At 36.8% G+C, this 72089-nt stretch overlaps 1 protein-coding gene and 2 long non-coding RNA genes across 7 annotated transcripts; 1 reads left to right on the forward strand and 2 right to left on the reverse strand.

Annotated features, from left to right (window-relative positions):
- Positions 1–2362: 2362 nt before the first annotated feature.
- Positions 2363–4520, reverse strand: LOC110856621. 2 transcript variants are annotated; one of them, XR_004836353.1, is made up of 5 exons: positions 4335–4520; positions 3312–3441; positions 3146–3242; positions 2706–2813; positions 2363–2622 (listed from the first exon to the last, which is right to left on the reverse strand). It is a non-coding gene; the product is annotated as an uncharacterized LOC110856621 (long non-coding RNA). The 2 variants fall into 2 exon arrangements; XR_002548588.2 differs by having other exon boundaries at positions 3156–3242; positions 4335–4518.
- Positions 4521–7371: 2851 nt separating this feature from the next.
- On the reverse strand, positions 7372–39281 carry LOC110856642. 4 transcript variants are annotated; one of them, XR_004836327.1, is made up of 7 exons: positions 39116–39281; positions 37971–38055; positions 37788–37878; positions 37568–37702; positions 9736–9808; positions 9290–9376; positions 7372–9198 (listed from the first exon to the last, which is right to left on the reverse strand). It is a non-coding gene; the product is annotated as an uncharacterized LOC110856642 (long non-coding RNA). The 4 variants fall into 4 exon arrangements; XR_002548595.2 differs by having other exon boundaries at positions 37961–38055; XR_004836328.1 differs by lacking the exons at positions 37568–37702; positions 37788–37878; positions 37971–38055; positions 39116–39281 and adding exons at positions 23378–23497; positions 23586–23666; positions 23771–23853; positions 24675–24721.
- Positions 39282–53525: 14244 nt separating this feature from the next.
- LOC110856589 (cubilin) lies at positions 53526–56794 on the forward strand. Its single transcript, XM_022105075.2, has 5 exons — positions 53526–53678; positions 53766–53819; positions 53955–54168; positions 55021–55383; positions 56529–56794. Exons 1-5 carry the CDS (start codon positions 53624–53626, stop codon positions 56641–56643), a joined length of 801 nt encoding a protein of 266 aa, XP_021960767.1. The 5' UTR covers positions 53526–53623; the 3' UTR covers positions 56644–56794.
- Positions 56795–72089: the final 15295 nt, after the last annotated feature.

The following is a 72089-nucleotide window of genomic DNA, read 5'->3' on the forward strand; positions in this document are numbered from 1 at the left end:
TGTACCTATTCCTGGTCGGTAGTAACCCTCGTGATTGAACTGCTGTGTACGTAGTGATTAGTAAAAGTCGGAATAAAGAGTAATTATGCAGAAGCTAAGAACGTGTTGTTATTGTCAATCCGTGAGTCAAAATCTGTCGTCACAAGATGCAAGTGAAAATTGTCAAGGATCAACCCCCTTAACCGCAACAAAAGTGGTACCTCAAAAATCGTCCTCCTCCTCTTACCCTCCCGCATTAAAAAATCAATTTGTGGAATTCAATCCTGCCATTACACTTGGCATGATTTCAACCCTATCCTCACGAAAGAAAAACCCAACCGCGTCCGCAAATATGTTTAGTTTTCCTATCTCAACGGAAAATCATAATCCGAACATTAGCTACGATCCGACAGAAAGACAATATAAGTCTTAAAATTTAAAATCGCTTAAAACGTAAGTACGCTGCAGTCTGAGAAGTACATACACATACTTTTCCAACGCAAATACATACAACGATCACATAGGTTCAAGGGTTAATATACAGTGTCGGACAGATGTCTACGTCCACATAGTCGCGTCAATTTCATTTTCAAATTGTCACTGAACTACTGAACCAATTTTCATCATTGATATATCAAATTCTCACAAATTTAACGTAATTTCATAGCACATTATTAGTTTTCCGCTAAAAAATTTATTTTAGGCCAGAGATGTATTTTAATTCAAAATGAAAACAATTGGATGGACAAAAGTCAACGTCCAGTAAGAGAAAACATACAAAAAAAACTGTAATTTATAAGGAATGTTATAACAATTAATTTTTAATATTTGGTTGGGCCTCCGTTCGCTTTAAGGACGGCTTCAAGGCGTCGAGTCATAGAGTTTACCAAATTCTTGGTCACATCTTCAGAAATGGTTTCCCAAACTTCACGAATTCTGGATTTAAGGCCCGGAATTCCTGAAAAAGATTGTTTTCTTATTTCTCTTTCAATGTGGTCCCACAGATGCTCAATGGGATTCAAGTCTGGAGATTGGGGAGGCCATTCTAGCTTCGAAATTTTTTTTTCTTGAAGTATTCCATGGTGTACGTGGCAGAGTGTTTCGGATCGTTGTCTTGTTGGAAGACAAATCGTCGTCCAAGTCCAAGTTTTCGAACAGATTCCTGGATATTACGGTCAAGTATTCCCTGGTACCTGTATTGGTCCATAATTCCGTCAACAAATTCCATTTTTCCTGCCCCACTTGAAGCCATGCATCCCCACACCATTACCGACCCGCCGCCGTGCTTAACTGTGGGGTTGAGATTTTTTGGATTCAAAGCTTCTTTTGGATACCTCCACACTCTACGACGCCCATCTGACCCAAAGACATTGAACTTTGACTCGTCAGTCCATAAAATATGTCCCAGAATGTTTGTGGCTTGGAAATGTGGTCTCTGGCAAACTTCACTCGTTTGGTTGCATTCCTCGGTACAATAAGAGGCTTCCGGACTGCTCTGTGGGATTTCAAATTTCCCTTGTTCAGTGTTCTTTGGATGGTCATAGGACTAACCTGTTTGCCGAACATCTCCTTGATCTCGGTAGATAGCTTTGGAGCACTAAGTGAGGGTGTAACGTTGACTTTGTTGAGCACGTGGCGTACTTCTCGGTGAGCCAAAATGGGTTTTCGACCACTTCTGACCTTGTTTTGGACTGAACCATTAGCTTTAAAGTTCTTAATGATTGTCTGGATGGTTGTCCTTGCTAATTTATACTTGGTCCATATTTGTCTCTGCGACAGCCCCCTTTTTGTCCACCCTTCCAGTCCTGAATGACAAGATCTCGAATAGCGATAGGAATTTCCTTGCGTGTCGACGCCATCATATTTTTCTGGAAGAAAATTATTTAAAAATTAATGCGGCATATGTTATTGATAGATTTATTAAGTTACCTGATTTTATAAATTGGAGAGATTTTTGTTGTTGACAATTAAAGTGAAGTGGACGTAGACTTTTGTCCGCTCAAATTTCATCCTCTCTCGCTCTGCACTATGATTCTCAGTTTTCCCAGAATTTTCAGAAATAACTCATATGTTTTATGAAATTACGTTAAATTTGTGAGAATTTGATATATCAATGATGAAAATTGGTTCAGTAGTTCAGTGACAATTTGAAAATGAAATTGACGCGACTATGTGGACGTAGACATCTGTCCGACACTGTATGTGCCTAAGTACGTGCACGAGAAAATGTGTATGTACGAAAAGATCAGTACTGCTTTCTGAGTTAAAAATTTAAACATCCTTTTATAAATTATGATGCGCAGGCCTATCTATTTGGTCACATACTTATGCATGTGCATGAATAAGTAGATACATACTAACAAAACATACGCACGAAAATAGGTATTTGCTTTGACGTCAATATTTCCAGGAGTGAAATTTTGGAGCACAAACATTTACCTATTTTAGGTACATATTTATAAGGGATAATCTCTAAATAAATTTAGCCACATCTAAATATACTGTATTCTTAACTGAAGATGTAATTCTTGTCCTGCGGAGAAGATGTCATTCTTGTTGCAAAGCGAAGAAGAAATTCTTTTCCTACAGCGAAGAAGGAATTCCCCTTTGGTTGATGTCACCTTAGTTTCCTCTCTTTCCAATCTAAAAATATACATTTTCCTGGATAATAAAATTCCTGAAATACTTATTTAATTAATTACAAAGGTCTTTTTAAAGCTTCATACCTATTTAAAAGAGTTACATCAATTCCTTTAAAATTGCGTTGTAAGTCTCGGAATTTGGTTTGCATTTTCAGTCTGCCCGTGGAGAGAAGGTGGTTAGCTGACCTTCCTCTACGCATGCGAAATAAAACGATGTCAATAAAACCATGGAGTTTAGAAAACGTAAAGAAACATATTAAGGGTGGTTTAAATGTCACTCTACAATGGAAAATATTTCAATGGGAAAAACTCGTAAATTTCTATTAGTTACCAAAATTTTGTCAGTGAATTTCAAAATTTTTAGAATTTTTTAATCAGTTCTTCACTAGTTTTGATAATATTTAATAAAAATTTAAATCCCAAATCTAGTAACTAATAGAGGTTTAGGAGCTTTTCCTGTTGAAAATTTTCCATTGTAGCGTTACATTCAAACCTCCCTGTATTATCCAAGGATTTGAAAATACATTTAGCAACCTTGTCTTCTTTTCTATTTTTAATTCGGATCCAACATTTAACTTTGTCCTTGATCTGGTCTCCTCCACCACTTTTCATTCCTGACAACTAGAAAATGATACAAATATTAAAAATAGGCTTAATTTTGGTGTGAATTATTACGCTTTAAATTTATACATATATTTACACATCCGTGAACTCGCAAAAATGATTCCAAATCTTGCAAATTCTGGACCGGATGAAGAGGATACACAGCAAAACGATGTTAAAGTTGACGAGGAAGAAGGATTTGCCAAACGCCGTGAGACTGGGAACACAAATTGCAAGAATTTAATAAACAATGTGGACACAAACGCTATCAAAATTACCAGAAGCAGCAGAAAAAGCGAGATTTTAAAAAGACTATGAGAACATGTAACTTGAAAAATAAGATACAATTCATAAAAAATTATAAGCAATTCATCACTGCGTTATACAACGTGACAAAATATGCTATCAAAATTGACCATGGGAAATGTAAGAAATGTGATACAATTCATAACCAATGTGTCAAAAATGCTGTAAAATTTTTTTTAAACAAGACGTTAAAATGAGCATCACCTATCGTATCACATAATGGTGGATTCGTATTTACGAAAAATCGCAGAAATATTTGTCCAATATTACAAAAAACACATCAAAAATTGTTTGCATAATATTTAAATACGAAACAAACTAAGAGTTTTCCTTAAATTCACTCTTTTTACTTCAATATTACTGATTTTTTGTGATCCAAAAATTCGTCCCGCATTGCGAAATATTCAAAAATAAATGCGTTTAATTTTTTAACGATTTAAAATATTAGCAATTTTCATACATAGGAAAATATGTAAAATATGTAAAAAAAATATTTTGAAACTTTTGTCATCTAAGGAAACCCTCTCACAAAATTAGTAATATCAAATGAAAATTTAATACCTAAACAATTAACGATAATTTGTAAACATTACGATTAACATTTACGAACTTTATACATACATATTTTTTTGTAAGAAGTGTATAAGAAGTCGATTGAATGCATAACAATTGTTAGAATTACACCTGCCGATTAAAAGCCTGAGAATGAAAATGTTTCCAACTGTTTCAGCCAACTGGATAAATATTGCTGATCGCTTTATGTAAAAGTATATTAATTTAATTAATTTAATCAGCAAAACTTACTTTTTTCTCGTTCAATTAAACTTATACACGTTTGTAGGAAATACATTTTTCTAAATACCCCCCCTCCCCTCCCTCTAATTCGGTAAAAATTTCACAAGGGGGGGGGGCAATAAATTCTTAAATGTACCTCAATACTTTGAAATATTTACTGGTTCTAGAACAAACCGACTCACACTGACTCAAAAAATCAGTACTTCGGGTCCCAAAAACACTGCCAGATTCGTTTCCACATCTTTTCACCGATCTATTTTTATCTCTCCCCCCTCCGCACATTTTACTTTTACTCGAGATTTACATATTTATGTACCCACATTTGCATATCTGGTCTTTGAGATGCTCAACTTACCTAAAATCGCACTGCGGGGGGGGGGGGAAATTTTGTTTTAACCCGTTTTTTAGACTCAAGTCAATATGCATATGTATGTACGCATTGTGCAAGTTGTGCAATATGCAAATATCCAAGTACATGTGTGTCTAAATATGTAATCGTCCCTTTCATTTATTTTGTACAAAATGTTGATCAATAAAATATAATGGTCTTATTTATTTTCCAATTTTGACTATCCAAGAGCTTGTGCTACGCTACATAATTATTTTATTAACGGGAAAAACTAATAAGTAGATGATACGGTTGTAGATATGCAGTTCTCGAACAAATAAAATTAAGTATGTATTAATGGCATTTAATAATTATTCATTATTCAAATGTACACACCTGAAAATTCATATCATATTTTTTATACAATTTATTTTTGTACATCGGCAATCCTTCAACTTTAATGTCAACTAACGTCCAATGAATTATTAACTAATATCATGTAATCTATGCGATTTATTTATGTATATGTTGATTCAATTAAAGCATACATGTGCGACAGGGTGACATATTTATTTAGAGAGTATTACATATTTTTATACATACGTATACTTATTAATTAACTATCTACATATATGGCTAAAATAATTGCATAGGTAGACAATGTATACATAGGTACATGTTTTGATAACCATTAAATGACTAAATCATAAATATTAGATATTGTATGTGGTAAATACCAAATACCAATCAATTTAATGCAATTATCCAGTCTTTTGTAACTTGAAAATAATAATCTACTTTTAACTATAATTATCAATTAATTGGAGCTGGGATTCATGCAAAGTTGCGAAAAAAACAAGCCATTACCAGTTACTTGCAGTATTTCACGACAACTGAGAACATGTGGGTACTTCATGTAACCATTAGTTACCAAAAAAATTCGAGGTCATCATATTCGTGGAGTATTCGTGAATTTTTGACGTTTTAGGGCCTGCATACATATTTAGGTTACCTGATAGTCACAACGTTGTAACAAGCGATACTTTTTGCCCATGATCTTTCATGAGCATTTTAATATACGTATGTATATATATCAACACTTCATACTTTCGTATTTACAAACTAATACGTTTGCTCATTTAATCACGTTGCGGGAGGCGGAGGTACCTTCCCGCAATTATTCTACTCATGAGAATAGTTTTATGAATCGACATGAGAAGAGTCATAATCCCTGACAGAGAGTGGACAATTCTGTCGACAAATGGAACCGGTCAACACTCAATGATAACCTATAATCGAGAGGTGCATCAAATAAAGCTGGAGTGGACAGTACTTAACCTATTCACCAAATTGAGCCTGCATGTACCGGAATTCAGTCCAACCCGACATTTACCGGAACTCAGTCTAAACTTAGATTTACCGGAGATCAGTCCAAATCTACATTTTTGGACTAACCACATTCCAATTTATAATCCCCAACATGGGTTTTCTTCGACTTGCCCTAACTAGCGTACAACCCTTCGGAAAGGCTCTCACGCGAGTCTAAAGGTTGGACCGACGCCGTGGAGGGGACGTGACCCATCCCGGTAATATGTTATTTCTAGACACGTTCAGTACATCATAGTTCTAGATGTTCTGTCTATTTCCATAAATTGGTAAATTCCAAATCCGTCACTAACACATGCAAATTGTTGAAATTTCCTCCGTTACACTCGTCTCTGCTCCGTTAATAAATTACTCCGTCTTTAAAAGGCACCCTTCAGGGTCATTAAAATTTAACGCACCCGTCTGGGTCGCCACAAGAAATAATCAGAACCCATCTGACGAAACTACTGGACCCCTACTGGACCTTAAACGAACCCTAAATAATACCTGACCCTTGTATAGGCATTGGGCCAAATACTACGAACCCTTAATGAGCCATAATATAAACCCCAAGGGGAAAATCATACGAACCCTTATTGGGCCAAATGCCTGAGTCCACCTAGCCAGGCAAATAACTACCCGATCCGCAGGGTACGAACAGGTAAGTCATACCCTATCCGGTGGGTTAAGCTTACAAATACCCTGAGAAACAGACAGAATGTCCCTTTTTCCCCGTTTAAAATTAATAATGTTATGATACACCTATTTCATAAATAACTATTGAAACAAACAAATCCGTTTTATGACAAAATAAGTCACATTATCCGTTAATCTGAACAAAATTAACCCGTAAAGGGCCTATTTATGGTTGGACAGAGGACGATAAAATAAAGTATATCCCTCATCATTTGAAAGACGCGGCAAATAACTTCGTTGAAATGTATAGGAAAGCAAAGACCAACGACCAGAAGGTTACGTAGTACCTGGTCATCCGTAAATGGGATGATTTAACAGCAACACTGACAAGGGAACATACCGAGGTGTCCAACGAGTTAAGGGTCGACACCTATACCAAAATGACCACAACACATGACTTATTAAACAAACTCAAGGAATTTCCGTGTAAAATTCACTTTTCGTCACACTAGAGGTGTATAAGTTATTTGAAATCTCTGAAGACCACGTGAAGACGACGACGCTTCTGTGTGGTCGACCTGATCGTTCAGCGGCTGACCTCTCCCTCTCTGGCAACCTGATGGTCATGCGCTCGTCACAAATATCGTCACAACGTGACGAAAAGTGAATTTTACACGGAAATTCCTTCAGTTTGTTTAATAAGTCATGTATTGTGGTCATTTTGGTATGGGTGTCGACCCTTAACTCGTTGGACACCTCGGTATGTTCCCTTGTGAGTGCAGCTACTCATTTCACATGAACAATTTAATACATTATTTGAAGAATCAAATGCATACAGTGTACCATACCGTGTACATTTTAACGAGACAACACTGTGCGAAAACGTTATTAAACGCCCCAGAACAATTTTCGCGGACTTATTGGTACTGATAGAAATTAATGAGTTATCGGGTACAAAACAGTAACTACCCATCTTCTTGTGATCGTAGTTTACATTCTGTGCTTTTTAATTACTTCCAGAGGAATATGACGATTTGTATGTAATTTAAACCAAGAAACCGTGTTTGTTTGTTTAGCACTCTTTCATACTTAGCATTCGGCAAAAAATTAACTTTGCTCACGGGCATCTTTATTTTTGTTGCACAGTTCAGTAAACAACTGTGAAAACTGTGCCAAGACGATCTGAAACGACAGAACGTGCATTGACCATGAAGGCAGACCCGCCAACGACGAGACATGTTATTATCCTACCGATAATTAAACCAAATGTGCGCATTACAACGACGACTCCACCATCGTCAACCACCGTCATCCCCACCGCCCCCACTCAAATTCTAGCCCCCTAAATACTTATTTTTAGCGCACATCTCGAGCAAGTTTCCTCGAAGCGAGTAAACCTAACCGTTCAGGATCCACTGATTAGTTTGCGCTCGGGTCCACTATTGAAATGTTCGCAGAACATAATATCTGCAATAGAGACTGCGATCAAGTTGACTGGTTTTCGGAAAACGTTTTAAGAACTGGTGTATTAAAACAAGCAACAAAGTTTTGGGCCTGTCCCCTGCAGGGTCCCTCTCACCCTGCAACAATTGCATGTTTTGAGCAATTGAATTTTTCGTCCGAGTAGAATTAAGCTGACAAGGTGAGATATTTACCACATCATCTAAACGCAGTTTATAACCTGCGCTACCAGAAACGCTAACGTGTTCATAGTCAGATGCAGTTTTAAATTTTAGTAAAGTTTGTCAAAATTTACTTCCAGGGTTTTGAAATGTTTTTTGTTTGTTTTGATCTCCATTATATATAAAATGACGCGTTTCCCGACGCGTTTCTCCAAATCCCTGTCACACCAAGTTATGAAAATGATTGTGAGCACAGACAGAGTTCAGTTCTTTGGATTTTGTACAGATTTCAACCAGTACAGAAATAATGCTGAAGACGAACAAATAATATCTGGATTTGTGAAATTTAATCGTGCCAATACACATGGCAAGATTCCCATCCTCCCAAGTACAACATAACTTCAATCCGTACTATTTTGCTCCACGCTCAGAGTTTAAAAGTGCATAAACGTACTTTTCCTTCGCAATTCCTTAATATGCGCATATTTACAAATATCATGCGAAAGAACATACGTATGTACGTACATACCTTTGTAGAGATTAATGCTGGTTTCTGACTTACATAAATATGCATTAATACATCTATTTATGGATGAAATACATATGTATAGCCATACAGACGTGCATTGCTACCTATGTGCTTATACACATTAATCAAAACTTAAGTCTAGATACGTACACATGAAAATAAGTACTTGCTTTGAATTCAACATTTCCTGCAGGGAAACTTTGGAGTAAAAGCATTTACTTCTTTTCATCTATACGCCTACATATTCTCTAAATAAATATTACTATGCACATATTTATGTACCCGCTTATACACTTAACTGAAGATGTAATTACTGCAGTGGTCCGCAGACGTAATTCTTGTCCTGCACCGAAGAAGTAGTTCGCCGTATCCTTAGTTTCCTTTCTTTCCAATCTACAAAAATAAACATTCCCGTGAATAAATGATAAATAAAATTTCGAAAAGGTTAAGTCTAAAAAATATATCTTTTGCATATTTTTCTTACCGAAGAATTACCCAACGGAGTCATTCTGAATAACATTCAACAGTCTCGTCGTTCATTTGTCCGTTGAGAGGACGTGATGAACTGATCCTTTGTGGAAGAAAAATAAAACAATGTAAATAAAAACGGGGATAACACTTTCGTTTATTTTTTATCTATAAAACCTCGTGGTTCCCTCTATTTTCATTCTGTTGGCACTAACCTCCTTTAACATGTCGGCTTTAATTACCCGAAATAATTAGTATCTATTTGCACAGGTAATAAAAAAATACGAGCTACATACTAACAATTGATACATATTCATGACCAACGTACGTATTTATATCTGCGTCATGTGTTAAATTTTTTAATGTTTGGAACTTGGTGCCAACATCTTCAACTGGCAGGTTTTGCTTTTTATCAAAAATACAAACATATAATCCAAGGATTTGAGTATAAATTTTACAAACCGTTATTCGGACGCTGCGTACATTTAGCATTATTCTTGATCCGGTCTTCTTCCCCAGTTTTTGCTCCTGACCACTAGAAAATGATATAGATATTAGAAATCGGCTTAATTTGGGTGTGCATTACTCATGGGTTAAATTTATTTACACATTCATGAAATGATACATAAGTCGGAGTTCCAAATGTTGATATATTTATTTAACGTGAGCACCCCTATTACGTATGTATCACAAGAGGTTGAATTCGTATTCAAGAAAAATTGCTGGATTAATTTATAAGCCAAAAATAAGCCAAAAATTTTTTGATTATGTACAGTATGTAACAGCAGTCTAGCTACGATGACCAAATTTTTATCTCGAAATGTGTCAAATTTGAAAATTTCCTCGTCGTCGAATTTTAATGTCGCAGATAGGTCAAAGGTCAGAATAAGTTTTCTGACAAAATTTGAGGCGTCGAAAAAAAAACTTGGTGGATAATATTTTTAAACTTTGCAATATTTTTTACTTGATGCGGCATGCGTTTTGAAGAATAATGAGCTTTGGTTGGACCGTGTACGATTTTTTTGACGCCGACAAAAATTTTTCGCCAAAAAAAGGTTTGAGGTGTAAAATAGAAACCGAGGCGAAAATTTGAAAAATGAAATATACGTTTACACATCCAGACTGTCTATAAGTATTCAAATGTATTTATAACTATAATTTGTCTCTCTTTGTAAACAATTATTAGTGGAACATTTATGAAATTTATACATTATCCGTAACCGTGAGGCGTCAATTACATACATAAATGAATAACTACTGTCAGAAATACATAAACCCGAAAATTATAAACCTTCCAGGTACCTTGATTCCTTTATTAAATTTAAGCAAAATAATACTTACTTTCTCTCGTTCAACCAAACTTATTTGTTGCACACTTTTGTAGATACATATGTTGGAAATATATTTTTTGAAAAATATCCCCCCCCCTTCCAATACAATAAAAATGGCAGCGTGGGGGGGAGGGAGGGATTAACACTGTCTAAATAATTTAACTAAATACTTTGAAATATTTTCTAGTACACGAACAAACTAAGCGACAATGACTCCAAAAATCAGTGCAATATTGGCAGGTTCGTGTTCACATCTTCACGTCCCGTTCTATTTTTATCTCTCCCCCATTCCCATATTTCACTTTTTATCCAATTTTACATCGCGTCTAAGACGCGATGTAAAAGAGCATCTAAAAGACTTGGAGATGCCCAAGTTACCTAAAATCGTAGGGGGAAAGTTTATTTTAACCCGTGTTCTTTAGTCTTAATAATATTTGTGCATATTGTAAATATGCAAATAATGGAAATATGCAAATAGGTGCATCATGCACCTATTTGCATGCAGCGTGCATGCATACATATGTGGTCGCCCTATCCAGCTCATTCAGACTGATAAATGCTTATTAAAAAGCTGAAGATAAATAGTCATATATAAATAATCATGCATACGTATTAAAAAGCTGAAAATGTAAAATACGAGTTTAGTGAAAAACATGATCATTATACAAAAAATAAGGTTATGATTGGTTTTTTATTCAGAAGTAGGTATGAGCAATGTTCTACTCCGAATTTTCATAGGCTGGATTGTTGTGGAATCTATAATTCTAACCAATCAAAAACTCGGATTGGCCGATTTAAGTGATAACGACTTGAATTAATTTAACACACCGGAGAAGCTTAATGTTTTATGCAAATTAATATTAGATAGACACCGGAAAATATTTAACTTTAAATTATTTAACCAACTACATCCCATGAATTATCAACCAACGTAAGTTATTTATTTCTTACTGCAAGTAGAAATAGATACATGCGGCATTTTGACATGCGTAGCATAAAATATTTGTATATACATACATAATTACTTATTTAACAGTGTATAATTTACGAAATAATCATGAACTAAATAGATATGTAACAATTAACTCACTACATCATAAATAAACATGCATATTATGTGGTAAATACCAAATACCAGTCAATTTCCCATAATGAACTATCCAGCTTACTTAACACTTGAATATAATAATCTATACACATACTTCTAATTATAATTAGTAATTAATTCCAAGTAGGATTTATGACAAGTTAAAAAATGAAGCAAGCAAGCCAGTACCAGTTACTTGCAGTATTTCAGGACAACGGAGAAAATGTGGGCACGTGATGTACGTGCATACGTATGTATTTATGAGTAATCTGTGCGTGTATGTATCAATCCTTCACACTTTCTTACAAACTAATAAATAAATTAATATAAATTTAATATTACATTGCTCAGGTTAAATTTACATTTACAAAGTAAAGCCCATAATTACTGGATCTTCCAGTCCTCCAGCGCCCTTGGCCGAAGGACTTGGAATTGTCTATTCCTATGCCCACGGGCCTAGATACCCTGGCCTCAAGGGAGGCCACAATATCTCCTCAACTGCCTGATAGTCCCCCCGTGGTAGCGACATTATCACCCCCACCTCCTGATTTCTTTGCACTCGGCAATTCGGGATGAATTTCCTGCCGTGTCTAATTATTAACCTTTTGCCCAGGGTTTGCCTCGTTGGCATGTTTCACAAAATCCTCAATTAAATTTGCTACAAAATCATCAAATAAATTCTCAGTCACCATTTTTACCTCGAGAATTTTTTTTCGCCCAACTTCATCACTTCAACACGCCAAAATTTTTCACACTAATTTCCAGGTCACCTTACAACACTCTGACTCATCCGATGCACAAAAATAGCTTATATCCTTTTCAGGACCTTCTGGCAAGGCGTTATCTTTTCAAGTACCTACTTCGTTGGAATGATTTCAAACAGGCACCAAATCGACCTTTAGTGCTGTTTTTCTTTTTATGATATCCTTCACGTTAATTTTCAACCTGTTAAAAATTACTCGGCACATAAATGGTAATTGGCATTTCGCCAAAATTTTATTCGGGGCGTTTCATTAGGTACTGCTTCCTTTGACCGCGAGTAACTAACCGTCGTTGGTTACTCGGCTGGTTATTTTATCTCCACAAATTGGTCAGATACACTCGGCATGATTTCCACCATATCCTCCTAAACATAAATATTACTGTCTTACTCTTTTACTCCACGCTTCAAGAAAAATTGGAAATTATCAAACTCATGACAAGATAAATACATTTTCCTTACAATGAAAACATACTAGGCGTACTTGAACGAACAATAAACGCTCGATTGTTGGGGAAGGCCTATCTTTTGTCCGTTACATGTTTCGACAACAGACCATATCATTAGACTTATTAGAAAATTTAGTACAGGGTACGCATTCGCTGTTTAAGCCTCGAAGAACAAATGAATTGGATTGGTACATAAGTAAACACAAATATTAAAAATTGTTTTCCATCTTTAGGTTCACGTCGTTCAAAATTGGAGGAGGAAAAGTAGCTTCAATCGAACCAATTCCTTGTAAAATCGTAATAACCAAATTTCTGAAATAACTTGCATTCTACAAAGTCAAGTTATTCAAATGCTTTAGGTTAATAGAGAGGACTGTGGTTTCGTGCGTTAAAAAATGTGTAACTGCTGCAAGGCAGTTTTTATACGTTACCGAATACCGTACGGTAGTTTGTTATTTACGTCGCCCGTTACCTTCATCGGTAGTGCCGCTGGGGTGCATTACCGGCAACTTGCACATTTTCAAATTTGTTTCGCACAGTCACACTGGCCTGTGCAGGTGATTATTCTCAGTTGGGTAAGTTGACCTTACAACTTAGCTTTAATTTTATCTTTAGAAATGGATATTAATAGCTCAAATCTCTTCGCCTATGGTATAATAACGCTATATAACGCTTGCGAGAAGTACATAGGTTAACCGCTGACTTCTGTTTCCAACGGGGCGGTAACAGAAGGGAGTCCCTCAGACCTCGCATTTTGTTATATGGGGTTAACCTCTCCTGTGCTAGCTTTTTTGTTGTCACTCGGAGGGCAAAATTACGATAATAATTTCAAGCAGGAAACGTTGATAGAGTCTGGCTGTACTCTTTTCAGTTCGCTACGAATTATTAAAGTACACAGCTTTACCGGAATTAGAGGAACAGCTTTCGGCATACGTCACTATTTTAACTAAATTAAAGGAACGTATTGTTCCCCGCATAGATAATGTCGGTCCGTCGTTATTACGCCCACTAATTTTAGGCAAGGATTTTCCAGTAAAAGGAACAAGGTATGATTAATTATTCAATGTATTAACCAATGTATGTAACTGCAGGGGAATTAATACAGGTAAAAATGTGAAACTTGGGTCTATTCACTGTACCATAGTCAAAAGTCCCACCAGGTCAAATCGTAGTTCGAGTTATTTGTCTTAGAGCTTAATTTTCAGATTTTAAACGCTTCTGTCGCCGGACCCGAATTATGATTATGCATAGGCATGACGTAATTTGGTCAAAGAGATCTGCACAAACCAGAGATGTGTCGTGTTCAGATATGTGAAGATAGAACGGGGAATTATGCAATTACCCGGATAAAAAGAGCAACACCGAGAAAGAGAGATTACCGAGTTAGGCCCGTTATAGTATGTAACCTAGTGTAACCTAGAAATAAGTAGCTTTTAGATAGAAGTAAGTGAACGAAGGTGAACTTATGTGCAATAAATAAATAGCTTAAAAACAAGTTACCAAAGTGTTTACGGAAACTATTATTCGACACGCAAGTTCGCAACACTTCCCCTATACGTGATGGCTTTCATTCATAGTCAATTTGACTTATATCGCCTCACTTTTGTCTAGGTATTAAAATTCCCACTTTCACCCGTAACACCGTAACAAAAGTGGTGGACCGGTAACCGAACCTACATACCTTCAACTTTGCTTCTTCTTACCAAACTCTCTCCCATTTAAAAATTTACTTGTGAATTCAAATCCTGCCTATACGCGTGGCAGGATTTCCACTCCATCTGTCAACTACAAATATCATGCACTTCTCTTCTAATCGTGCACAGATGTTCAGAATAAATTGGATTGTACCCAAATTAAACGACAAGCAGCAAAATAAAAACGAATGAGACAAGAAAAGAACAAAAGTAGGGAGATAAAAAAGGCAGCGGGAGTGATTTCCAATCTGTGAACAAGTTAGGGTACCAAAAACCGCAAGACGATACCCGATTATCGATTTTCCCCATTTTACTAAACTTTGATACAGCTGGTTTTCCATTTTCCGGTTCTTACAGTGATAACAAAACCGGTTATCAGTTTTTTCCGAAATCCGTGTTATCCCGAATTTTATTCTCAACGAAGGCCAAGAGCTACAACCCTAGCCTTTTTGGAAATTAAAAAAAAATGCAACATAGATTGGTTATGTAATAGTGAGTTAAAAACTTGTACGTGGACCAAACCAGGGTTCCTATCAAGTCATCTACTCCAAAACGTGGCATATAGATATTTTTAACCTCCAGGCCTAACTTTTAACATCATAACATATATCATAACACGAACGAACCTCCTGTGCCAAACACTTCTGGGAGAACTACAACGACCCAAACTGGTAAACATTATCTTACTCCTCTTTCCCGCCCCTCCGAAAAAAGTTTGAGTAATTTTTAGTTTAATCTAGCTTAATTTTGTAGTCCAATCCAGCCAAAACAGTCGGCACGATTTCCACTCTATTCTCCCCAACTGTAACATCACTTTACTCCACGCTGATGGCGAAACAGCGAGGAAAATATGTGCTTCGTGGCAAGATGGAGTAATTGTCAAGGATCAATTTCCCCTTACCACCAAACAAACCTGTGATGCGATTAATTCCACATAAGTAGAAAACTTCAAAACTCGCAGCTTTGCGAATACTTGACATAAGTCAAGTATGTATCCATTTGCGGTATTGTGGTATTTTTTATATTTTTACGAACATATTTGCATTAGTTTAATTACCTCGACGATAAAATATGTACATAATTAGATATTAACCTGTATTATGTACACGACAAATTTTGTGCTAAGTACCTAATACCAGTCGATTTAATAGAATTTAATAGAAATATTGCTGCAGTGTTGAAGAAATGCAGTTGTAATGTAATATAGTTTAATTCGTGTGCATGTGTCGAAAACCGTACAAATAGACTGTTGGAATGAGTTGATCTCATTCCAGCAGAATTTGACTGGTTCCATTAATAATAAATGTGTGCAACAAAACATGCACAAGAAAATCGAGTCAGTGGATAATACGGAACACTTGTAACAGCTTCTGGCAAATGGAATAAAAGAATAAAAGAAATAAATATGTGCGTAAAAAGTGCTCAGACTGTTTTATGTAACGATTATTAATTTAAGCGCATGCTTAAATCAAAACAATATTTATATGCAACTATTCAGGTTGGTTAACGAATATTTTAATTGACATGAGGATAAAATATTGCTTGTGGATACACATATTTTTGCATATTTATGAAAGTCAAAATGGTTAGTTAATTATTAATGTACATATGTATATTTCCTGGTAAGTACCAAGTACCAGTAAATTCAGGGCAAATGCTTTTTCTGCATTTAGTTAATTAAGTTTCTAATTTTAAATACAATTATTAATTAATTAGAAAGGGGATTGATGTGAAGTTGACAAGCTAAATAAGCAAGGCATTATCCGTTACTTGCGGTGTGCTTCTTACAATGCGAACGTTGATTAAAGTCCCCCTTGGTACTTTACACACATACACCAGGGAAACAAATTATTTTCCCCGCAACACAAGATGGTGGACTGCGGGGTCGTTCGCTGTCTCTTTTCATCTGTCTAAAAATCGGACTTCTATGTAATTGTGTCTTTTCAATTAAGTAAATAAATAAGTTCTCGGGATTTCTTTTGTCGGAATTAAATTCCCCAGTTTTAACAGCATCTCCACTATCCGTCATAGCTTTTATTCATCAGCAATTTGATATGTATCGACGACATTGTATCCCAACGAAATCGTTAGAGGCAAACGCTGTTTGCTTAATAATTATACAATTAACGGAATTACAACCCCACCCATTACTCAACTTTTCGCCGTTTCCCATCACCCCCCTAACCTTTATAGAATTACTAACTCGTGTATATATGTCAGTAGCAGATTTGCTTGTGAATTTCCATCGGCTTGGGTTTTAGGCAGGGTTCGCCTTATCTTCTAATTAGCCCTATAAAAATTCTCATCTTTATGAGGATCGAACTATTCTCTAAAACAGGCTAGTTGTAGGCTAGGTTAAGTTAGGTTAGTTGTATGGACGGAAAGGAATAAATGTTCTATTAGGAGTAGATGTCAATGAATATGAATTAACTATAATTCCAAATACAACTGGAAGAACAGTCAAGAAAAATTTAAATGTTCTGAAGAAGAGGCAATTAAAGCAAAGAGAAGGAGAAAGTTGCCGAAATCTCGACAACCACACCACATCGAGTTCAACTCAACCATGGGCACAGAGGAAAATATTCCACTGATTGTTGCAAACTTGCACCTCGGAGTTCTGGGATAGAATCTCCTGATAAAGGTTTTGCGCCATGTCAGGATATATGCAAAAATCGCAGTAGAACCAGAAGACGACAAGCGATAGACGATAGCGAGTTTTGTGATTTTGGGACTCAGACAGAAAATAATGGCAACAACTGCTAAAAATCAGCTTGTTTCCTTCTTACCTAGTCCCTACTAGAAAAATCGATTTGTTTAATCCAATCCAGCCAAAACACTTGGCCTGATCTCCACCTTATCCTCCAAATAGCAAGCATAACTGCAGTAATATTTGACTCCCAGCCCTTTTAGGAATAGCTAGGAAATTGTTAAATAAACGGAGCTTAATTTTAGAAGAAACTTGAAGTTACGATTAGGCAAACAATTATTGGTGTAACTGTACATATAATCGGGAAAACGCAATATGACATTTTCTGCGCTTTACCTGGCAATTATTTCACCAATTTAGAAACATTTGTGTGCCCGGTTACACCGTTAGTATCCGGTCTCCTGACTGAATCGAGTTCAAATTTGAATTTCGCACCATATTTTCACAACCTGCTGCGCGTGTAGCGTATACGCAAAGTTTTTCCCTCTTTTGATGCTTCTACTACCTTGAAATTTTTTGGTGACCCTTCCCAACGGGTGGAACTTTTCTTGGTGACATTTCTTGGTAAAAATAGTGCTTCATTTATAAATTTTCACCCATCTTTAAACCGGGCAGCGGATTAGCAACAACATTTGGGATGAAAATCGGGATAAGTGGTATGATTTCTGGCACAATTCTTAGCGACTGAAAAAATTATTCAACTTTCAGAAAATTAGGTCAGAACAATATTTTTCCGTTTTTCTCCTAACACTGGGCAGCGGGAAATTAACTAATTTAACCTATTGAAACTGGATGGCGCAAATTTGTGTGCAAATTGTTTTTGGCTTCTAATTCGGGTGATAGGACACAATGTAATTGCCACATCAATCTGAATACTGTACCTCCTTTTGCATTTCTTGCTAAACATCAAGGCTTGATCACTTTTCAAAACTCAATCTTGCTATTCCTAGGCGGTGGATCAGAATTAACGTCGCCGAAATTACACCAGTCAGTAATTACCATCAGAACTTATAGCCCACCGAGGGTATTAAGATGCCAGTAGAATTACGCAGGGATCGAAACCCCTTAACTGGGACGGAAACGGTTAATCCGAAAATCGTTTTCCTCCATTTTTCCTTCACTTCCTAAATTTACTCATAAATTTCATCCTGCCGCTACACTTGACATGATTTCCACCCTATATTCTCAAAAGAAAAACCTAATAGAAATAAGTACGATTTTGCGCCAGGCTCATTGCAAAGCAGTGAGGAATAATTTCATCAAACACAATGTAAGGTTCCAACAAGATTATGTACTAATCCTGGGAATAAATACATGTCCATGATACCGTTATATTTCATTGAATTTTCGTTTATCTAGTAAAATCATGGACAGATACGTAGTCCGAATATTAGCATACAGCAAAGCGCGAGGCTTTTCCAAGGGGTCTGAAAACAATTTTGTAGGGGATACAAAATTTCGAGTAAGGTAAAGGACAATGCACAAATGGTAATTCGTCTACTTTCCAAGATCCGTCCCAAAATTAACTGAGCCAGCTATGATGTTCTTCTTTCCACTCGATCCGTGACAGACAGAGAAAAAATATATTCTATGAAGCCGTGTTGTTCTTACATTCACTTCACAGCATGAATTGCAAAATCGTTTACGCAGTGTTAATAGCAACTATATACTTGTGGCAGGGTAATTACTGGGTACCAACAGGTAAAACCTAAACTGCAGGGATTTCCACGCTCGCACCACGAACAAATTGGCCATTTCGTGTCCCAGACACAGTTCACATTCTCCTACGAACTGTTCATCCAAGTTGCGGGGAGTGCAAGCAAGAACCTATCCGCCGCTTTACCATCGTACACCTCAGAAATCCCATCATCAACAACAATCCCGCCAACATATTGTTAACTGCACTCCATGACAACAATATGAATCTCAAAAAAATAGTGTATGTGAACGAATAAAGATATTGATCACAAAACTGAATATAAATTGAAAATATGGAAAACACGAACTATGTGGTAAGTATCGAATACCAGTTGATTTAATAGAAACATATATATGTACTACCTTCCAGCTTTCTTAACAAATATTTTAATTGACATGAGCATAAAATATATAAGTTTTGAAAAATATGGTTTTGCTTTGAAATATTTTTTTATGATTCGATACACAAATTAATTCAATACATCAAATGCATTAGAAACAAAACCCACTACACAGGACGAGGAGGGCCCTTTAACCAACCATCCAAGCCGGAGAAAGAGGAGAAGAGGATAAGTTAGTTCGATTTAGAGTAGTTATTAGTTTAGTTTGTAATCTAGGTTAGTTTTATGAGTATGAATGTGTGCACGAACGAATAAATCTTGCACATAAAATAAATATGTACATGGTCGGGGTCGAAGAATTCATTATCACTAACAAAAAAGTCCAACAGCGGGGACCCCGCAACATAAACCATTAGCTAATTCATTCATACTGGTATCCTTCCCTGCGATGGAGAAACATTAAACACGAAGTGAAAGTGAAAAGAGGGGGAAAACCCGTAACATAAGTGGTTGATCCGTAAATAACCTATCTATTTTCCCCGTTTTGACTCGATTCTTCTAGTTACATATGTATTTGGAAAAAACAGTTTTCGAATTTAATCATGACAATACAGTCGGCATGATTTCCACCATATCCTCCCAAATATAAATATTCCTGCCTTACTCGTTTACTCCAAGAAAAATAGCGAGGAAATTAGACTTCGTGGGAAATCTAGTACAGAGGACACACTAATTCGCTTTGTAAGCCACGAAGAACTAATAAATTGGATTTGTACATACATAAGTAAACCCCAATATTACAAATTGTTTCCTTAAAATGCAATTCGAAACATAAATCGATGATCATGCCCGCGTAGACTCAAAGCCATACAAAATGTCAATGCACGAATGACAACGGGGGGATGGCACAATTCGACAAATTAGTTAAAGCAAGAATTATTTCACAGCAAGTATGCTAAACCAGGTTGCCACCTGTCTCTGACTACAAGGACAATTGCACATCTCCACTGTGATTAGAAATTACCCCGCAATAAAATTACGCTCCAACGTTTTTCATTGACAATAAATGTTAAGTAACCATAATTCACTAGTACCACTGGAACAACGGCCGAAAGAGATTTAATATAAACTAGAATACAGAATAATTTAAATTGTTACGGGTAACGACTAATGCATATTTTCATATTTATGGCCAACGCTTTAATAGATTCTGTCGTTTATACCGCAAGAAATAAAGTCAAAATGAACAAAATTCCACCTCTTGGCGTGATTGTCTCTGGACAACTGTTCGGTCGGTAACAAATACTCTTTTATGTATTTTTGTCAACAATACAACTACACATCATAGCTTTTCACGGACGTACCCTTATTTCTAACCCGTTGATTTTTTGGTGCAAAATTCCCCAATGCGGATGTTAACCATATCCCCACTTTCAGTAATGGTGTTCATCCATCAACAATTTGACTTATATCGACAAAATTGTGTCCCTTCAAAAGATTTAGAAGCTAACACGTCTAAAAATAGAATCAAAATATAACTCGACCATTACGCAGCCAATCCAACGTGTAACATGGAGGCTCAATTGTACGTCGAACCTTCAACCAGGACTTTGTATTGTGTGTACCCCTTACGGTACTGATAGACTAATGATCAAAGAAGTTACTCGTTTATTGTTCAGCTGGTAAGAATCAAATTTACTCTACCGAATACCGCACGGTAGTTTAAATGTGCTGCAAATTCCAAAGTAGAACTGAGCTGATGTATAGAAAATTAGACGTGCTGTTGCTTTAGATACAATACTTGTCTTATTGTGATTACTCAAATTTTTTAAAACCCTTAAACTTAAACTATACATCAAAATTTGTTCGCCCTTCCTCAGAAGACCGTTTCACTCTCATAGAAAAGATAGTTTTTATCCAAACAAAATAAACCAAAAGTGACCCTACTTCGTGATCCACACCGTATTTGATACATAGATAAATTCTTATTGCTGTACCACGCTGCAAATTTTTCTACTTCACCAAAATGGGGCCTTCATCGAATGCATGATATAACAATATAAACTGGTCGGGCTTACTTTTTAACAATCGGCAGAGGAAAAATTAAGTCTCCCGGGAACTAATCTCTCCCATAAAATTTGTCTCTTGTCCCTCATGGCCTTCTAGTGTAATTTTTCCTTGAACAACCGTTTGGTTACTAATAAGTTCATCAGTTTATCTGTCAACACAGATGCACATCATGGCTTTCTCGAAACCTACTACTCTTATTTCTAACCCATTGATTTTATTACAATTGTATTTTCTGTTTTAGCCGCAGCTGAGATAGTTTCCATTCATCAGGAATTTTATTGACCCCACCTTGGTACATCATTTCTGTTACCAAAATGTCACTACTGCAAGGCTCTCCACCGACGGAGTTTTCTCATCCGTTCTACGGAAACTATGTTGGTAACTGCCTTGTGTCCTTGCGTACCCGTATGTTGCGCAAGCATCCTACCAACCCTTTGTGTGCTTTGTATGCCTCGATTCATGGTAATCCTCGTCAAGACGTACCGAACGGGATACGTGATCAGGATCCTCATGGGTTCTGGAGTAGAACTCATCCTCACACATTTAAAAACCCATCACTTAAACATTTGTACATGCACTCCGAAAAAGTTATATCCTCGGTTCTGAAAAATCTATCCGATGGAATCGGAGTCGATAGTCTCGCATTTCTTGTCTAACCGATTGGCAGTAACTAGCTTGTTGGCGAGCCCATAAGTGCTCGTCGACGTGAATAATCTCTCTCCCCAAAAGAGAGATGAAGTTGGCTTCCGGGCCAACTTTATTGAATAAAAGAAGAAACGAGGAATCAGATCGAGATCCCGACCATCCGGATCAACCCAACATCACATCCAAGAGCTCTCCATAGGATATTTAGTTTTAAGTTAGGCTAGTTAAGTATATTTAAGTTAGGTTAAATTAGCTTTAGGAATAAATGAAGGAATAAATGTGTTTAGAATAGAAATAACTGTTGTAGCCCCAATTATTCTGGGCCCTCTCCCCCAAAGGAGAGGGTCCGGCCGCAACAGAAGTGGTGCCTTCGCCCAAACGAACCAAGCGGGGGGAGTGGTCTCCATACCACCCTCCAACTCTCCAAGTTTTTAAAAAGTGTTTAACTCAAATCTTCAGTCTAATTCCAATCCGGACCTTTGTGAAAAATCAAAATCAAATAAAAATACCCAGTGCTCTCCCACAACAAAAATAAAACGAACATATACACATTGAACTTTCCCCAGTTGACAATTTCTCAAGTTCTCTCCCAGCACCCAAATCGGCTCGGATTGATCACACATCCCCCTTTTCTTTCTCCCAAGTGCCCAGGTGGACTCCATTGTGCGACCTGGGTGACCACGAGGTAAGCCCTTTTAGCAGATCTTTAAACATAAATCTGGCACAATCTCCTTCATTCTTATTTTGAGATCAGATTACAAGATACAAATTTGTAATGATCAAATTGTCATTGTTTATCGCACAAAATTTGCAGATGAGTATTTATATAACATGTATTTACATTTTGCGAGAAACTAATAATGTGAAATGATGCGTCCATCATTGCAAATTACTTTGTTTGCATATTCCCATCACATTCGTACCCGACGTCAATTTAACCTTCATTTTGCCGCAATACACAGAAAGCCTTGTTTAAATTGTTCGGTTTTCGGGTTTCCCTGTTTATCACGCAAAAAGAGCGTTCCTTTCCCACATCCGACATAAATAGTGCGGTAAATTGCTATGTAAAATGGTCAATGACATGCCTGAGTGGCATAATGAACAGAAAAGAATCTCACATTCCCCTTTTGGGGAAATTTTGTGCAAGGAACACAGCCCCCTGGTAACCTTATCCCTAAAAAATCGATTTTTTGAATATCCCTAAATGCAGAGGGAAATTTTGGAACGAAAACATTTACCAATTTTTGCAGATAAATATATTAGAATATTCCCTAAATGCTTAAATATGAGAACATCTACATAAATGTACTTATAATCTTAACTGAAGATGTAGTTCTTGTCCTGCGTCGATGACGTAATTCTTGTCCTAAAGTGCAGAAAAAATTATTGTCCTGTAGCGAAAAAGTAATTCCCCGTTGGTCCATGTCTCCTATCTTTTCAATCTAAGAATAAACATTTTAAGAATAATTAAATTCCAGAAATATTTATTTAATTAATCACAAGGAACTTTTTGAAAGTCTTCATACTCACAAGAGTTGTATGAATTCCTCATAAGTCTGCGTTTGCATTGCATTTTCAGCCTGCCCATTGAGAGAAGGTGATTAGCTGCCTCTACGTTCATATGTTAAATAAAACAATGTTAATAAACACATGGATTATAGAAAAAGTAATTTACATTTTTCAGAGCATTTGAATATACATTTTGCAACCTTTACTTGTTATTTATTTTAATTCTGACGCTACACTTGACTTTGTTCCTGATCTTGATTGTTCCTCCCCCACTTTTCATTCTTGACAACTAGAAAATGATGCGCATAAATATTAAAAATTCGCTAAATTTTGGTATGAATTATTACGCTTCAAATTGAAGTATTCACACATCCGTAAACTCACAAGGATGATTGCAAATTTTGCAAAATCTTGATGTAAGTAAAAATATTTTTGAAATAAGCTATCGGATTTTTGTTCATGATTACATATTTATATCCTTGCCAATAAGAATGTTTTATTTAAGAGTTTAATAGCTTATTGTTTGGAAAAAAGTCTTGAACGTAAGCACTCCAATTATCGCAAAAATCGCTAAAATATGAGTCATATTTACAAAATATGTACGAAAATTCAACCAAATTCACACTACGTATTGACCGACCCTAATACATAATCTCGATTTTTTGTAATTCGAAAATTCGTCGAAATATATACAATAAATAAATTAATTTAAATTATTGTTGGATATTTAAAATATTGAAATTATTATTTTTAATATGAAAAAAACCTACACATGTTTTCAAATAGTAACGAAATGTTTAAAATATTTATGTGCCAGAAAACCTAGAAAGATGAAGGAATCAATGTTTAAAAATATTTGGAAATTTGTGTAACCTTTAAGTTAGGAAACACACGCATAAAAACTTAATGAAATTAAAGATTTGTAATTAAATACATACACACCCACCCTCTCAAATAACCTTAATTTGTCTCTCTGTGTAAATAATTAGTAGAGCTTTTGTGCATGAACTTTATATTTTTTCTGGAACCTGAGTCATAATCACGGAGTCACTTTCAGGCACAATTATTGCTTACTTTATAAATACACTAATTAATTTAACAATAACTTACTTTCTCCAGTTCAATGAAAATTATTGGTTACACACTTTTGAAGGAAATACATTTTTTGGAAATCCACCCCCCCCCACGCCCACGCCCACCCAACACAATCAAATAAAAGTTGCAAAGATGGATCAAGACTTAAAATATTTTGAAATTCTACTTAGGACACGAACAAACTGACTAAAAATGAGTCCAAAAATCAATGTACGACTGTTCCAAACCACACGAAAAGATTCGTTTCGACATCTTTTTTCCCGTTCTATTTTTATCTCTCCCCCATCCCCACGTTTCATTTTTAAATACTCGAATTTAACATATGTGTGTATGTATGTACATCAGGTCTTGGAGATGTTCAAGTTGCCTAAAATCGCATGGCAAGGGGGAAAGTTTATTTTAATCCGGTTTTCACAGTCATGCTAAAATATGTATGTATGCACGCATTGTGTTAATATGTAATATGCAAATAAGTGCATGTGTAAATATGCTATAGATAGTCCCGGTCAATTTACAACGGAGGTCTCCCAACGTATGCTCACAGATTTGGACAAAATTGGCGTCAATCGATGACAAATATAATTAGAATGGAATTTGCAAATAGAACTATCTGCCAATGCGCAGGTTTGGCAAAGATATTTGCATAAAAAGAGGAGAAAATGTAACCCCAAAGCCGGTAAATTTTTCATTTCCCAAGTTTGCTCCGCATTTTTTTCGCTTTGGATGCAAATATCTCCGCCAAACCTGCGCATTGGGAGATTGTGCCATTTGAAAATTTCATACTTATTATATTTGTGATTGATTGACGCTAATTTGGTCCAAATCTGTGAGCATACATTGGGAGACCTCCATTGTCATGGATCAAACATTCCTTTGTAGGTACATGAATAAATTAGGAAAATAATGTGCTGATTTATTTTTCAATTTTGACGGAAAAGAACTGGAAGCATTAATACGGACTAAATAATTGACCTGTCCTTTCTGTATGCCAATCTTCAATAAATATTCATAAGAAGACGATGCAGAAATCTTTTAACTTTAATATCAACCAAAGTCCCAACAATGAATTATTAACCCGTATTGTTTAATCCGTTCCATTTATTATTTACTAATTCAAGTCTACATATGTACATGTGCGACAGTGTGAAATGTTTACAGAGTATACAATATGTATTTAAATGTATACACATACATAGTTATTAATTTAACTATAATTGGCTAAAATAATTAAATAGATAATGCAGGTACATATTTAGATAACCATTAACTTAGTCCGCATAATAAATACGTGGTAAATACCAAATACCAGTCAATTTAATGCCCTTATCTAGTTTTTTAACCTTAAAAATAATATGTGGTAACGTACTTTTAATTATAATTATTAATTGGAAGTGGAGTTTATGTATGTAAAGATGAGAAACAAAGCAAGCTTTTATGTACCAGATACCTGCAGTATTTCACGAAAACAGAGAGTATTTTGGCAAGTAAATTAAGCAATATCTAGAATATTAAATTTGTCAGGAACTTTGAACAAACGCTTTGAATAAAAAAGGAAACTAAGGAAAATAAAAAGTATGTAACCCTTTAAAATACGGAATAATTCTTGTTTTTTTACATTTATGAAAATTAATCCATGCATTTCATGAAAACCTCACTAGCAAATGCTCACAAACTCAATAAAATTACGTATTTTTAGACATAAAAACGAACTTATTTCTTTGCTTTATCGTATATTTTACAGTACTTTGGATAAGTGCACGTGACCAACATAGCAAGCAAATTTATCGTCATAGACGCCTAATAAATTTGACTAATTTCCTTACATTTGCGGAGATACCTTCCCGCCAATGTTTTACTCATGAAAATGGTGAATCGACATGGAAAGGAACTTATACATACGGCAGTTGATTTGGTTTGGACAGATCTTAAGATAGAAATTATCGCAGAAACTCAAGAAATTTTTGCAATGCGACTACGAAACGTTACTTATCAGTGGGTAAATGTGGGTCAGCCCTTAACTATATCTACACGGTTTTACCCCTTTTGGAACGAATGGAAGCTGGCATGAAGGTCGAAGGGCGCATCAAGTAACTACTCTCAAGGGACTGCCCCTGAACTAGCGGCAAATGTCTAAAAGCAAAACACAAAAAAAGACATGTAGGTCAAGGATATCCTCCTTCGTCACGAAAATTTTTTAGTAATATTATTTATTCGACATTTAAAAAACTGCTCTACGAGCATCTCATTTGAGTCATGAAATTTATAATAATAATCATAGAATCATCAAAGCAACGGTACGATAAATCATGCAAGACTGTAATTTAAGTCAGTATCTTTTAATGAATCGATTACCGTTTTCAGAAAGGGTTAGGCTACCTTGCCTCCTTAGTTTGATAAAATATTTAAGTTTAATGAAAGTGTGCCTTACTTTCATATGTAGATCCTGAAGTTTGAAATTTATGTCTCAATTCTATTTTACCCCAGAGCCACAAATGGAAAGAATCAACTGTATTACTCAACAATGGGTATCCATCGCGAATTATTCGTGTTGGGCTGAACTAAACCAGAAAGTTACATTACTCCAAACCGGTCTAGTTTCTATCGACGAATATCGGAGATCAGCAAATCTAGAGGAGGAAATACAGACAACCTGACGAAACTTTGGATACAGACAAATTGCCTTGTAAAAAATAGTTTTAAAGCGAGTGGAAATGTTGCCCTGATTCCAAGCTTATTATCAGCTCAACAATTTGCAAAACTTTCTTTGTAAAGTTTTTGAAGTTGAAGTGCATATATTTTTTATCATCAATGTTTAATACTTTTATGCATTTTCTTAAGTGACAACAAGTTCAGGACAGTCCATTTCCTTAGTTTAAGGTTTTAACTTGGAAATAGTTATTTAAGCAGAAATTATAAGGCTTAAGTGAACGAAAATGAACGAATAAGTAGAATGAATAGTTAATACAAAAGAATCTTCAAAATTGTTACAGAAAATTATTAAGAGGAGTGAAATCATCGCATCATACATCGATTGACTCAAAGTTGGAAAAAATCTAGGTCAATACGATGGGAGATGTCAATTGTTAGATAGTGTCGTGGAGAGAGATTTCTGTCTCCCTAAATATAACTCTTGGCTCGGAAGTCGAGATGAGGGGAATAAAACAAGACGACAACGTAAGAAGAGGGGCTCTCTCACCATCTGGGAACCAAGGAAGAAAGAAGAATACATATAAGAATCTTGTGCAGCTCTTGAGGGATTCTAACTTAATATAGTTTCATACAGACTGTCGTGGGGAGAGATTTCTCTCTCCCCGAAATAACTATCTTGGCAAAGAAGCCAAGAATAAATCGAATAAAATAATGAACCCAACCAGAGAACAGGGTCTCTCACAACATCGGGAACCGAGGAAGAAGAAGAAGAAGGAATAAGTTATGTTAGGTTAGGATTAGTATGTAAATTAGTATGTAAGTTAGATAGTTGAGTAAGTGAAAGAAAGAATAAATGATTTAAATACATAGAAACACAAACCGGATTTGTTCGGGATGAAATAAGTACCCCTAATTGACAAGAACATAAAGAAAAGAAAAACAAGGGGGGTGCAACCCCGCAACAAGACTTAAGGGGAACCCCCCTTGAAGCTGTAACAATAGTCTATTTCAAAAATTAATTTGAATTAAGATACCAAATAATTCAAATTTGCGATTAACGCATAAATTAGTAAATATTTGCATTATGTATTGACGCCAACCAAATTAATGTTTCTAAAAGTTTTCTTGTCTCTCACACCATGGAAATAAAGAAATACGTGAAAACAAAGAGAGGTCAAAACCCCGAAACACTATATAAGATGTGGTGGACTGGAACTTCTTCAAAAGCTATAAATCAAAAATGGTCTTGAATTGCTCAAACATAACCAAACCTCCCAAACCTCATTGTTCTTTCGATTTATAAATGGCTCATCCCACCAATTATTCATGCACGATTTACAACCTTACACCATTTCTGCTGCTACAGTTTCAGTTATGGTTTACAAACTCGACTTTAACATGACTAATGTTTTGATAACAAATAATTTAATCTGCTCGTACCCCCCTTGAAATTGTGTGAAACATAATTCTTTTCTTTGATTCTTTTAGAGCCAGTGCGATATTGGAAATATAAGTTTCGAATACTCGTCCGATTCAAAGTGGCGGATCACACTATATACAGCTCATACCCCTGTCACTTTCCTAGTGAAGTCCCATTATTACGATACTCGCGGTACTATTAATTACAGACTAATTTCCCACTTTTAGTTTTGTAAAGTTAGATGCTTTTAAGATTTGTCACCCATTTTAGAAAATGCTGTCATAAGCTTAAATATACGAATAATTATTTTAAGACACAACATGCCACCCCCTAAAGGATGCCCATTTTAGGTCATCGTAAAAAATTATTATTCCTCAAACATCTTAAATCTCCTCCAACTTACAGAGACAAGTGAGAGTAAGCAGTGATCCGTTTCACTAGATTCTAATCCACAATTTTTCGTCTCCCCAATCATTCGAGGCTTTACACGCACCTGTCGTTGCATTTTTTGTTATTTCTCAGATTAACGAACTACCCGTCAGTCGGACTTCTGCCTTGATGCATTGATTTCGACGTAAAGCAGTGCTCCAAGTTCTGTATCCTTTTAAATTTCAATTTGATCATGGCCAATTAGGTAATCAACAGGGTCATATCATGCACAAATGCATAGGGAAACTGAAAAACGAGAAAATTCCAGCGTGGAAAATTTAACGCCTACCACAGTCAAATGCTCCACCCACCACTAGTATTTACACACTTCGTCTCCTACTAACCTAAACTTCATCTCCAGTACCTCGGGTAATCCTAACAATGTGACCACCATGTCGTCTAACCCCGGTTTCGAGGGTCCATTTAACAATGCTCACTTAACTCACCCTGCTCTACGAGAGGGAGTAATACTAATTACTAATTTGCCCCCCCCCCCAATACGCCAGGATTTAGCAATAATCTGAGCTTGGATAATCAACTACAATACGATACTACATAGTCGGGAACACTCAAGTGTCAACAGCTGATTGCTAAAAAACTACGCTGCAAAATTAAAATCTGATAAGTGCATTAGATTCGCCATGCGATTTACATTATGATTCACTATGGACTTTGTAATTTTTGAACATCTGGATGAATATATAGGAAATTGAAGAGAAGCGGGCGGCGATAGTTTTTCACAAAAAAAAATCCAAGAAAAACAGTGAATTTGACATGTGCTGAAAAAGTCAAAGGTGTACTTTAATTTAGCCTAATGGACTATAAAAAGGTTCATAGGGACCAGACTGACTAAGAACAGTCGAAGAAGAATTTTTTGAAAACCTCCAAGGACCACACCCATCGTGAAGCCTCTCAAGCCTGGAATCCTAAGAAATTCACGAAATTCCAACGGAAACCGGGCTCACTGCTGACAGTGTTGATGAAAATTATCCAATGAGTGCTCAAATTGAAGCTTGGGCTTAAGGCTTTGAAATGTGGTACTTGCCACATCCTGATCGTACCCCAAAGGAATACCAGATTAAATAAATGCAGGAGTCACCTCAAGCGGTACGCTCCAAAAAAGTGAGCAGGATTGTTTTTACAAATGAGGAGATTTTAACATCGGAAAAATCTTTTAACAAGCGAGTTGTCCTAATCTACGCAAAATCGGTCAACGACATCCCCCGATATAGACAAAAGGTCAGAAGTCACATAATTCAGGTTTTTTGATGATTTTTGCTGGTGGAAGATAATTGGGGTAATTTCTCTACATTTTGCTGAAAATTGGGGGAGGTGGGGGAATCAAATTTCTTAAAATATGTTTTTAAGTCCGTGGTACATCCACTAAGTGAGATCCAATTCAATGGAATCCATGGGACCTCTCAGGAGAACTCAGCACGAACTTATAGTGCAAAAAATGACCCAAGCGTACCTAAAAAAACAAATTCCGGTCTTTATCTCCATTCAGAAATGGTCATCATCCTTGCTGGATTTGAATCACCGGAATATGAAAAATTGTCAAGGTTAGGGGCAAAGGTGTGTTCTAAGCCCCGTAGAAGTGCGGAGGCTTGGAAAAAATTTCTAACCCCGGAATGTAAAAAATGTCCCTGGAATCTGTGCGTAATTCCATCGAGGAGTACCGTCTCGTCTTCAGCGTGGCATTGCCGTAGGAGGAGGAAATTTTTAGGACTAAAAATTGTTTCTGAATTGAAATTTATCTGGCTTTTCGGTAAAATAAATCAAAAATTGCTAAGTTGAAATTTACAAAAGTAATAAAGCTATATGTCATTGACACTTGAGTGTTTCCGACTATGTATCAGCGATAATCAACTAATAAACTTGAAATAAGTTAATCTCATTCCAGCAGAAATGGGATGGGCCCAATAATAATAAATGTGTGCAACAAAACATGCACAAGAAAAACGAGTCAGCTGATAATATGGGAAACAACTTGTAACCTGTTCTGCTGAATAAAATAAAAGAAATATGTGCATAAAAAGTGCACGGATTGTTGTGTGCACCTATTATTAATTTAACCATCCCCATAAATCAAAACAATATTTATATACAACTTTCCAGTTTGGTTAACGAATATTCTAATTACATGAAAATATTGTCTGTACACATATTTTTGCATATTTATGATAGTCAAAATGGTTATATAATTAAGAATGCACTGCACAAACATATATTTTCTGGTAATTACCAAATACAAGTAAATTTTTTTTCTCCCTATAGCTAATTAAGTTTCTAATTTTAAAAATAATTATTAATTAATTACACAGGGGACTGATTTGAAGCTGACAAGCTAAATACATAAGCAATGCATTATCCGTTACTTGCAGTGTGCTTCATCAGTGGACAAGATCATTCCAGTCATATTATGAATAAACTAATAATGAATAGAGTACGTGTACATTATTTTTTACTTGGGGCCCGTTCATATATTACGTCAACAAGAGAGGGGGGGGAGGGGGTCTGACCACCAATGATATCGTGCCTATCTTGCCCATGTTAAAGGGGGTAGGGGGGGTCTGAAAATCCGATTTTTTTATGACGTAATATATGAACGGGCCCTTGTGTAACTTCTTTTTAGACATTGCTGACAATTTTCGAAAACATGTAAAATTCGTCTCTTTATTAATACAGGGTGGTTTAAATGTCACGCTACTATGGGAAATTTTTCAATGGGAAAATCCCTAAATCTCCACTAGTTACAAGATTTTTGGATGAGATTTTTTTAGAATTATTAAAAAAACTGATGGAACACTGATGACGAAATTCTTGAAATGTTGAATTTTAGAGACAAAATTTTGGTAACTAATTGAAATTTAAGATTTTTTCCCCTCAAAAAATTTTCCACTGTAGCTTGACATTTTAACCACCCTGTACATATATCAATCCCTGGCCAGGTACCCGCGGATACTCGTTCTGTTAACCTTCTGTTAACCTTCTGTTAACCTTCCCTTCCTTATATAATGACCCGTTCATGGGATCCGGCTGCAGAGTATAGATCTCGCACTACAGTATCGGCAGAAAGTCATTATACCCTCATACTTTTTCTACTTAAAGCATGATATTGTTCGAGAGGCTTGAGGGGTTGAACTGCAATTTTGCACAATTACTTATCATAACGCAAGGTTACCGGAACCATACTCTGAATGACGGTGTGGCACAAGCAACGACTCGGTGGAATTAAATCCAAAATTCCGACTGGAAAAAAGTCTTTATACCCCTATTAAAGTTTCATGAAAAATTTGTCCAAAGTTGTCTGTGTTGAATAACCGTCAAACTAGCAACTGGAATGTCCACCTCGATCCTTTAGGAAGGCAAGGACATGTCTTGGAATCGACTAAAAAAATTAGCTGGTGAAAGAGGATTCAAAATTCACCAATTCAAGATTGATGGCGTCGACCAGACTTTGAGGTTTGATAGCGTGTGCTGAAAAATTTTGGGCTTCACCATTGACCATAAATGTTTATTGGCATGCTATCCGATGATCATGGAAGGCAATTCAACAATTAAATCTCCTTTTTACTAAACCAAATGCTCAATAATTTTGATAGGTGCATAGGGTCACATTCCTATTTTAAAATATAATTATTCCCCAACGGTTGCTTCCTTTCGCCACCATCAAATTCCAACCCAAAATGTCCCAGTAATAGTTTTTGTACATTATTACTTCGGTTGAATCAAAATTTATGACGCCCTTCCACTACGTGACGCCCAAACAATTGGGTTTTTACCAATCAAATTAATGGTTAGGGTACGGTCGTTGGGTTTGTCAGCGTCTCTTTGCTGAATCCACATTCCGTGGTCCCAATTTGAACCAAACAAGTTGATGTTGATGTCGCCGAACAATATCAGGAGTTTCGAACGTTTAGCCATCCAATCATCATGTTTTTTAGCCCATTTAGAGCTGTCTACAATATAGGCCTTGCGGTGAAATGGATTTCTCCATGTTGCTCGCTATTCAAATCCATCTTAAGCGATCCGATTCTTTATAATTCGCACAGAAACTCGAAGATTATATTCTTCCCTCGTTTCCAAGTTGATTTTTGGTGAAGGTAACCGTGGAGTCATTGGCTTTTGCAGAAGTTGCCGTGATCGGTCCATGGGCGCGTGCTCCATGTCTACAAAAAAGCTGTTAAATTCTGTACCATCTCAAATTTTTTGCAGTTCCAGACTATTCTGGCAACTGTAGTATTCATAATGGGTAGTTAATCGGAAATTCTTTGGCGTCGAAGCCTTTTATCATCAAAATTAACAATTTTTTGCCACAGGACGGGGCTAAGGTCTTTTTGAGTCAGTATTAGCTAATATTGATAACAGACAAGTAGTTCAGCATTGCAAAAATGTTATTTATCAAAGAATAATACATCACCTGGTGGATGAAGAACGATTTAAGGGGATGTTTTTAAAAATTACACTGAAAGTACCAAAAAGTCAGAGGGTGTAAAGACTTTTTTCCTGTTCGAATTTTGGATATAATTCCACCGTGTCGTTGCTTGTACCACGACGCTATCCAAAGCATGGTTCCGAAAACTTTGCATCATGATAAGTAATTGTGCGAAATTGCAGTTCATCCCCTCAAGCTTATCGAACAAGATGAGGCTTTATGTACTAAAAGTATGAGGGTATAATGACTTTCTGCCTATACTGTATGTACCACGTGTATCCAACAACCACCTATTTATGTATTTCCCCGGGAGCGGCACAATTAAATTTTACGTACGGCGGGAAAACTTCGGCCAAATATTTTACCGAACTCTTGGAACTTTTGACTTTATCCTATAGATGGAATGAAGCTGATTAGGTCAAATATTTACACCATCACCTCAAAAATGCTCCAAAAGCATACATATGTGCTGGCAGACATTTAAAATTTAAATGCAGTTCTAAATTTGAGCAAAGTTTATCAAAATTTAATGGCTGCATTTGAGAGTGGGGAAACGTACGAGTCACTTGTTGTGCCTAAGGTTAAGGCAACCAGGTTTGAAATATTTTTTATGATTTGATAGGTATAGCTATTCCCATTATACATAAAATGGATTAGAATAAGTCCACGAGCGCAGAATTCCGAATTTAACTAGAGGTCCAGTAAGTTAAAGAAAGATATTTTCCTAAAAAATCCCAAAAAGATGCAAGATGCAAAACCTTTTGAGATTTCATTTAATTCTTACGCCGACGGACACGGGACATGACCGTATCAGTGAGAAGAGACGACCAAGTTAATAAGTAAGGATAAGTAAGTTATCGATTTCTCGTTAGTAAAAGTTGTCAGTAAAACAGAGTGGGAATAAATTAATATTACGAATAAGAATATCCCGAATCTCGAACCCATTATTCCACTCCCACTGCGACGTTTATCGTAACATATGTACATAACTGATTTAGATTTTAATTCCAGATATTTGGTTATCAGATTACACAACTGGTAACTAAACGGACATCTGCTTTTCCAGATCCCAGTAAATCAACTCTAGTCCAACTTTTTATCACAAGTATTATGGTGCATCGAAGTCAACCGGATGGATTTGATTTGAATTTCGGCCCGCCTCCAATGTTAATCAAATGGGCACGTGATTTTGGCGCGTAGAAATTCTGTCCGGTTGACTTCGATGTACCGCAATAGGGGCAAGAGGTTGCTCGAAAAATTCACCAAATATTAAAATGCGTATGCCTTCAGTGAGCTGGAATATCGAGAGCGACCAGTGGCTATTAAAGTTTTCTTAGCAGCAATAATTTTCGAAAACGATTTATTTACTTATCTACTTACAATGCGATGACGCCAGCTTTCTCGCTCCGATTTTGATGAAACTTAGATAATTATATAGCCTTACATAGATAAATATTTGAAGACATGTTTCGGGATTTTTCATAATGCTCAGTTTAAACAAAGTTTTGATGGTAAAACTGACCGAAAAATCGCATTTTTCTCCCTCAAAAACAAAAAAGAGAAAAATTTCGCAGGAAAAATGCGAATTTTTGGCGACTTTTATCATCAAAACTTTGTTTAAACTGAGCATTATGAAAAATCCCGAAACACGTGTTCAATTATTTATCTAAGGCTACATAATTATCTAAGTTTCATCAAAATCGGAGCGAGACAGCTGGCGTCATCCCATTGTTAGCAATGTTTAAGTACATGTTTACGAGTTGACACAAGTCAATATAAACGCAACTAGTTTCCGTCTTCATTTATTGAATGACGAATTATCTATGACCACCCTTGGCCAGATACAAGCATGCACTATAATTAATACAGCTAATCGGAAGGGTGGTAGTCTTCATACTGCCCCCACATCCTTCAACCTTCAGTCTAATTTACCATCCTTCAACCTTCAATCTAATTTACCATTATCATTTTAAATTATAACAAAACCTTTATTTAATGAGGGTCTTGCCCCGTAACACAAGATGGTGACTCGCCAACAGTGTTTCCAGGGGGGAATAGTCTTCACATAAATTTCGGCCTAACTGAATTTCACTAAATTAAAAAGTTCCCTCCCATAAGTCCATACACCTCGGAAACTTTCACATTTTTAACTTTTCAACAGAGCAATCATGGAAGAACAGTAGAAAGAGATTTAATTTGAATTAAAATACAAATAATTCAAACATTCATTTTTATAGGCAGGGTTGCACATGCAGCATTTCCCAGTTCCTCATCCCTTTCCTGGAACTCCTGGAAACTCGTATCGAGTCACTCAACCAAATATTGACACTGGTTAAATTGGCCTTATATTAGCAAGGTAATTTTTTTTAAATGAGTTTTGCAAGCTTTCGAGATCAATCGAAATAAAGCGTAATTGTGCAGAAACTGAGAACGTTCGTCAATCCGAGAGGCAAAATCTGTCATATTTACCAAGTTTCAAGTGAAAATGTGTGGAAGGATGAAAAACCCCGTCAACCGCAACAAAAAATGGTGGACCGAAAGTCATCCTCCCCCTTTTACCCTTCCGCATTAAAAAATCAATTTGTAAAATCAAATTCTGCCATTACAATTGGCATTATTTCCACTCTATCCTCACAAAAGAAAAACCTAATCGCGAATATGTCATGTAATATCGTAAAACTATTTAGTTTTCCTTTCTCTACGGAAAATCATAATCCTAGCATTAAGATCTAACAGAAAGACAAAACAGTTTCAAAATTTAAAATCGCTTAATACGTACGCAGTCCGAGAATTACGTAGAAACCCATACTTCTCCAACGTTCATATGTTCAAGTATTAATATGCATGCACGAGAAAATGTTTTGTATGTAAATTCGAAGAAATTAGTACTGCTGCTTTCTTACTTACAAATTTATATATCGTTTTATGGGCTATGATGCGCATGCCTATCTATTTGTGTTACATATGTACATGTACATACATATACGCACGAAAATAGGCATAAGCTTTGATACCAACATTTTCAAAAGGGAAAGTTTGGAGCAAAAACATTTCCACATTTTACCATATATTGGTCCTACCAACCCTTTGTGTGCTTTGTATGCCTCGCTTCACGGTAATCCTCGTCAAACCGTACCGGACGGGATACGTGATCAGGATCCTCATGGGTTCTGGAGTAGAACTCATCCTCCCACATTAAAAAACCCATCACTTAAACATTTGTACATGCACTCCGAAAAAGTTATACGCTTGGTTCTGAAAAATCGACCCGATGGAATCAGAGTCGATAGTCTCGCATTTCTTGCCTAGCCGATTGGACGGAACTCACTCATCTTTAATTTTTATACCGTTTTGGGAAGATGAGGAGGCTGCCCTCGCTGGAGCACCATCATCGAGATGCATGTGTCTTGGTGAGGGTGTGAAGGGGTACACGAGGTCAGCCCTTCTAGCAGATCTTTATCAGATCACCATTTCCTCCAATTCGTATTTTGAGATCATATTACAAAATACAAATTTGTAATGATCAAATTGTCATTATTTATCGCACAAGATTTACATATGAATAATTTTGTAATATGTATTTACATTTGGCGAAAAACTAATAAGGTGAAATGAGCATTGCAAAATGCTTTGTGACCATATTGCGCACATTCCCATCACTTTCCTACCCGACGTCAATCTAACCTTCATTTTGCAGCAATACACAGAAAGCCTTGTTTAAATTGTTCGGTTTTCGGGTTTCCCTGTTTATCACGCAAAAAGAGCGTTCGCTTCCGACATCAACAGTGCGGTAAATTGCTATGTAAAACGGTCAATGACATGCCTGAGTGGCATAATGAACAGAAAAGAATCTCACATTCCCCTTTTGGGGAAATTGTGTGCAAGGAATACAGCCCCCTGGTAACCTTTTCCCTAAAAAATCGATTTTTTGAATATCCCTAAATGCTTAAATATGAGCACATGTAAATGTACTTATAATCTTATCTGAAGATGTAATTCTTGTCCTGCGGCGATGGCGTAATTCTTGTCCTAAAGTGAAGAAGAAGGAAGTCTTATCCTGCAGCGAAAAAGTAACTGCCCGCTGGTCCATGTTCATATCTTTCCAATCTAAGAATAGACATTTTTAAGAATAATGAAATTCCAGAAATATTTATTTAATTAATCACAAAGATCTTTTTGAAAGTCTTCATACCCACAAGAGTCGCATGAATTCCTCATAAATAAGTCTCTGCATTTGCTTTGCATTTTCGGCCTGCCCGTTGACACAAGGTGATAAGCTGGTTCTACGTACGCGAAATAAAAGTAGTCAATAAACGCATGGATTATAGACAACGTAATTTCCATTGTCCGAGGATTTGCATATACATTTTGCAACCTTTTGTTCTTGTTTTTTTAAATTCTGATGCCACACTTGACTTTTTTCTTGATCTAGTCTTCCCCACCACTTTCATTCTTGACCACTAGAAAATGACATAAATATTAAAAATCCGCTAAATTTTGCTATGAATTATTACGCTTCAAATTTTAGTATTCACAACGCTGATTGCAAATTTTGCAAAATCATGATGTAATTAAAAACATTTTTGAAATAAGCTATGGGATTTTTGTTCAGGATTACATATATCTTTGCCAATTAGAATGTTTTGTTTAACAGCTTAATAACTTATTCTTTGGAAAAAATACTTCAACGTGAGTACTCCAATTATCACAAGAGGGTGGATTTGTAAATATTTGCGAAAAATCGCCAAAATATGAGTTTCATATTTACAAAATATGTACGAAAACATGTACACATGTTTTCAAATAGCAACGAAATGTTTAAAATATTTACGTGTCTGAAAACCAAGAAAGATGAAGGAATCAATTGGCGTACTCTTGACAACTTCTTATTTCGCATCGCAACTCATTTAACAAATTTGCGAAGATGAAAATGTCCCTGTCGCGAGGGGATTCGCAAAATATGACTTCGCAAATCTCTCTAATCTCGCAAATCTATTGAAAACCACATATTTTGGTATTTTTTTCATGGATTTCTTTAATTTCTCTTGCTGGCGTAAATGTGGATGGGTTTACGACATAATTTTGTGAAATTGGAACGTGTCCAATTGCTGAGTAAATTTGCGAATTAATTCCCATGGTTTCCCAGCAAATTTTTGCGAAATCTCGCATATCTCGGAAAACTTTGCAAGTTATGTTGCCATGCTCAATTTGTGAGATATGCGAAGTTTGACGTGAGTAGGCTAAATGGTTAAAAATATTTGGAAATTTGTGTAGCCTTTGAGTTAGGGAACACACGCACAAAATTCATAATCAAATTAAAAATGTGTAATTAAATACACACCCACCGTCTCATATAACTTTAATTTGTCTCTTTGTGTAAATAATTAAATTCATTATATTAGAGCTTTTGTGCATGAAATTTATATTTCGTCCGTACCCTAAGTAATAATCACGGGGTCAATTTCAGGCACGATTCTTGCTCACGCTATAAATACACTTATTAATTTAATAACAACTTACTTTCTCCCGTTGAAAGAAAATTATTGGTTCCACACTTTGGTAGGAAATGAATTTTTTTGAACCCCCCCCCAACACAATAAAATAAAAGTTGCAAAGATGGATCAAGACTTAAAATATTTTGAAATTCTACTTAGGACCCGAACTAACTGACTAAAAATGAGTCCAAAAATCAATGTACGACTGTTCCAAACCACACGAAAAGATTCGTTTCGACATCTTTTTTCCCGTTCTATTTTTATCTCTCCCCCATCCCCACGTTTCATTTTTAAATACTCGAATTTAACATATGTGTGTATGTATGTACATCAGGTCTTGGAGATGCTCAAGTTACCTAAAAATCGCATTGCAGGGGGGAAGGTTTATTTTAATCCGGTTTTCACAGTCATGCTAAAATATGTATGTATGCACGCATTGTGTTAATATGTAATATGCAAAAAAGTGCATGTGTAAATATGCACTTTAGTCCCTGCCAATTTACAATGGAGGTCTCCCAACGTATGCTCACAGTTTTTGGACACAATTGGTGTCAATCGATCATAAATATAATTAGTATGAAATTTGCAAATGGCACAATCTGCCAATGCGCAGGTTTGGCTGATATATTTGCATAAAAAAGGAGAAAACACACCCCAAGCCTGGCAAGTTTTTCATTTTCCAAATTTGTTGCGAATTTTTCCCACTTTGGATGCAAATATCTCCGCCAAACCTGCAAATTTGCAAATTTCATACTAATTTAGTTTGTGATCCATTCACACCAACTTGGTCAAAAATCTGTGAGCATACGTTGGGAGACCTCCATTGTCATGGATCAAACATTCCTGTGTAGGTACATGAATAAATTAGAAAAATAATGTGCTGATTTATTTTTCAATTCTGACGTAAAGCAACTGGAAGCATTAATACGGACTACATATGTATGTAAATAATTGACCTATCCGCTCTGATGCCAATCTTCCATAAATATACATAAAAAAAACGATACAGAAGTCCTTTAACCAACGTCCCAACAATGAATTGTTAACCCGTATTATGTAATCCATTCCATTTATTAAAGGGTGAAAACCCCTTTATGGAAATGTCTTGTCCGTCCGTCCGTCTCTCTGTCCGTATCCACGATAACTTTAGAACGGATTCGAATTTCGACATCCGGTGTTCGCCAACGTGTTTCTAATTTTTGGGGACGGGATGGGTTCGAAGATGAATGTTGTAGGTCGTAAGGTCCCGGCGCCACGGTGATGACGTCAACGGTCAAACGTGCCGAATTTTTTGTTTCTACCGTTCTAGACGCATTTTTGGACGGGGATTTCAGAAATCGCCACCATTTCGACGTGAGATGACCCCATGACCGTGTGGGAGGTGTCGAATGTCGAAAAAGTGACTTTTGTCATGTGGGGTGTCTATTGAAAGGTATGGTTGTGTACGCTAAAAGTACGCCAGAGGTCGACGCCGACAAGTTTTCTGCGGCGGCGGCGCCAGTTTTTGGTGATTTTTCGGCGGCGTCGTCGCCGCGGCGCGGCGTGGCAATGTTAAAGGAATAGGAAATCAAATTTTTCGGCGGCGGCGGCGCGTAAAATGCATCGGCGTATGGCGGCGCGGCGGCGTGAGATCGGCGCCGTCGACCTCTGAAGTACGCGGGTGGGGTGTCGAAATGAGTCAAAACGAGATGTGGGGTGCTGTGAGACAATGACGGGAAAGTGCAGAAAGACGTTGTGGCGTGCCACAAAGACAATTCCGTGTGTTTTCACCCCTTTGCTACATTTCGTTTGCAACGGTTTATTTATTTACTAATTCGAGCCTACATGTGCGACTGTGTGATATATTTACAGAGTATAAAATAAATATTTAGATGTATGTATGTATGTACACACATAGTTATTAATTTATGTAACTCTAATTAGCTAAAATATTTAATTGCATACATAAATAATGTATGAGATAACCGTTAACTTACAATTAGTCCGCATACTAAATAACAAATAAATATTAAATACTAGTCAATTTTATGCAATTTTCTTGAACTTAATAATAATAATCTACTTTTAATTATAATTATAATTATCAATTATGTACTTGGAGGTATTTAGATAACCATTACTTAGTCCGCATAATAAATACGTGGTAAATACCAAATACCAGTTAATTTAATGCCCTTATCCAGTTTTGTAACCTTAAACATAATCTACTTTTAATTATAATTATCTATGTATGAAATTGGAGGTGGAGTTTATTTATGTAAAGATGAGAAACAAAGCAAGCTTTTATGCACCAGTTACCCGCAGTGTTTCACGAAAACAGGGAGCATTTTGCTAAGTTAATTGAGTAATATCTAGAATATTAAATTGATCAGGAACTTTGAGTTAAAAATAGTCCATGCATTTCATAAAAACCTTATTAACAAATGCACACAAAGTCAATAAAGTTACGGATTTTTAGACATAAAAACAAACCTATTTCCTTGCTCTACCGTATACTTTACAGTAGTTTGCATACATAAGTGCACGTGACCAACATAACAAGCAAATCTATCGTCATAGTCGCCTAATAAATTTGACAAATTTATTCATGACATTTGCGAAGGTACCTTCCCACAATTGTTCTATTCATGAAAATAATTTTATGACTCGACGTGGAAACAATCATAATCCCTGACAGGGAACTGATAATTCTGCCGACAAACGGATCCAGTCAACACTCCATGATAACTTACAACCGGGAATTACATCAAATAAAGCTGAAGATAATGGACATTGCTCAACCTATTCGCAAAATTGAACCTACATTTACCAGAACTCACTCAGTCCGAACCCACATTTTAGGACTAATCACAGTGTCAATTCCTAAACCTCATGTTTACTTCTCTTCGATTTGACCGGAGGAAGAGGCAATTCCAGCAAATAAAGGGGAAGAACTGCCATAACCCCGCCACTCCCATAGATTTCACCTCAATCATGGTCACCGAGTGGAGGCAAAAATTCCACTAATAGTAGTTTGTAGTTTGTTCTAACCAAGATAATTATATCCGCAATTCTGCAGAAATACATTTTAAACAAAATTGCATTTTCGTCGTATTTAATAAGAAGCCCATTGAACTATTTAGGTGGAAAAGTTTGCCCACTAACAACCAAAAACGTGAGACAATTATAGACAGAATTATTGGAATTTCGTCCGCAGCATTAGATTTGATTACCCGAGAGCATTTGTTGTGAACCAAAATATAGGGCAAGCATCATATTAACATTAAATTACGTTAAGATCAAGAGCCACTTATGGATCTCATAGCGTAGTCGTCAAATGCGAATGTTCGACAAATTAATCCCCGAACATGAATAAATTATTTTTTCTAGTTTTATGAGCCCCAAACAGCACAAGAAGCTTTAATACTACTGCTATTTTACCTCCAGTGGGAAATATTTTCCCACTGGATTAACAGAATTGCTACTTGTTTTAAATTTAAGTTTTAAATTTTTAAATTGCCATCAATTTTAGTAGCAAAACAATTGATTGAAGGAAATTTAATTTTTTAATACAAGCTAATTCGGATTGCGGGGTAACGATTAACGCATATTTGCATAATATGGTGTGTTGTACTACGTATAACTGTGGAGGCATCTACCAACAAATAAACCAGCTAAAACAACGTTTCCATACATAAATTAAATATTTTCCCTTCAAATCTTTTGATTCTTTTTAATACCAAATACTTGTTTAAATTTAGCCTGTCTTCTAACGAAACCTAACTCCCGTACCGCTATTTCAGAACCATTCACCATGTCCAATCCTACACATTATTTCCCACCGTTTGCACAACTTAGAGTCCAGTTCGATAGTAATCTATGTAGTAAGGAATTTCTCCCACGATATGAATTATTGGCAATTTCTTATGGCTGGGCCGAAGCAGTTAAATTGCGTTTTTCCAATATTTGGATGCAGGAGCAAAAGCATGGTATGCGATGTAATGTCATGCGCAAGCCAAGCGATTAAAGAAGACTTCTAGGGAAGCTGATTTAGTTTGGACAGATCCTCACACAGATATTGAAGCAATATCACAGAAACTCAAGAAAATTTTTGCAATACGACTACGAAACCCTACTTCTCAGGGGGTAAGTGTGGGTCAGCCCTTAACTATATCTACACGGTTTTACCCCTTTTGGAACGTATGAAGGCTGGCATGAATGTCGAAGAGCGCATCAAGTAACTATGTACTCTCAAGGGACTACCTCTGAACTCGCGGCAAATGTCTATAAGCAAAAACCAAAAAAAGATATGTAGGTCAAGGATATCCTCCTTCGTCACGAAAATGTTTAGCAATATTATTTATTCAACATTTAAAAACTGACGTGCGAGTATCTCATTTGAGTCATGAAATTTATAATAATCAGCATTGAATCATCCAAGTAACGTTACGATAAATCATGCAGAATGGTAATTTGAGACAGTATCTTTTAATGAATCGATTACCTTTTTCAGAAAGGGTTAGGCTACCTTGCCTCCCTAGTTTGATAAAACGTTTAAGTTTAATGAAAGTGTACCTTACTTTCATACAATATGTAGATCTTCAAGTTTGAAATTTATGTATGAATTCTATTTTATCGTAGAGCATGCACTAATGGAAGGAATCAATTATATTACTCGACAACCGGTACCCAACGCAAATTATTCCTGCTGGGCCGAGCTACACCACAAGGTTACATGGCTGCTGACCTGTCTAGTCGACGAATATCGGAGATCATCAAACTTCGACGAGGAAATAGAACCTGACGAGACTTTGGATACAGACAAATTGCCTTGTAAAAAATAGTGTTAAAGCGAGAGGAAGTGTTGACCAAGCCCATTATCAGCTCAACAATTCTTAAATCTTTCTTTGCAAGGTTTTTGAAGATTATATCGATTTTGTCGATTGACTAAAACTTGGCAAAAATCTAAGTCAGTACGATGGGACATGTCAATTATTAGATAGTCTATTTCTAGTCTATTTTTACGTAAATATAATACGGTCCCTTTTTGTACCCCAGTCCCAAACCAAAAAATATATCTCGTTCTACCTTACTACAAGAATATGTATGGAATAGGAAATGTATTAACTGATTTTGTACAAAAAGAAAAGGAAAAGTCAATTCATACTCAATACAAAAATATCATATCTAATCTACATTTTGTTATCTCATTCAAAAAGGTAAATTGTCTGCAAAATTATTGTAAATGACCAGTCAACTTTTAGTTATATTGTGAAATCCTACCAGTAAACATGTAAAACTAACAACTAAAATACCAATATTTCTCAAAAACCAATACGGTAATATATTTTTTTCTCAATGGCAGATTGATTTTAATTTTAATTTTAATTTACTTATTTATTTACTGTAACTTTTTATGCATTTTAGCCTGATGAAGCTAAACTAATAGCGAAACCGGTCGCATAATTGGTTAATAAAGCAATTCAAAATCCGATCAGTTGGAAATGCCCTTCTTTTAAATTAAGATACCAAATAATTCAAATTTGCCATTAATGCTTATACATATTTGCATTATGTATTGAGGCCAACCAAATGAATTTTTCTAAGAGTTTTTTTTGTCTCTCTACCCACAGAAATAAAGAAACACGTGAAAATAGAGATCAAAACCCCGAAACATAAAAATCTAGTGGACTGGAACTTCCTCAAAAGCTAAAAATCGAAATGGTCTTGGATTGCTCAAAAATAACCTAACCACCTAAAGTTCATTGTTCTTTCAATTTATAAATGGCTCATCCCACAAATTATTCATTCACAATTTACAACTTTACACCAGTTCTGCTGATACAGTTTCAGCTATGGTTTTTTGCAAACTCCACTTCAAAATGATTAATGTTGAGGTAAGAAATTATGTATTCTGCTCCTTTGAAATTGTATAGAAAATTAATCTTAGCTTTTATTCTTTTAGACCCAGTGCGATTTGAGAAATATAAGTTTCGAGTACTCCTCCGACTCCAAATTGCGAATATACACCTCAAAGCCTTGTCGTAAACAGTCCTGTCCTTTCTTGTCCTTCTGACTCACGCACACAAAAAATTATTTTTAATTGGAATATCCTGCCCATACAATTGGCAAGCTTTCCACCTTGTCTTCCGAAATACGGACTAAACAGAAGTACCTGTCATATTGCCCTTTTGCTCTTCTCGCATTACACAATCGTCAGAAATTTATCAAAGGAGGAGGCACTCTCCTTACGTGAAATGCCCCGCCGTGATATTCGGCTCAATTTTTGATATGTTGTACATCTCGACATGCTGAACAAAAAATATATTGGTCCCTAAGCCCTAAGTGACCTGGTTCGACCGGAAATAGAGGTCAAAGGTCAGTGCACTTTTTCGCTCGAAACCCCATAAACCGTATATTTTTGGAAAGCTACAGACCTCACCAGTCCGAATATACACCAAAATGTGGTCAAAGGTAAACCCTTGACCTTTGGGGGTCAACCCTTAACCTTTTAAGGTGAAGTATGTCTTTGGGCTAAGGTGAGATTTTTGGGGAGAAGTGGCCAGAGTATACTTCTGATCGGATGACTGCACCCATGCAGGGAAAGGGCACTAAAAGGTTAAGGGTTGACCTCCAAAGGTCAGGGGTTGACCTCGAAAGGTCATGGGTTTACCTTTGACCACAGTTTGGTGTATATTCGGACTGGTGAGGTCCGTAGCTTTCCAAAAATATACGGTTTATTGGGTTTTGGAGCAAAAAAGTGCACTGACCTTTGACCTCTATTTCTGGTCGAACCAGGTCACTTAGGGCTTAGCGACCAATACATTTTTGTTCAGCATGTCGAGATGTACAACATATCAAAAATTGAGCCGAATATCACGGCGGGGCATTTCACGTAAGGAGAGTGCCTCCTCCTTCAATGCATGTAAAATTGACGCTGGGAATTAACACATTCCGTAAAAATATCTAATTTTCCTTTTCCCTTCAGGAAAATTAAGGATATCTAGTTCGACAACTAGATATTTACAGAGTTTTGATACGCTAGAAAGTTTTATAATCCAGAATCCTTGAATACTAAAATGTGTCCAAACTACACTCCTACACATTTGTAAAAGTACTTTCCCCCTTTTATGAATTTCTGAACTTAAGACATTTATAAATTTCTATACATAAAGCCTACATTCAGGGTGGTCTAAATGTTACGCTGCAATGCAATGGAAAATTTTTTAACAGGAAATACCCTTAAATCTCCATTAGTTACAAGATTTTGGATTGCGATTTTTATAATTATGATCAAAACTGATGACGAAAATCCTTAAAGTGCTGAATTTTAGAGACAAAATTTTGGGCAATAAATGGAAATTTACGAATTTTCCCATCTAAAAAGTTTTCATTCTAGCATGAAATTCAACCACCCTCCTGTACACGTTAAATAAATGTAATTATCCTAATACTTAATGGAACGAGTAATCCATCGTTGTCCCAGCCGTTAGAATGAATGAATGAATGAACGCTTTATTATACTGGCTTATTAGTACAAGAAATACAAAATTTTATGCTTAACACTAGAGAACGAGGCTCTAAATTAAACATTTTAACAAATTAAAGTAACTTACTTGCCTAGTTTCGTCAGTTTACATCCTCTCTAAGCCAATACTTCTACCAACAAATTAATAATTTAGCAAGATGAACAAACATAACCATCTCGCAGCTCTAAGGAACGCGACAAATTTGGTTGCATACCAAGTCTGGTTAAGTTGTAAATTTAGATACAATATTACAATTCCAAATCATTAGCCAATTATAATTTATGTCAACTTAAGCTTACTTACTTAAAACTATTTTTGTTGGAAAAATTGCACCAAAAAACCAACCTAATTTTGAAATACAAACCAATTTTGATTCCCCAACCAACCGAGTGGACAGGCAAAAGCCACCTGGTAATTCTAATTTTCTAAAATAAAGATTTAAAATGCAATTTTTTGGCTGAAATAGTTGTTCAGCTTGACGATGAGGGATTTTCACACATTTCCAACTATAATCGAAGATATTACCAATTAAATTTATTAAAATTAGAATAAAAATTAAATAAATTTAGAGGAGCTCGTGCCCGAGCAAATCCTCCTCGGTTGGCGCGCTGACGGGGAATTAAAATACAAAATAAATTTTATAGAGTTGTTGACGATTACGTCGTCTTACTATGACCAGTTGCCAGTCTCTCCACTCTAAGAACAAGTATTCGAATGAATATAATAAAATTGCAGAAACATAAATATTTATAAGAAAACATTTTTAAAACCACATATTTACTTATGTACATTGTACATACGTACGCGTTACACAAGTTTCCTGCAAAATCTCTTAATACCACCACTAAAAAAGTACGCTTTAGATTGCCTAGATTTCGTCGCCTCCACTGCTTTTGACTCTGGACCGCTAGAAAAGAAAAAACACATAAATTTTGAAAAATTAATTTTGACGATTTCCATGAGCCATCAGCAGTAAAAAACATGATATTTTATTTTACTGTGTTTTAGCTCAAAAACCTGTTCACCAGGATTGAACTATTCGATTTAATCAGTTTTTAAAATTTGCATGACCCCCTACGTGTAATGGCATGGGCGACAGCACTACCTTTTTCGACAAAACTTGTCAACTTTCTCCCTTCGTTGTGAAGCAACCAAAAGGCCCACTGCGGGCAAACTTCGCATGGACAATCCCCAGGGCATGCTTTAGGCTCGTTCGGAAGCGCTAGGCCCTATTCGTACTCTATGACCTTAAAATGACATGAGGTCAACTTACAAAGTTGACTCATTCTTGCAATCGCTACTATTTCTTCAATCCTGGACAGATTTTCTTCATATTTGGTACAAACTGATCTGAATGGATTGTATTATCATATTCGTCAAAAATTTTGAACTTTTTCCAAGGTCACCAAATTTTGCGCACTAACCGCAAAGGTCAGTAGGCCAAGTCTCACATAACCCCATAAGTGGGGTATCGTTGGAAAGGTCTTGGCGGGAGGATTCAGAATATATATACTTTGTGGGGTCTGGGACCACACCCTGATATTATAGAGACTGATAAATATAATTTTTCCACGTATACAGGCGTTAACACAGGAGCAGATTGAGGGCTAACATAGTAGTAGATTGCTGAAAACTCAATATTACTCATCGATCTCTAGAAAACTAGGGCGTGGTCCCAGACCCCATAAGGTATATATATTCTGATCAAAAGACCTCCCGCCAAGACCTTTCCAACGATACCCCACTTATGGGGTTATGTGAGACTTGGCCTACTGACCTTTGCGGTTAGTGCGCAAAATTTGGTGACCTTGGAAAAAGTTCAAAATTTTTGACGAATATGATAATACAATCCATTCAGATCAGTTTGTACCAAATATGAAGAAAATCTGTCCAGGATTGAAGAAATAGTAGCGATTGCAAGAATAGTGATGAATGAGTCAACTTTGTAAGTTGACCTCATGTCATTTTAAGGTCATAGAGTACGAATAGGGCCTAGCGCATCCGGACGACCCTAAAGCATGCCCTGGGGATTGTCCATGCGAAGTTTGCCCGCAGTGGGCCTTTTGGTTGCTTCACAACGAAGGGAGAAAGTTGACAAGTTTTGTCGAAAAAGGTAGTGCTGTCGCCCATGCCATTACACGTAGGGGGTCATGCAAATTTTAAAAACTGATTAAATCGAATAGTTCAATCCTGGTGAACAGGTTTTTGAGCTAAAACACCGTAAAATAAAATATCATGTTTTTTACTGCTGATAGCTCATGGAAATCGTCTTTGTTGTATTTAAATCGGGTCTTAATTGTCTGTAGTATTTACGAATATTATCACAATTCATTGAAAAAATAAAAATATGTAGGGCACATCTTTTAGATATATCTAATTATCTAAATATTTATCTAAATATATATCTAAATTTTTATAAACACATATATGTGTTTATAAAAATTTACTTATCGAATTTTGTAAATATTTGGACGAGTTTTTTCTACAAGAAGTGTAACGACATAAAATCCAAAACATTAAATTGAAATGTACAAATTTATCGAAAATTTTTATTAAATTTGTCAGCACGTATGTAATTAAAAACAACGTTTCTAAATCTTGCAAACGTTTTGCCAAATAGAAAGATATTTTTGCATGGGATTCGTATTCCAAAGTTTATCCAGACAAGTGAGCACTTTTTGTTAAACCAGGTTATTAATATGTATTTGCGTAAGTAGTAAACGATACCATAAATTTGTTGAGATATGTATGTGTGAATTAGAAAGTTAACGTGAGTACCCCCATCATCATCAGAGGGCGAATATGCATTTACATATTTTCGAAAAATTCCTAAAATATGTATGCTTTTAATATTTGCGAAAAGACAAAATATGTACGAAATACAATTACGTCTAAATTTATTATTGTTCTTTCCATGTTCATTTTACATACATTTATTTCGAAAAAGCTAACCAGCGCGGTACATAAATTTCCCTATCTGAATATTAAAAAAATTCCTCTAATTGTTGTCGTCCTAAAGATAAAAAACCTCATCCAGCTCTCGTCCTGCTGGCAGAGATCCTAAAATCGCGGCCACATTTCCGCGTTGAACTGCAATACTAATTCTTTGGATGAGAAAATTCGTTGCTCTCTTCTCGTCCGTGAGGGCTGTGATCCTTGTCCCTATTTCTTTGATAAGGGACAGGCCCTCCTTGCCCCATACTCCAGTTGTTTCAACGGCTACGGGAACAAAGAGGAATCTGTCCAGAAGGTCTTCGTACCTTTTTGTCTTCTGTCCTCCGCCCTCTCGGCTGCCGCACCAGGATGAACACAGGTTTGGGGGAGGTAAGACGGTGCAAAAGTGTCGACACACGTAAAGTCCCATACCAGGGGCCGCCCTCTTGCCCATGGAACCAATGTCAGTCCGTCAGGGCGCTTCCCGTCTGGCCGGGAACAACCGGCTGGCTCTTTAATGGTGGGGGCTCCGGCGGAACGAAGAGCTCTCCAAATCACGTCATTTGCTGCGGCATGGCGGGAATGACGCCCCGCACTACTTTTGCAGCTCAGGCCATGGTAGCCTTTTGATGTGACCATAGCTCCGCATGGACATTTATGGGAGTGGCAGACGTCGCATCCAAGACGGAGGGCACAAGCGATGCGAAACGTCTCATTTGGGAGTAGCATCCCAAGTTGTGGCGAAGGTACGGCATTGAGCCACGCCCCCACATGCGGTTGTCCCATGGCAAGGAGACGAGCTTTATCCTCTGGAGTGGATGCTCTATTTCTGAGGTGGTTGATAGCGGCCTCTTGCTGAGGCACCTCCCACGAGGCCTGAAAACCTCTAACTTCCGGCGGGGGAAATTCTGCGGGTCCCATTGGATTCCATCTCTCTTCTCCTTCTTGCAATGCGGTGTCGGTGCCATGGAGGTATGGGGGGAGTAGGCGTTCTACAAGGGGGAGGACACTGTAAGCGGACGCGAGAAAACACGGAATCGCCACGTCAACAGCGTGCCTAACCCCCAAGCCGCCATCGCCGACGGGAAGGGAGGACTAAAGCCAAGATTGCGGGGAAAGTGAGCAGTTGAGGATCCCCTCCATTGACTCCTTGAGTTTGGCGTCATACAGGGTGAGGGCGTCGAATCTCCGCCAAGTCGGGGCACACCGCAAAAAATAAATAAGGCGGGGTGTAGAGATGGACGCCCGAAGGAGGAAAAACGCAGAGTGGGAGGAGAGTTCAAGGAGTCGGGCGCCCAGTTTGGCAAGTTGGTCGGTCTTTGTCCCCACCACCGACTCGATGGCCTCGTCAGTAAGCGGGGCGCCAAGCAGGACGGCGGTTGCGGGGGATATCTCCTGTATCCCTGGCGCCGCCTGTCGGAACCGCTCCAAAATTTTAGAGCGGGTATGGTCGTCCGCTCCAAGCACACCAACCTCACATTTGGCGGTATTGAGAAGAAGCCCGACGTCCGCTCCCATGCGAACAATTGTATCTAATGCCTCGAGAACTTTTTCTGGAGTGTCCGCTAGAGTGGCATCATCCAAGTACCACAGATTCAGCTCAGTTTCGATAGCAAGGATGATGGGCTGGACGACCAGGGCGAAAAGTGCGGGACCTATCGGATCTCCTTGTTGGGCCCCGCGGCGGGAGGAGATGGGTGTGTCCCCATAAAATAGTTGAGATGGGGAGGAGTAAGCCTGCGATAAAAAACTGAACATTGAGGGGAACCTTTGAAGAATAATGCTAAGAATCGTGTCCCGCCGAATCTCATTAAAAGCATTTGAGAAATCCAATTTCAAGAAGGCCTTGGCTGTTGTGTGCTTGTAGCCCCAGTAAATGCGGGCCGCATGTGCCGCTGCTTCTGCTCCTCCCTTTGTCCCCACCCCCAGCTGATGTGGTGCGAGGTATAATATCTTTCAAAATTTGTGGGCGGAGGGAGTCCAGACCTCCCGCCGATCCTGGCGGGAAGCTGGCGATGGCTGTAGTGACCTCAAGCACCTCCACCGCTGCTGGTTCCACTGAATTCTTTGGCGGTACGGGATAATTTGTAGGCTCCGGATGTGGCGGGTGCTTGGCGATTAGCGCATCAATCGTTTCCTGGGTCATGGGGGCAATCGTGTCATCTGAGCAGGCCAGTCGAATTGCTCCCCGGACATCGCCATCTGCCAACTTGGCCTCAACTTTCTTGGCGACACTCTCAATCACTCGAGGGGGCTTGGCGGGAGGTCGTTTTTGTCGTGGCGGGGGGGCGGTCTGGCCCACTAGCCACCTAGCAACCCGTGACTTGACCCATGTTGTCAAATTCTTCACCTTATCGGTCTTCTGGGGGACAGGGACTGGGGGACGAAATACATATTTGTACATATGTAGAAAAAAAAATATAAAAATATAAATTTTCGATAAATTTGTACATTTGAATTAAATGTTCTGGATTTTATGTCGTTACACTTCTTGTAGAAAAAACTCGTCCAAATATTTACAAAATTCGATAAATAAATTTTTATAAACACATATCTAAAAGATGTACCCTACATATTTTTATTTTTTCAATGAATTGTGATAATATTCCTAAATACTGCAGACCATTAAAACCTGACTTACAACAAAATTTGACCACTAGTCATTATCAAATGAAAAAGCTAAAAGTCCATAAACACATATCTTCCCTCGGATTATTATAAAACCACAATTGCAATTTGTAAACCTGGTATTTAACATGTTTATAATTTGAGCAAACTTGTCACATATTATTTTTAATCAATATTTAAATGTATTGCTAAACACTTACTGTCTCTAATTCCACAACACTTTTTTGCGAAATATTCTTTTACAGAATAACTCCCCCCCAAGAGGGGGCAATGAATTGTAGTATTTTTATTAAATATGCATTTACTTTAAAACCGAGTGACAACGATTAAGAAAATCAGCTTCGTAATGGTCCCAGCCACACAAGGATGAGATTATTTTTCACATCTTGTCTCATTCTATTTTTATCTCTGCCCCATTCTCACATTTGCACTTTTGCATGGATTTTAAATGCATCTATTCTGCAAATGCATAAGTACTTAAACCGCATTGTAGGGCGAAAGCTTATTTTAAGCCGTATTTTTCATCCAAACTCTAAAAACTCGGGGACTACATAAGCCCTGGTGATGGTGGTTGATACAATTTCGCAGGTGTGAATGCCAGAACTTGATATGGAGATTATAAGTCGTCAAGTGGTGGTAAATAATTATAATGCTGAATGCTCGTCACGTAGAATTGTTATTTTTGTGAAATTTACATATCTCATTTCCAAGAAAAATGCAATTAAGGCTAAAAGTTCTTCAATACTTACAAGTTATTCATTGTTAATTTAGTATTCTACTGTTTTCCAAAAACGTCTAGAAATCATGGATTCACATACCTATGTTCAAATTTTCGACCTATGTTCCGACCAATAATTAATTTTGTCTATGTATTTTTACAATTTTATGATTATGATTATCAATATTATGTAACCTTTCATGATGGGCAAAGGCTGTTGGCTATGATGCAATAAATCAATTATTATTATTTCCAAATTTTCATGAATATTTGCACATCTAAACATATACAAAATCATTTAGTTTTGCAACTTTGCATGTGCCCATGGCGAGAAATATTTATCCAGTCACAAGCAATAATTATGTATATACATATGCCATCAAACTAATTAATTATACAAATTGATCCAAATCAATCCAAATGGATTGATATCTACATACATCGAAACATGTCCCTTTGTTCTTATCGGTAAAAAGTGATGTGATTTGTCAACAATTTATACAATTAACTAGGTTAATCACAATCATTCATAACCAAATTTGCATTGTGTGTCAATTGTCCAGTGGGAAAAATTGTGCAGATAAATACTTGCGTCAGACATATCAGCTTGGTCAAAGAGTGATATGCAATGCACAATTGAAATATTTTCGTTATCAAATTGGCTCATTGTTCGGGTTACTTACTTATAAGCACATTGAGAACTTTGTCCGTGTCCAGTCGTCAATTCCAGCCACCTTCCTTCAAAATGAGTCCAAGCTTTACTCTCGTCTATATTTTGGCCTGCGTCGCCGCAGTTTTTGGTTCTTTTCAAAATAAAAATATGCATAAATATTTATCTGTGACACCAATTTGCATAAGTGATAACTATCTTGTTAAAATTATTTTAGGTGCACCAGGGACAAAGCAGGCCTTCCCTGAAGACCCAGAACCCATTAACACGGGTAAAAGATCTTATTTATTTTGATCCTCCTTTGTTACTAATGTTGAAAAAGTTATATATTTCTAGCCTAATTTTAATTTTTTATGCATTGTTTTTAAATTTATTCTTTTACTACACACAATTTTTCCTTTATTAGTCACTGAATGCGGCGGTTTGATTGACACTTCCTCCGCCGCGCTCGATTTCCTCGTTTCGGGTTCGATTCCTGCTGGAACTCGGTGCTTGTGGACGGTCCAGGCCCCCTACGACCATCAACGCTTCATCTTAACCTCCTCCGGCCTTGGAAACACTAGCAGCATCTACCTCACCGCGTACTCCTCCAACGCGGAACCTGGCATTCAACAAAGAGTGTAAAAAATTCAAATTATTTCCGCTATTTATAAAATATTTTGGGCAGTATTTAGTCCCTTTGGCTGTTCGGATCCACTCTAAATAAAGATGAGCAAAATTTGCTCAAGGTTGAGTAAAAAGGAGGATGACACAACCAAAAGGTAAAATTTGTCCAACAATGTCCAAAATTTATCCACCCTTTGTATTATGCAAATTTTACACAACTTTGGATACATTTTGCACACCGTTTGATAATTTTCACCTTTTGGATGTGTCAGCCTCTTTTTTGCTCAAACTTGAGTAAATTTTAAAAATTTTTGTTTGGAGCATAGTATAAAGCAGGATATTCTATATCCTGCTTTATTCCTTAATCCCTCAATCTCACAGCAATCTTAATTTTAATTTTAATCCCTTAATCTCACAGTAATTTTAATCTTAATCCCTTAATCTCACAGCAATCTTAATTTTAATTTTAATCCCTTAATCTCACAGCAATCTTAATTTTAATTTTAATCCCTTAATCTCACAGCAATCTTAATTTTAATTTTAATCCCTTAATCTCATAGTAATTTTAATCTTAATCCCTTAATCTCACAGCAACCTTAATTTTACATAATCTTAATCCCTTAATCGCACAGCAATCTTAATTTTACATAACCTTAATCACTTAATCTCACAGCAATCTTAAGTTTAACCCTAATCCTTTAATCTCACAGCAACCTTAATTTTACATAATCCTAATCCCTTAATCTGACAGCAATCTTAATTTTAATCTTAATCCCTTAATCTTACAGCAACCGTAATTTTACATAATCCTAATCCCTTAATCTCACAGCAATCTTAATTTTAATCTTAATCCCTTAATCTCATAGCACAACCATCGGTCAGAACCACACCATCGTCTCGAACGTCGTTCTCGTCACGCTGATCGTTAGCGAAAACCAGATCCCGATCCAGCAAGGATTTAGTCTCCATTTCTTCTCCAGCGGGGACGCCGCTACCACCACGTTGGCCGGTCACGCCTCCATCACCGCGGCGAATGGGAGCTTCACTTATCCCGCCGGCGGGGGTCAGTACCCCAACGACGACCATCGTCTCTTCACCTTCGCGCGAAGTGGCACTCCCGCCCCGACCATTCGATTTACCCGGGTCGATCTAGAATCTGACTCTGAGTGCTCGTACGACTTTATCCGAACGTACGTTTGGTTCGACAACCTGTATCTGCAAGTTGCCAGGTGAGTAGTTAAAATACATTAAGGAGTAAGTCTTGTTAAGGGGTAAGTTGAGCTCGTCTGGGGTAATGTGAAAAGGGGCACGAAGTCCACATGATAACACAGACAACACATCAACATCCTTCCTTGGAGTAGGACAATACCAACTTCTTATTTGGCTTTACTATCCCGTGTAGACGGGCTTTGGGCTAGTTTAACCCGTCGGGGGCATCGTGAGATCAAGTGCAAATCAGAGTATAAATCCAGGTCGAACTTTACCTATTTCGATATCTGAAGTTGCCGGATAACTTTTAAGATTTAAAAATGAATGGAAGGGAGCGCACACATTTTTTTGGTTCAAAATTTTGTTCAATGTAAAAAGTTTGTGACCGTAATACCAGCACTATCTTTAATCAATTATCTCGGTAATTGGTGCAAAAAATTCCTGTTCAATACCTTACAAAGTGTGTTGACGTCAAAGTGATTGCACAATTTCAATCTTGAATTGCTTAAGTTGTTTTGAGTGACTGTAATACCAGCACTATCTTTAAGTAATTATCTAAATTAAAGTCGGTAGAAATTGATTTTCACTTTACAAAATTTGTCAACTTCAAAATAATTTCACAGTTGTAAATTTGGACTGATTAAGTCGTTTTGAGTGACTGTAATACCAGCACTATCTCAAACAATTATCTCAGTAATTGTGCTCATCACAAATTACAAATATTACAATTACATTACAACTTTTTTTGGAATTGGGTCGAATTTTATTTTAAATAAAAAACGTCATGCTCTGTGTTTGTCCCCTCCAGCTACCATTATGCAGTTCTCAATGCTGAAAAGTCTTATGGCATTCAGGTCGAACTTAGGCTATCCCGGTTCGATCTGGGTTTATACTCTGGTGCAAATCGCTACGCATATCCATTCAGATACCACCACCAAATTTTTATTGAGACGACGGGCTTGAGGCTTGTTTAACGTAATGCTAATACACACCATACACAGGCACGCCACTATTATTGTTTGGATTAGAAAAACAAGTACAAATTTTTCAGGGCTTGATTTCTACCAGTTTTACATACATGCATTTTACCCCAAAAACTGCAAGAAATGCACTGTAATTTCTTGCACGTGATCATTTCACTCAAGTTTTATTTATTTTTTTGTAGATTTTGCGGGTCGACGATCCCTCCAAGTTTCACCATTCCGGATGGACTCGCTCTTCTCGCATTCGGCTCGGACTCCAGCGTCACCGGGAGCGGATTCACGTTCGAGTGGGAGTAAAACCATTCATTAATTCTCCAATATGCACACTCTTTAAGTACATTTCCAAAAATTTGATTAACGTGTAGTGTGTGTAGGAAATATTTACATATGCATACCAAATAAATAAATATGCACTAATAAAAATTACGCGAATATTTTAGTCAGAAAATTTTAGGTAAATTCACGATTCAAAAGACAATAAGCATTTGTGAAATTGAAGTTCACGTTACATTGCATGCAGGCATTGAACTTAATTTTCTCTGTATCAATTTTCCACTCACAGAAGTAAAAGAATGACAGCGAGGTCGGCTTGTCGACCAATATTTATAACATTTTTAAAATGTGAACGACCAGCCAAACGCAAATAGAAAAATCGTAGGCTCACAGATTTGGACGAAACTAGCGTCAATCGATCACAAATTTGATTAGTATGAAATTTGCAAATGGAACTATGTATGCTAAAGTTTAGCGAGATATTTGCATAAAAAAAGGAGAAAACGTACCCCCAAGGCTGGAAAATTTTTCATTTTACAAATTTGCTGCGCATTTTTCTCGCTTTGGATGCAAATATCTCCGCCAAACCTGCGCATTGGCAGATAGTTCCATTTGCAAATATCATACTAATTAAATTTGCGATCGATTGACGCTAATTTGGTCCAAGTCTGTGAGCACACGCTGGGAGACCTTCATTGTTGTTGTTGTTGTTGTTAAGCCTTTATTCACGTGTCAACAGAGATCAATTCATAACAAATTGGTTTACACACCATGACACAAGTAGCAATATATATTTTTTAAAGCATCTAATCTAACTAAAATAAAAAAATAAAATAAAAAGACGGGTAATATATATAATCAAGTGATCATAATCATAAAACAAAATACAATCCCATGTTAAAAAGTCCGCATTGTGGCCAATATACAAACAGATAGGATATGCTCATGTTCTTATCCTACTCCATATTGTTTAAAATTACTTATACATAACTCGTAGTTATGGTTGAAACAATTAATTGTGTGAACTATTTCATTGTATTGACTGCATAAAGGATTCAAAATTTTCACTAATTTGCGCATTATTTTGCCATAATTAACAAAATTATTATCATTGCTATTTGTTACGATTAATTTGCTCTTGAAAATGGGAACACAGTTAGGACACGACCAGGTTTTAGACACAAATACGTTGCAAAAAGATTTGTCAGTAAGTTTAAAATTGCAGTTATTTCTGTGAAAGAAATTTAAACAGTATACACATTGCAATACTCCACTATTCGCACATGATTCGGCAAGGTCATCTTGAAAAAGTACAGTGTAGTTTGTTCCATTGTGTTTAAAAGGAGTTGAGACGTCGATGATTTCCTGTCCGCAGAGGTGACAGTCTGGTCCCAAAGCTTGGTCGTCGTCCCAGTATACGAAATTAAGTAGGTCGTAGATTTCGCTGTTTTCCTTATCTGTCATCCCGCCTATCAGGACTATTGCGTTGGTTGAGGGATGCGCGACTATTACGGCTTCATCGACGGTCATCAGTTTTGTCATATTGTGATAGGGCCCGACAAAAAACCATACAATAATCAGTGAAAAGGTGAACCATAAATGAACAGATATCTAAAATAAAGGATCGGATCTCGCCTTAAGAAGGCACTTTACGTGCAACAGAGCGGCCAGCCCGCAGACAACCGCACGGTCTCAAACTCCGACCGAGCACTTGGGGGCGTAGAGGACACTCCGTGTATAAGCGGGAATCCCCTCAGAAGAAGTACGGTGGAATAGAGTGAGCAGAATTTTGCATCTGGAACAGTCCACTTCAGCAGGAACGGGGGGAGGTCGGCAGTTGGAAAATCCAAAAGTTGCACAGAACGGTCAAACACGGTCGAGGTGAAAAAATTCATCTACCACTATCTTGTTGGGGTCAATAGGGAGAGGATGACACTAATTACAGCGTTGGGGGTGTCGAAAAAACCCCACATTTTTTAAAACAAAAAATAATAGAGAGAGAGCAGAAGAGAATGTGTTGCTCTCAAGTTCTGTGTAAGAACTTGAGTGAGAAATGGAAAAATTTCAGATTACTGAGAAATTGGAACAATAATAGAAACTGGTCAGGTACTTTCAGGTAGGAAACTTACATAATGTGTGGATAATCTAATTATTGAATATGTAAAAGAATATGTAAAAGATCAGAAGGAAACACAATTAGATAAGGAAATACCCAAAACTCATCAGAAAATCATGAACGCACCTACATACATAATTTTCATGATTGTATAATGTTCATAATTGTGTAATATTCGGAACATTATATAACAAGCAATGGCCGTATCGTCGAAAGTGAGCATACTGATACTTATGCAGGACAGCCAATGAGTTAAGTTGAGTTGAGTTAACTCAACTCAATAAGAAAATCGTCGCCTCAGATTAATTTAGTCACAACTCAAATGTTAACGACTCAAACTCAGCTTGCATCTCATAACTCGTTTCGCCATTTATAGAGTGACGTATTTATTTAAATAAAAGAGGATCTCTTTTATTTAAAGAAATTTGATGGGGATGACGATTCCCACTGAGTTATGTTTTTGTGTGGGTGAATTTAGTGGGTGTGGCACTTGGTGGAAATGTGGGTGGATATGTTAGAATTGTAGGTTGCACAATAAATGTAATTGAAACAGGACACTTGGTTTCAGTTGAAGTCAATATATTTTACATTAGGAAAATTGAGACGAATTATAATTGTGTTGGTCAGAAAGATAATGAATTTGAGTCAAAATAGATAAAAGTACATTGAATGAGAGAGGCTCAAGACTGACAAGAAATCACATAAGAGAATCACCCGAGAATGGGTATTGCACCCTTATTTATAGTTTTAGTGAATGAGGAAAAAGGTGCACGAAAATTAGTGTACATAAATAGACTTCGTGGAAACATGTTACAAAACTTGGTTCATGGAAAGAAAAAAGGTTCACTTAATTGTTAAATTAACTTAACCAAAATTGTTGTGCGTCAGCAAGTTAAATGCATTAAGATTATAGAATGTTGAACTTGAATGATAATTTTACAAAAATGACAAACTGAACAAATTAGGAAAGTTAATTTATTCGAAATCGCTGACTTGATCTATATGTATCTTCATAAAGGTGAAAATTTCAAAATGGCCAAATCGGCTATAAGAAATACTTAATGAGTTGACTCCACAGGTGGAAATTTTAAAGGATTTTATGCATAAATTTGGCTGGTTTTTATGCAGAGAATTGGCTGGATTTCATGCAGAAAAATTTGTGCATAAAATGTGCAGAATTATGCATAATTGAGCAAAACCTTTCTGCAGAATATACCTGTCAGAAGTTTTATGCAGAATCGTTCATACTTTTGCTGCACAAACCATTGGTCCGGGCAGTTGCGTCGAATTATGTCAAATTCGACACACGATTTTCACCCGGGAAACTTATCTTCCATGATTCCTCTTATATTCATTCTCGTTCAGGTCAAATATTTCAAAATGAGTCAAGTTACACTTTCGATTCACATGCAACTTGAACTCATGAGTAGACTCGAACCCATTGGGAGACCTAGATTTATGAAAATGAGGAAACACGCACATGTAACAGGATGGTAAGTAATGTTCCTGGCTGACTTATGATTCCCACGCATTTTTGACCCAACATCATCTGGTATTACCATTTATGAATAATGCATGGCTAACAATGCAGACCTTTCAGGTGTTAAACTCGGATCTCAATGGGGAAATTATAAAAAATCCCTATGCAATTTTTTGCAATTTTTTGCAAAAATTTGTAAACGTTTGTATTTTTAATGAATTTCAAAAACTAGCAAAAACAGCTGAAACTCAAATTTCGTGTTATTTGAATTTTGTATAAGTCAGATAAGTCATTCTGAGGAGATATGTAAATATGATTTAGGATTTTTAGATTCTCGTTAAAATTTGAAAATTTAGAGATTTTTTGATGTTTAAAAACCGAAGTTTTGTGGCTGACAAACAGTTTAAAATTCGCGCCTCACTCTAAAATTAGGGCATTATATAAACTACCAAGATACAGGTATGTTCATTTTTTTGAACAAAAATAAAACTGGTCCCATTGAGATCTGAGTTTTACACGCAAAAGACTTGCATTGTAAGACGTACCATAAGCACCTTTTGTGTTCACTAATTTTTCATGGTTTGGCATGCTCTGTATGCATCCACTAATTTTTAATGACTTAGACAATTTCCTTAAAAAACTTCAGAGCAGAGATCGACGCAGACGAATTTTCGGCGGAGGCGACGCCAGTTTTTCGTGATTTTTCGGCGACGTCGGAATGTTAAAGGAATAGTGAATCAAATTTTTCGGCGCCGGCGGCGCGTAAAATGCTACCGGCGTTCGGTGGCTCGGGGGGGTCGACCTCTGCTCCAGAGCACATCTTTATAAGACCTCACCCTGAAGAAATTGGTCATCATTGCATAAATTGACCACCAAACGGCTTGGAATATTTAGTATAGCATAAACTATTAATTTGTTACCAACATTTGGTAAAAATTTCATATTTTCTTTAAATAAAGGAAAATTTTTGCAAAAAGTTGTACTAATTTCTTATAAACTTTACTTACACAAAATTTACTTACAAAATTTAGCCCTCGTTATCTGGGTCAATTTGGATCATGACGAATTTCACAATGGCGAATTCAACCAACTCGCCGTGGCCTTTGGAGTATGAAAATCCACCAAAATTTGTGCCCTTCTGGTTTGAAAATGTTGATACGTTTCGCTGGAAGGAAATTATGCTACGAAATCCGAACTTTGCCTGGTACACTTGTGCAGTTTATCTCACAACCGTGTTCTCACTGCAGGTACGAGATTTGTAATTTTTAAATAAGTAAGGTGCCATACGTAAACATAAGCGTGTGCTCAATTTTTACCCATTTACAGGGTATGCTACATACCCCGGGTATTATTTTAATACTGGATTTCTAAGAATGTATGCAATTAAGTATGTAAATTTTTACAGTTCTACATGAAAGATCGTCCCGTGGCGGACGTGAAGAAGGTGATGGTCGGATGGAACGCCTTTCTCGCAATATTTTCGGCCTTCGGATTCTACCGGGTTGCACAAGAGCTTCTTTTCAATCTATCACAAACTGATGGTTATTACCGGACCGTTTGTGTAAGGTGGGTGAATTGAACTACGCTCAAAACAAAAGTTTGTCAAATCTATACCGCCGGTGTCAAAATATGACTTAACCGCCTTTTTTTAAATGTTGATTCCGGGTTATGATGATTTTGATACCGGTTGTTATAACGTTATGACCCGACGAAAAAATTTCATTACGACTCGGAATCACAATTGCAACCAGTCGGTAAAGTCATATATTGACACCGGCGGTGTTTATTTGACAAATTTTTGTTTTGCCTGTAGGAAAGCGGAGCGTCGTCTTCGTTGCAAATTTCCTTTAGAGCTGTAAAGTTCGGATACTTGGAATTTGGAAAATCCAGATTTCGAATTCTTAGAAATCCAGATTTCATTCAGAAAAGAGTCCGGATTTTCCTTATTTATAGAGGAAAGACTTGTTTTGACAAGTATGGATAAAAAATTGTAAATTATATACATACCAGATAGTTTCGTATATCATAACTGATATCAAGCTCATCTTTTTTCAAATTGTCACATTTTTTCAGTACATTTTCTGACTATGTAGACTTTCTATCAACTATCTGGCATTTACATCTCATTCGCTCAAATATCAAGGAAGTTAATAATATCTAACTACGAATAAGACAAATCCAGATTTTTATCTGAAATCCAGCTTTGAAAATTCGCACCGGATTTGACACCCTTAATTTCCAAGTTATGAAAAATATAAATTATATGCTTTCTAATTTTGCACAATTTTAGAGAGGGTCGAAACCTACCAGCCGACTTTTGGGGATTGTTGTTCACCTTGTCCAAATTTTTTGAACTTGGCGACACAATTTTCATCGTTCTAATGAAACAACCCTTGATTCCCTAGCAATATTATCACCATTGCATCGTGACCCTGTTCGCTTGGAAGCTGCACCCCTGGGGGGAGCCCATCCTTTCCCACTATTGCGCCATCAACTTTGGCGTCCACGCCGTCATGTATGCTTACTTTGTCGCCAGGCGGCTCAACATTCGCGTTCCGGAAGCATTAGCCATGGCAATTATGACGCTACAAATTGCACAAATGATTATCAATACGGGAAACAATTTTTACACGATGGCCATGTTATGTAAGCAAATTGGACTAACTTTAGGGCTTACAAATCCGAATTTTCGAATCTAGATTTCGGATCATTTAGAGGAGCTAATGCCAGATTTGAATTCGGGTTTGAATTTTTGTATTGTAATTGTTCATTTCCTTGATATTTGAACGAATCAGATAGAGGTTGGATTATCTTACAATGCGATGGTGTGAAGTGTAACCCTCCAATTTGGCTAAAATTTTGAAATTAGGTGGTCCAAGTCAATACAACTAACGTTTCTTCAGCCAGTTTGTGCGATGGTTGGAGTTGCTCAAAATATTTGAGGTCAAAGTTGAAAAAACGGCCGACTTTTTTCAGGCGGAGTGAGAAAACTCCACTTCCATTCTCTTCCCCTCGCATTAATTTTCACTCCGAAAAACAATTCATTTCATCAATTTTAAATTTAATTTATTATAGAAAAACATTAATTATTCATTGCACATGGGTCTTGGTCTTTGTTTTCAAATGAATTGAAAATCAGAATAACCAACGCTTTCGATATGAAAAGTAAGTTTATCCATGTTTATTTGCCGTTGATGAATTTATAAATTAATATTTGTATGAATTTGTAATTCAAAGAAGTAAAAATCTCACTTATTTATTCAATTATGAACTACCGTAAAAACGTAATAGTAGCCCTTGCTCAAATAGTAGCCGTGCTCAGATAGTAGCCCTACCATTTTTCATAATTTTATAAATAGTGACCTTGCTCAAATAGTAGCCCTGCTCAAATAGTAGCCTTATTCGAATTATAGACGTTCGTCAATTTCCAATGAACGTACATACAACCAGACATCTCCTAGCCAGCTCATTTAAGTACTTAAATCACGATTCAATTTAATCTCAGTTATACAAGTTTTAGTTAGTTTAGTTATCCAGTTTATTCAAGTGTCAAAAACCCACAGTACAATTAACACTGGACTCCCGGGAGAGACACGACGCGAAAACAAATAAGACTCGTCAATATAAAATTAAACTAACAGTCTAATAAGATAATTAATAGTAATAATAAAATAAAAAACAGAGTTCTTCTTTACATATGTTAAATTAATAAACAAAGTCGTCGCTTCTCTTCTCAAGTAGCCAACTATTTAGGCCTGCTCTAAAACACAGATTTGGATTTTCTAAATCAGTAATTTCTTTGGGGAGAGAATTCCAGAGCGAGGAGGAGTAGTACAGATTAGAATTTTCAGAGTTTACTATTATGTGTGATTGCCGCACAGTTACTACTACTTCGTGTTACCATATTACAGTGATTACTGCGCGGAGAGAATAGTTCATTCATGGCTACGACTTTCGAACCGAATTTTCTAATCTTAAAAATATTCCATAAACTATAGTACTCAAGCCGTTCTGTTATGGTCAACAGATTACATTTTTCCATCAACTCAAAGTTGTTAATTTTACCGTGGGCCGCAAAGCATTCTTTTTTGGCAGAAATCAAATCATCCGAATTTCTATTACACCAAAATCTCTTTACCTTCTGGATCTCTCAGAAGCCCTTAATTCTCGATGGACCCCAAATATTAAGACAATAATCGGTAACAGAGTTTATGTGGGCATTAATTAACATTGATAACATGTGAGTAGTTAACATACGTCTCAATTTGTTAATAAAACCTGCACTCGAGCTGACTTTAGCGAGAACAAAATCAGAGTGTTTTTTAAATGAAAACTGATCATCAATCCACACACCTAAATATTTAAAAGCAGTTACTTTCTCGATTTCATGACCATTACAAATTAGTTTCTTCACAATAGGAGTATTATTACATTTCTTGCGAATAATCATTAATTTGGTTTTACTGTAACTCATTGTTAGGCCATTATCAGTACACCACTTGTCGAACCTATTTAATATTACTTCCATTTTCTCTATACCATGATTAGGATTTGTATCGCTGAGGGTCAGACAAAGGTCGTCGGCAAACAAGTAGTACATACAATCGAATAATACGTTTTTGACCTTATTAAAATAACAAATAAATAGAGCAGGTCCATTGACCGTTCCTTGACCGATACCCCTGCTGTCGTGGAATGACTTAGATTGAAACGACCCTATTTTTATACTTATTTGTCTATCCAACAAGAAATTATAAATCAGACATGCTAGATTTACATTAATTTTAAAAATATCCAAAAGATCGTTAACAAGATACGTATGTAACAAGGAATTGAATGCTTTCTTTAGGTCAAAAAATACTACTATTATTGTATTATTGGGCTTATCTAACTCCTTGAAAATACTATTTGAAAACAAAGTAAGTGCTGTTTGACACGATCTGCCTGATCTGAACCCATGCTGGTTTTCATCTAGTAAACCTTTGGATTCTACGTGATTCATAAGTTTAAAATTTATACAGTATTCAAACAGTTTACTTAGATTAGGTAACATTGAGATGGGCCGATAGCTATCCGCATCTGTTACTTTGCCCTTTCCTTTGTATAACGGGACAACAATAGCTTTCTTAAATTCTACAGGAAATTCCCCCGATTTTATAAAACAGTTGAATAAAATACATATCGGGATAAGAATATGTGGTACAAGATTTTTTAAAATTACAGCGCTAATTTTGTCAGTGGGTGACGTTTTCCACTTCATTTTCTTGACAGAGGACGAAATGTCATGTAGATTCAACGTAATTTTTTCGTTCTGCATATTTGGGTCGGATTTAGCTAAATTTAACTTATTAACTAGGGTTACATGTTAGCCCTGGCTGTTTGGCTTGGGGGTGAGAACCGGTGGCTTTCGGCACTCGGAAGGTCTATGGTTCGATCCCTCATATCTCGGCAGCTGGGGCAGCCCTCCCTGGGTGCCAGTTACACACATTGTAGCTGGACACTCAGTAGAGTGGACTGAGCATGCTGCCTTTCCGTGGCAGTATTCGCGTCCAAAGGGGCATACATTAAGATTGAATAGGCAGTGGTGGGTAGAGGATAGGCGGAGTGGGACTGGCCCCGTAAGTGCAGGGGTGAGTGGTGGTGCTTACGGCAAGCCGGCGTCTCTTCCTGTCTTACTATCCTTAAATGGTTTCTCGATCCCCATATCTCATCAATAGATATGGGGATTATACCTGAGCAACTAGATAGCCACTATCATACGGTGTAAGTAAGAGGATATGCAATAGATCTGATGGATGATCTGAGCATTGGGCTCCTCCAACAAGAGGAGCCCTCCTCCCAAAAATACATACATACATAGGGTTACATGTTCCTCTTGTGAGGAAGTATCCGGGATTAAAAATGCATTACTTAACAATTCAGCTTTTTGAGCATCATCGGTAATTAAATGGTATGTCTAGGCTGACTTTTATATCCTGACCAGTTAATTTATCATGCGTCCTCCAAATATGATTACAGTCGGAGGTTTTTTGAAAGTTTGACATGAAGAAATCCTTCTTCGCTTTGCCTACTTGGTTTTTTACATAATTTTTAAGTTTACGGTACCTTAGTATATTATCTGGCGTGGGTTTAGTATCACAAATATTTTTTAAACTATTTCGATGATCAATTAGATTAAGAATATGGGCAGACATCAATATTGCTGAGTTTCCCTTAATTCTTCTCTTTTGTGGTGGGGATTCTTCATCAAGAAACTTGAGTACAATATTTTGAAACATATCTAACTTATCATTCACGCACGATAATTCTTCAAGCGGTTCCCAATTAATTTTAGTAATACTGATACCAAGTTTTTTCCAGTCCACATTTTTTAATGGACGGTATATAAGATCTGCTTACAAAAGAAAGAAACTTTTGAAAAATGTCATTTATTTACATGAAAGAGAAATTGTCATTGAGTTGGAGCGCGGTAGTTTTGTAGTCCATACGATTGACTATCCAAATCAGAAAACCAGAAGTCAATATCTCGAATAGTTGAAAAATGAGAACAAAAAATTCAGAGCATCTCGCAAAAATGATTTGCCACTGCTACGAAAACGTGTGCGAGCGCGGTCGGATAATGGTTAATAGCCAATTCGAAAGAGAAAAAATTCATAATGGGGCAATTTGCAGAGTTTTAGATATGTATGAGGGGAGGAGGAATGCTGAATTCAAAAAATAAAAAAATCATCCAGCTCGTGTAGCGTCCCCCAAAGTAATACGTGAAGTTCAGCAGGGATGCCAAAATAACCTTGGGATATCAGATGGTAATTTGGGCTACAAATTGAAAATATCAAAATTAAGTTTACATGACATTAAACCTACGAAATTGGGGGTCAATTCCTATAAGGCGACACCTGCACTAAAGTACAACCAATGTCAGCAAAAAAGCGCAAAGCCCAATCCTCGGCAGATTGCTGAAAAACGAGTCAAGCAAAACATGCCCGTGATTCTGGTCATTGATGATGAGACCAAGTGGTCGATTGATCCAGACGAAGTCTCTGGGTGGAAGTACTACTCATGTACTAATAAGTAAACGTTTAAAGATTCCTTCAAATACACGTCGAAGTCAAAATTCCCCACATAGCACATAATTGGGCAAGCATTGGACTCATTGGGGGACGTCTCAAAGCCGTTCGTGACCACAGCCACCATGACCTCGGAGAGATATCTCAACGATTGTGTAAAGAAGATCTTGATCCACTTTATCAATAATCGTAAGGTACTTTTCTGGCCGGACACGGCAACATGTCATTATTAAAAAGTTGTTCTGGACTACCTGCGGTCGAAAAAAATCGATTTTGTTGCAAAAAAGGAATATGCTCCCTACGTCCCTCGGGCAAGAACAATTGAGCGATTTTGGCCTTTATCCAAGAGAGAATATAGTCGTCGAACAAAATCACCCAAAAGCTTGGTAAGATTCCCTCACATTCGGGCACACACCTCAAGAGTGGCAGCGAGAAAGAGTGGCAAAGCGCTTCTTGGGACCGCGAGACAACAAATTCGCCAGATATGAAGGATGGGGGTCAATGGTTCGTATCAAGCAAAAAATTGAATGGTCGAGACCTTGTTTATAATCCCTGAAAATTTCTTTGGCATTAATTAAGTTTTTTGGATTTTACTGGCATTTTTTCAAAAGTTTCTTTCTTTTGTAAGCAGATCTTAACAGTCTTGGGTGGGACTTTAATTTTGCGTGTTTTATAAACAGTATATGTGAACCTGTGATCCGAGTTTGTCAAACTGAAAACACCAGACTGAGAAAATTTTTGCGGACAATTTGTGTAAATTGGATCTAATAAGGTACTAGTTTTTAGTGTGACCCGAGTGGGTTCGGTGATTATCTGCTTGAGCGCAAAACTACTTGTTACACTATTTAAGGACTTGGTGTGGGGGTCTAGAGTTAAGAGGTCAAAATTTAAGTCCCCCAACACCATATAATCTACTTTGTCCTTCTCAATTTGAAATAATAAAGACTCCAGCGAACGAATAAATTGTGACTTTAAAACTTCCTTTGGGGGCCGATAAATCAAAATAACAATGATTGGCTTTCTAAATTCGGGGAATATTTGAACACAATTAATTTCGACTTCAACAGGAAAATCAACGTCATAAGTAAGGGGTAAGTAACGTAAAGATTCATTAATGTAAATTAAAGAGGCGCCACCATCTCTAGTAGATCTATTTGACCGTACAAGGTTGTAACCTGGGATTGACACGAAAGTTGAGGGAGTTGACTGACCTAGTTTCGATTCTGAAAAGCAAGATACTGAAAAAGGTTCAGTGGTCAAAAAATGTCTAATTTCATCTATTTTGCCCAGAATACCGTTACAATTAAGGTGTCCTATCCTCATTCCATTCATAAAACTGGGAGGGGAACTTTGGCTATATTATTTAAATCTATGTTTAAATTTAACTGTACATCAATATTAAGATTAACACTTTCGTCCTCATTAAATGTTGCGTCATGAGGTAAAATATCGGCGAAGTTTGTAGACGATGAAAGTTGAGATGTTGAGCATGAGGAGTAAATCCATGATTGTTGGAAGATTGTTGTCCATTCAGCACGGGGAATTTTATTAGGCAGGCAAATGCGATGGCAGGGGGATTTACAGGTTTTGCAGCGGATTTTGTGCTGGTGAGGCTTAAAGGCGAGATGACATTCCATACAATTTAAGGAAGACATAGTGTAATTTAGATTCAAAAATAAATAAACATGATACAGTATGAGTTATTTAAAACTCGCCTTAGGTAGGCGCTTAATGTGCGCCGGAGCAATCAGTCCGCATACAACCACACGGTCTCAAACTCCGACCATGTACTTGGGGACGTAGAGATCGCCCCGTAAGTCTGCTGGTATCCCCTCTGACGAGTAAGTGGTGGAAATGGGATATGCGGGTGATGTGGCTGGAACAGTTTATTTCTGAAGAACAGGGGTGGAAGGTTGGTGGCTGATCCGAAGGTCGCCCAAAAAGGTCAAAGATGTGGTCATGGTGTCGAAATTCATCTACCACTGTCTTATTATGTCTATTGGGGAGATGATGGAACAAATTTAAAGTTTGGGGGTGGCCGGTAACTCCAAAAACTTTAAAAGTAAAAAATATTCCTGGAGGAATGAATTCGCTGCACATTCGCTGCACGCTGAATTGAACGAAAACGAACAAAATCGAATTGAACACGACATTCGGCTCATCGGAGAAATTATTAAAATCAAGAGCAGACTTAACCTATAGAATTGTCATCTAATACGAATCAAAGGTAGAATTTGGTGCTGTTATTAAAATTTAATTTGAGTGTGATTCAGGAAACAAAATTACAATAGCTATTTGCTAATAGTAGCCGTGCATCTTTTCATAATTTTATAAATAGTGACCCTGCCCAAATAGTAGCCTTGCTCAAATAGTAGCCGGGTCCCAGCCACCGATTTTTTAAATAGTAGCCCCCGGCTACTATTTGAGTTTTTACGGTAAATTAAGCGAGTACGAGGCGTGTTAATTATTATTTAAGCCGAAATTAATAACGTTTTATCTTGGTTATTTTGCATCACTGCAAAATATGTGTGAGTGACAAACCTGAATAAAATCAATGCGAGGGGAAAAGAATGGAAGTGGAGTTTGCTCACTCCGCCTGAAAAAATTCGGCCGTTTTTTCAACTTTTACCTCAAGTATTTTGAGTAACTCCAACCATCGCACAAACTGGCTGTAGAAACGTTAGTTGTATTGACCTGGACCACCTAATTTCAAAATTTTAGCCAAATTGGAGGGTTACACTTCACACCATCATCGCATTGTTAGTCAATTGCAATCTTAACATTTTCTGAGGTTATAAATATTATCGAAAAAAACTTGTCCATGCGAGTAATTAATTTTCAGTTGATTTAACGAAAAAATGTGAAATTTCAACAAGCTTACAATGCAACGTGTACAACTCCGATCTGGTTGGGACCAATTTTATTTTATTCACCACAAAAAATAAGCGTACCCGTATTTTTTCATTTTTCCTAATGCATTAATTTGAGCGCCGGGCGCGGATTTTAAAACATTTTTCAGCCAAAACCTCGCTTTCTAAAAATTCTGTAAATTTTCGAATTTTAGCGCGAATCCAAAAATTCGAAAACATGTCTCTTCAGAATGACTTACTTGACTTGTGAAAAATCCAATTGTCTCGAAATTTGAATTTCAAAATCTTTTGCCTTTTTTGGAAAAACATTAAAATTATAAACTCCTCCAAATCTTTAATTTTTCAAAAAATAATGCATGTGGATTTTTCACAAGTCAAGTAAGTCATTCTGAAGAGACATGTTTTCGAATTTTTGGATTCGCGCTAAAATTCGAAAATTTACAGAATTTTTAAAAAGCGAGGTTTTGGCTGAAAAATGTTTTAAAATTCGCGGCTCGCGCTCAAATTAGCGCATTAGGAAAAATGAAAAAATATGGGTACGCTTATTTCTTGTGGCGAACAAAATAAAAATTGGTCCCAACCAGATCGGAGTTGTACACGTAAAAGACTTGTTAGTTAGATGCCAGGCATGATACAGGAATTATCTGGTGCAAATAACACCAAACAAAATAATCAAAATTATTTTTAAAATTCACTTTTCAAAACGATCTGTATCTTCCCATTATAAATGCACATGAGTTTCTATACTACTAAAACCCGGATTCCTGACCTAATGAAATCCAGTTTTTGAATAATTCGAAGTCCAAAGAAGTCCAGATTTTTCGAATTCCAAGCATCCGGATTTGGAAGCCCTAGATGACTTGTTCTTGAAAGCTTTTAAACGCATCGGTTTAACCATTTTCTCCATACAGACCTAGGCCATTCTTGTAGCAGATATCCCACCTCCATCACGTGGAGTTTGATCGTTTACATTTCTCTCTGGATTCTCTTTGCGAAGTTCTTCCTGGCCAGATACTTCTCGAATAAGAAGGGGGCCCACAAAAAAGTGGACTAATGTTCAGTTCAGGATCTGCAACCAAAGACCCAACTTATGTGGAGACTCTGAAACTATTCTGTTCTTATCAAATCAGATTTCCAGACTGAGCACACCGCTATTGTGATAAAAGAAATACCTAAGTGAATACTTCATTCAGAATTTATTATACGAATTGTATGAATAAACCTTTTGAAGAACAATAGGAGGCAATACCTATATAAATATGTGATTTAAGGTGCGCAGAACTTTAGCAAGGTCCTTGCTAAACTTTTGCGCCCCTCAAGTCACCTTTCTCTTGTACCAATCGCAAAATATCCCTTCATATGGAATATATTCTTCGCCATTATGCAATCTAAACTATTTTTGGTGGTATGATTTAGGTTTTCCGTTAGATTTCGCAAGATAACGGAATTAACTCTTGTGGGTGCCCACACTAGCATAAATTCATGGGTATATCAATTAACACAATATTGCCGTCCCTCCAGATAATACAATTGGTTATTCGTTTATCGTTATTTTCCAGTTATGTCATAATAATATGTGCATCATTGATCAAAGTTGATAAATTACTACTGTATCTGACGTGTGATTTACAACTTTCATATTGAAATGGTCATAATAACCTTCAAATATTGGGATGGATGCGAAAATAAAGCTATCACAAAATGCAGAAGTTTGACGACATTCAGGCAGTTGCGGCGTAAGCAGGGAATCCGGTGGACCATGCCGCCCATAAATTTATAAAAATTCTAATCTGCCTAAATATGTTACAACCAGCTCCTCTTCCAATCTCATAATGCTAATTTTCCCTGGCGCCAACTTATCCCGCCCCTGCATTCATGTACATATTTAAGCACCACTTGCATAAAAAGTGGTTAAACTTTAGCTTCAAAAGACAAAC

The sequence above is a fragment of the Folsomia candida genome, unplaced genomic scaffold (genome assembly GCF_002217175.1).
Source record: "Folsomia candida strain VU population unplaced genomic scaffold, ASM221717v1 Fcan01_Sc016, whole genome shotgun sequence".
Taxonomy (NCBI): domain Eukaryota; kingdom Metazoa; phylum Arthropoda; class Collembola; order Entomobryomorpha; family Isotomidae; genus Folsomia; species Folsomia candida.

Excerpts from the sequence above, each read along its gene's own strand:
- LOC110856589 (XM_022105075.2), top strand. The coding sequence starts at position 53,624 with ATGAGTCCAAGCTTTACTCTCGTCTATATTTTGGCCTGCGTCGCCGCA. Across the intron at positions 53,679-53,765 it reads CTGCGTCGCCGCAGTTTTTG|GTGCACCAGGGACAAAGCAG; the intron begins GTTCTTTTCAAA and ends AAATTATTTTAG. Across the intron at positions 54,169-55,020 it reads CCTGGCATTCAACAAAGAGT|CACAACCATCGGTCAGAACC; the intron begins GTAAAAAATTCA and ends TTAATCTCATAG.